Source organism: Lepeophtheirus salmonis, chromosome 14 (assembly GCF_016086655.4).
Source record: "Lepeophtheirus salmonis chromosome 14, UVic_Lsal_1.4, whole genome shotgun sequence".
NCBI classification, from domain to species: domain Eukaryota; kingdom Metazoa; phylum Arthropoda; class Copepoda; order Siphonostomatoida; family Caligidae; genus Lepeophtheirus; species Lepeophtheirus salmonis.
In genome coordinates this window covers 28604763-28676851 of record NC_052144.2, presented here as the reverse complement: position 1 = coordinate 28676851, position 72089 = coordinate 28604763, and the positions used below count along the sequence as shown (strand labels likewise).

Genomic DNA, 72089 nt, shown 5'->3' with positions numbered 1-72089 from the left:
AATAAGGACTATTGAAAAAATTTCCAAAAATATTAATTTTTCTGAACAGCTGTGGGTTTTTGAAATTTTTTGTGAACAACTGTAGATTTTTTGAATTTTTTTTTAAATATGTATTTTTGTGAAAAAAAAATAAGCAAACAAAGCCTCCCACCCCCATAAAAAAAGCTCCTACGAACTCCCATGAAATAATAAACATATTAAATGTATATTTCCTTGTCGAGGGGTAACCGGACTTTGAACTCATGCATCCATTAATATTAAATATAAATCAAATCTACTATTTTTTAGTATAAAAAGAAAAGAAAAGCATTGCAATATGGCCAATATAAATATCTGATTATGTGCAAATTGTTTTTGCAAGTATTTTCTTTCATTGATTATCACACTTACTCGTCCTTGGTAAGGGAAAGCATATTATTATATTGCATTTGAATGTTGAAGGATAAGTTATTTTTTTGGTAGAAAGAGAGTATTGATTTTGGTTTATGGTTCTTGAATAATTAATTGAAAAATAAACCGTCTCAATAATACGATGAATTAATAATATATACATCATTCTTGAGAAGGTGGTTTTAGTCGGAAAGGTAGACGATATATAGACAAACTTCAGTTGGTATCTCCTCTTTGAAGTGCTTTTTGTCCTTCCCCTTCACTTTGAATAAAAAGTCGATTTCTAATTGATAAAGAGACCGGTTAATAATTATTTCATAAATAGAGTGTGCTCAAGCAAATCGTACCGCGTCCATTAAAGCTCAATCAATAGATTATAACTAGGAATCCATGCTGGTCTATAAAAAAGAAATGGTTTTGAAATGTATCAGCTTTGATAGGATATATTATTGGTTCCAATACGTCATCAAACAACCACAATAGAGGATAAAATGCAACGATTTGCAGTTATTATCTGCGCCATTACTCTGTAAAGGTGGTTGGGAATCCGGTTTTGGGAATTGCTCTTGGCAACAAGGCTCAGTTCCTGGCCATAAGATCATACCAAATCAAGCTATGTTCAAGGAAAACATCACCGATTTCTTCCCTTCAAACTTGTGAGCCTCCTCATCACCGGACTGCTCACCACTGGACTATGGAATATGGAGCTTCGAGGAGTGCAAGACCTAAAAAGTCCTTAGCCTCAATGTTAATTACCTAACCGCCTCCGTTGAGAAGGAGTGAACTTATATTTCCAATAACTACATTAGCAAGGTGTGCAAGGCCTTTGGCCCTAGACTAGAGGCCTTGGTGGACACAGAAGGAGGACATTTTGCGAAATAATTATTGATATTAACAGGTATAATTATAATTTTTTAAACAATCTGTTACCATGATCATATTTTTCTTGATGAAGTTGATTTAGATCTTATTGTAAGAAACAATACAATTTGCTTAGGCACACAGTATTTTATAGGAAGCAGTAAGTTCCTAACAGGGGTTAGGAACTGAAGAAACTCTACGGTAAGGGGAAATAAGATGGTTCAAATATTAATGGAGTAAATAAAAAACATGACCTTAATTATGTTAACTAATTCACACACCCTCTATCAAAGACAAGGAGTGGGACTTTTATAAATTGCGTAGAGCATACAAGGGCTGCTTGAAAAATTTGTGCAAAGTCTGAGAGATTGCACTAATGGGGTGTAAGAAGTCTCTTAAGGGAATAATAAGGGAAAGAGGAGTCATGTTTATCAATCAAGAATGTTTTTTCTTATCTCCAACTCTGATTCGTCTGAGATTAAGTATATGCGCAAGCTATTCATTAAAACCATGGTTCATAGTATCTGCATCATAATTATGCTCTAAAAAATTATAAACGTTATTTCAAATCAAAAATACAGCACTAGAAGGGGTATTTAAATTCTATATTTTTCCATCGAGGTTACGTGAATCCTGAACATAATTCATATAAATTGTTTTTGTTTACTTTTTATTTCAACCATCTTTTCTCCTCTTTCCTTCCTAGTCTCTTTACTGCTGTGTATCGAGTTTATGTTTAAATAATAGCATCTCTTAGAAGAAAAAAACCCAACTTCAGCCAGATCGGTCTATTTCTTTCTGTTGGACATTTTTTTTTAATCGAAGAATTGGAGTGAAACTGCATTTTCTCGTGAGCTTTTAGCAATCAGGGAAGCAATTCTACATTTTGGTCACATTATTGAAGGAAGAGAAATTGGGTGTTTTACTGATCATACACCTTTAATTACTGCACAATTTGTCAGAGATCCAAAATGGCCAACAAAATACCACAGATATTTTCAAGAATTGAGCGAAAGAAATATTAAATCAAAACATATATCTGGCAAAAAAAAACACACCAGTAGATTTTTTCTCAAGAATTAATTTGATGAAATTAGGTTTCGTCGACTGGAAGTAGTGGGGAAAAGAACAAAAAATGAAAAATACCCATCAGAAATACCCATTGGCTGAATGGATAGAAGTTGATTAAACAAAATATACTATGTGACGTGAGAGCAAAATATCCAAGGCCTATCATACGTACAAAACAGGTCAGTAAATTGATACAAACAATTCATAATGAATCTCACAGAGGAATTAAAAATTCAATTAGAAAAATTCAAGGTCAATATTGGTGGAAACCTATCCATTCAGACATAAAAAAATTTATTAGACGATGCGAAATATGTGCTAAATCTAAGAAAACAAAATCACCAACTATATGCTATGAAAAGATAAAATCTCAACGTAACAGTTTTTATCACATAAACTTGGATATCATAGGTCCATATCTAAAAGCAAACGGTAAAACGATACCCCTTACAGTCATTCATAGGGACACCAAATGCCTTGAAGTATATCCCATGTCCAGTGTTACTACTAAAAACATCATTTTCAAGATTTGGATATCCTAAGTATACTACGACAGATCAAGGTGGACAGTTCAGCTCCTTAATATGGGGAAAATTAATGAAGAACATCAACATCGAAAACATAAAAACAAATCACTACCATCCTGAAGGCAATGGTCTTTTTGAAAGAGAGCGCCGAACTTTAAATGAAGCAATTTGTTGCAAAATATTAGAGTTTAAATATCAATGGGGTAGAAGTATTACCTAACATATTATTGCACTTGAAGACAACCCTTAAATCTTGAGCAAAGTCTTCACCAGCAGAAATGGTATTCGGTCATCTGGGACAGTTTTGTCCTGTGATAAAATAATGAAATGAATGACTCATTACCTAATTCGATTTACAAAAGACTTCAAGAATCTACCCATGTATATGTAATAAACCCACTAACTCGCCCTTCATTAAATCCTTATTATAGCGGATTATCATAAAGCGGAACGTTCAAAGTAATAAGAAAATTACGATAACATTTTGTTGTAGAAATCAATGGGAAACCAAAGTCAATATCCGTCTATAACTGAAAGCCAAAATTAATCTAAGAGTATGCGGTGCTTCTAATCAATATTAATTATTATTATTTTATCATATAACTTTCTGGAGTTTACAAGTTTGTGATAATCTGTTTCTTCATCCTTTTTATTATTAATTTATACATGTACTGCTTATAATAAAGGAGTTGTGTTATGTTACAGAACGAGTGAAGAAGTTACTATTATTATATATATTTAATTATGTTTAAAAGTGAATTATTAGTTGAGTCTCTTGAAAACACTACATATTTACAGGAGATCCCCACATAACAAACACAGTGGTTGAAATTATTCTGACTCCCCTTATCGTGCGATATATTACCCTGATATAGTGTTTTTTTTATATTAGGATAATAAATTATAAAAAAACTCATCAATAACTACTGAAGATCTGGTTTACCTCAATATATAGTTTTTTTATAATTCATTATCATAATTCTAAAAGACGCCATATTAGGGGAATTTAGCGTATTATACGTCAAGTCAGAATAATTTTGTGTATTTCATGTAAGTATTTGATTTGATTGAAAACTTTTGGTAATCACATATAAAACAAACTTGCTATTAAAAGGTTTGCAAAAAAAATATTGATAAAGTTCTGATTATTTAGATTATACGGTATTGAAATGACCGGATTAAAAATCAAGTAAATACTCAAATAAGATTACATTTTTAAGTTATTTTACAGGTATCCTGTCTTACATATGTTATTTTAAATACTTTATACTTAATAACAAAAATTTATCGTCTTAACCGAAGTAAATAACAAAGGAAAAATATTAAAAAGAGACTTTGAAAAATAATTTATCCTATTTTAGGGGTGTTAGTGCTAAAAAGTACAACGATAACTTTTCTTGTTCCCAAAAACCATAATAAGCGGGAACCCTTGTATAAATATTTGTTAGGTTCATCATGTTATAAAGTAATTAAAATTATCATACTTCATCTGATTTAAATACATAAATAAAACATACTATGTTTAATATAAGGAACTTTCCCTTAGCATGTCAAAAAAATTAATCATTATTATTATTTGCTTTCCTGTTATGAGGGAATGTGAGGTTCTACTTGAAGGCCTGAAGGCCTTTGTATCAAATTTATGTATCATGTGAGAGCATATTAGTTGTACAAATAAGAAATAACGACATAAAAAAATGAATTTGGAGGCAGAATGTCATATAAATAGAGAAAATAATACACCATAATTATAAAGTAGATTGTTATCCGAGAAATATTGTAATATTTTTTGCGTTCAAATTTAATGTTGTATCAACTTAAGGAAATTGAGTCAAGTACGACCGATTTGATAGGAATGGACTCCAGGCGATAAGTTAGAAAAAATAAAAATGAGACACTTTGTATCTCAATCAATTAAATAGTTTATGTATTTACTAGGTTTTATCAACCAAGTCCCAGATAATTAAAGGCTTATTGTGTGTAAATTAAAAGCGTCTAAGTTAATACAACTTTGAGTAACAAAACTTGGAGAAACAAAGACAAAAAAGTTTACTGCTAAACTAAGGATTGATTTTGATTAAACTAAGTACAAAGAAGATATATGGTCACAGTAAGAGGCCATTACATTTTGAGAGGTAAGGGTCAAGCTAACATAAAACGTAAAAAATGTATAATCGACTATAACTTTAGACAAATTGAGATACATAACTCAATTTGATTTTAGGCGGAGTTTTAGCGCTCTACAGAGGGACTATTATAGTTCTTAGGTTAAGGTTACAGAAAATCTAGGTGGATATTAAAATGCCTAACACATTATTAAATTAACATAGAATGGTTGGGAGTTACTAAAAAGTATAACTCCTTGTTGACTCAATGTAGAACTATGAACCAACTCACATTGGAGTAATTCCTGCCTATACCTTAGCTAGATGCAAAGTATAATTTGCGTTTATTTCCATACTCTAATAGCAGCTTATGCATGGTATAACAACGAAATCCGGCGTTTTTGATCTATATACTTTAAATTAGCAAAAAAATATAATTTCTTAAGATTTTTTTTAAATGACCATCAGATACAAGTATTAATATCTTAGCAAGTCCCCATTTTTCATTATTTCTTTATGATGTGATACATTGAAACCTTTTTTTAAAGGGCTGTAGAGAAAGAGGAAAACAATTTCAAAAGGATGTCATCAATAGGGTCAAAGTATTGTTTACTTAATTATTTGTTTACTATGACTCAATATATCTACGCCATCTTGAGGCTATCATTTTTTCGTTAGTTTCCTCATCTCCAACTTTCTATCAGATTAATATTTGTGACTTTTTTTGGTTTTGTAAATTTCCCTCTAGAGATGTATTTACTGCAAAAGATGACGTAATTCCACCCAACATCTAATCTTTATTTCGTAACTAGCTATACTTTACTTGTTTAAAAAAAAGAAGAAGGAATCCTAGTTTTGCTATGATATAATTTTGCTCCTGCCTTTTCCTATCGCTCCGTGAAATGTTCCCTCCCTAATATCTACAATCCTATAGTAGAAGCCAAATACTTTTCTTATATTTCAGTTAAGAGTTTCTAATTATAAGAAGTATTACTGAAAAATATATAGATAGCACTTGGGATTATTCATGCACTTCCTTACTAAATGTATTGTAACATGCAATACTAATGATATGTCTACATTAAAAAGATCAATAGTTAACCCTCAGTTAGGGAACATCATTTTTTAATGCGGTTTGTTTTTGGGTAAACAATAAATCCCAAAAATAAAACTAATTTAATTATATGATAAACATTTGAACATTTTATAATGTTTATCTCAATTCAATTTTGTACAATTTTTTTAACCATTCTGTATATTTTTTAGTCATAAAGGACAATTAAAAGGCCAAACTACTTGTATAATATAAGACATCGAGAAAAAATAAAATTTTGCCTTAAAATAAAGTTCACAACATGAGTTCGGGTTTTGGCACGATATAACTTGTTATACTTTTAGTAAAAACATTAGATTTTATATTTACTATAAATCTCTATGAAATATTCATTACTTTATGCTATTTTTGTGGAATTGTTTGTAGATCTACGATATAAAAATATGAAAGTTATTTCATGAAATTCATGGATTAAATCATGCATCCCTGATATTGCAAGTTTTAACTATTTTTATATTAAATTGAGTGTTACTTGAAATAATCTCATTTATAGAGCGGAAAGACGTCATATTTTATCCTCCAAAAGCAGCTGATCTTTTAAAGATAAACTCCAATAAGTAGTACCAAATCTATTTCCCCCGCTTCTCCTTGCACTCACCTGTATGCCCAGCCCTAACAATTTGTATAAAATAATCGCTAGTGCATGAAAGATAAAGCCAACTCTGATGATTTGTTGAAGAGTTATAATTCTAAGTCCTTATTAGAGTCGGAGTAAAATTGAGGATTGACATCGTAGAAATTTCCGCCTATATCATTGCTAGATACAAAGTGGTTGTTGATTTATTTATTTCATCACATAGCTGGTAAGTGATTCCAAAAATGAACCAGTTACCCCTCAATAACTGGTTCATTTTTGCAAATATTACAAAAAATATGTAATTAAATGTTCTGGATTTGAAAATAAAGCTTATAATTTTATTCAAAAATGCATTGTATTGTAGCATTTCTTTTTAAACATTGACGCTTGATTAAAAAAAGGGGGAAAAATTATTCAGAAAATTTTTATGTGTCAAATTTATATACTAACCAAACTCGAGACAAATTTCTACAAAATCTTATTGTCCAATTGTCTTCTTGGATTTATGTACAATTACAAAAAAAAAAAAGTACAATTCTCACCAATAACTTTTTTGATTTTGAATAAATTAGAAAATGTACTTATTCGTATATTTGTGTTTTTTAGATCCCAGTTACTTTTTGAATAATTAAAAAATACCTCCCCCCCTCCCCCCGAAAAACATTAATGCCCGACTAAGTTAAAGAAAGTACTTATGCAAAGTCTCAGCCTCCTAGGCCCAACGTTGTGGCATCTATAAATGATACACACAAGCTGTATACAGATTATAGACATTTATTTCTTTTTTTATAAAAAAAAGGTCAATTTAATATGTATTTACTAAATTTATTTACTTCATTTCATTTCTAGAGTCAACATATATGTAAAGTTCAGAAAAAATAATTTATTGATCATAATATAAGTAGAATTAAACAGACAACTCTGTACCAACTTGTTGGCTTTGGGTAAAATCCATCATTGGTCTCAACCCTAATGTATCGGCCAACAGCTTAACCTCCTCCATCTTAACCACCGCCACCATCTCCGCCACCGCCATCTCCACCGCCGCCGCCATCTCCACCACCGCCATCTCCACCACCGCCACCGCCATCTCCACCATCCCCACCACCGCCACCGCCATCTCCACCATCCCCACCACCGCCACCGCCATCTCCACCATCGCCTCCTCCTCCTCCATCTGGTTTTTTTTTAGTCGTCGTTGCGATGGTCGTTGGGATTGTAGCTGGGGGTGGTGGTAGTCCAGGACATAAACACACCTGGTTATTACATCCAAAAAACAAGAAGCATTTCCTAAAGTTGACTAGTCTACCTGGATTAGAAATACAGGTTCTTTGAACACGAGCATTTCCCTGTGGATTATAATATAGTAAAATGTTAATAGAACATTTGACCCGTCAACATAAAAGCAACCATATATGATTTTTTCTCTGAATGGACACTAGATTCAGGAGCATCCGCATGATTCTACTTTGGAGAGTTTTTGATTCAATATTTAGAAACACTGCAAACTGCACTTTATGTATGCCAAAAATTCATTGTCGCCATGAAAAATTGAATATTCTAGAAAGGGTCATATGATTGGGAGCAAATTATGTCGCATAAATCAAAAGAAGAATTCCCAACCCTGTCCCGTGGACTGCAATGCGGCCAACTACTAATTCTCACTTCAAATAGTATTTTTAGCAAAATTTATACAATATCATCAAAATGCGTAGAACGCACATAATTCGTTCAAACATTGAAAAAGTATTTTTCCAAAAACAGAAAAGTTTTTGAAGGATTTATTTTCTAAAAAAAGGTCAATCGATCAAATTATGCAGCAGAGCAAAAATTTTATTTTTTCAAGAAATTCAAAAGAAACCAAGTTGCTTTTTTCCAAGGTTGCTTTTGTGTTAACTCACCACATATATGTACATTGTTCATAGAAAAAGAATCGGAATTTCCATTGTTAATGTACACTAATTTTTTTTATTTTTTTATTTTAAAGAATAAAAGAATCCCGTGACATGCTTAGGAATTTATTATTTGATATTTTAAAGCAGGATTATATTAGTACCTTTTTAAAGCAGTATTAAGGAATAAATTGTAAGAACATTCGCTCAAAGGATATTTATTATTGTACATTTAAAAGGTAAAAATATTTCTGAAAAAAGTAATACTTACAGAGCAACTAAAATGTCCGAAAAAGATTCCCTCATTTTCCTATGAAGAAAAGATAGGAAAATTATCCAAAATAATAATTATTCAGCTTTCAACCAATTACCTTAATGTAGACTACAAATGTCAAAAACACAACTAATAACAGTGTTTTCATGATTACAAACTGTGAACAACTCTGAAAATAATAATTGAGTGATTTTCGATGCTTCTTTTTTATACATATCTCCAGGAGATAAACAAGTGTTCAATAGACATTCACAAAAATCATCTAATGTGTTTGAATAAATAATAGTAGGTATATGTAAGTATTGGTTTTAGGGTCAAACTGTTCGAGTTCGTGTGTGAACAACCTAACAATTTTCGAGTTTGATAGGGATTTTCTTTGCTCCAGTAGGATGGAGTACCTACTCATACGGCCAATCTCACTCAACAATTTCTTCAGGAAACTTTCCCCTCTTGCCACAAGAAGTTGTGCCCCCATACAACTCCGACCTCATCCCTTGGATTTCACTGTGTAGCTACACGTCGAGTCTAATACCTGTCGTTCGCCATGCAATTATAACCTCCTTGAAGGCCTCCGTCTAGGAACACTAGGCTGCAATGACTGAGGAAATGATCATCAACTTGACTATTAAAAATGCATACATACACTTTTAATAAAACATTACGAAGTAATTTTAAATTACATGATAAGAATTTGATATTGTTAAATATATAAATGAAATTCATTTGGCTGAATTGTGGAGAAATAATAGTCCGGGAGTACTATAGAAATCAATAGCACTTGATACACTTGACTGATTTGGTTAACTACAAGACAATTTAGGCTTTTTTTTCTGTTTCGAGGAAAGGTTGAGAGATACAATAAAGGTAAGGACGTGTAGACCATAAAATAAAATTTTCTAAATATTTATTGGTGTTCAACCATTCAAATATGTGTTGGATCGACCTAAAAGAATCTAAGACTGGAATCAATCCGGTCCTACTAAATTTCTCAGTCCTAGGGCCGGTCCTTATTTGTCTTTTATAGTAACTATAACATCTGAAATGGCGTAGTGACTAATTACTTCATATCAACCCTTGAAGTTTTTTTCATAATTAACTCTTTTAATGAGACGAAACAGCTGAATTCTTAATCAAGAGGTGTGTGACTAGAACGAATAATACTCAAGTTGTAGTTACCATTACAAATATATTATATTTGTTCAAAAAAAATTATGACCAACATTATCTTTTTCCGACTCAGATACCCCATGATTTTAAGTTATACAAGAAATTTGACTTATTATCAAGGTTGTGCCTGGTTCAGGTTCAGCGGTTCTATCGCCCACTATCTCGGTTCTTTCATTTCAACAATTTTGGCCTTTGTCTCGGTTCAATATTATCACTCTTGGTACTGTTTTTTGGTCTCGGTTCTTTTTTATACAGGCTCAGTTCGGTTAGAGGCACTTAAAACAAGGGGCGTCCCAAGAAAATTCGGGTCCATGAAGTTATATTAAATAGAAACAAGCTACCTTATACGTAAAGAGTGTAGTGCCCAAGTTCCAGCTGGGGGCCCAAAAACTGAAGTTGCTTAGGACAATAAAAAAAGTTTTCAAAGTGGGGGCCGTGAGGGGAGGCTTGGGGCCTCAGGAAGATACAGAATTGAGGATTGCGTTCAGTCTACGCATAAATAGTACAAATATTTATTATAAAGTGGGCCTCAACTAATAATGTATTAGTGAAGGGAAGTCTTGGGATAGTAAAGATTAGGAAGTCCTGGCTTAAGAAATATAATAGTTATCATATCATAGGGGTCCAATATGCTTAGTAGCGAATTAATATCCATAATCTACACCACCACTTCCCTCTTTTATTTACACCGTCTGGTGCTTAAAAACACTTTTCCATTTCCATAATTGACTTATTGATTAAGCTCATTTCTTTTTTATAATATACTTTTATATTTTGTTTTCTTATATGTATTAACAAAAGCACAGGAACCGAGACCGATAAGCAATATATTGCAGTCAAGGATTCGACTTTGTCAGTTCCAGTTGTAGTGGTTAAAGCAACAGAATCACTTGAACCTCTATACTGATAAGGGCACAACCTTTCAAATCATTATTCAAATGTTTGGAATTAGGATTAACCTATTTAACAGTATGTTACCCCACCGGCTAAACCCCATATTTATCAAAGTTATTTAAGACAAAAAATACTATGAAAACCTTTAACCTTCAACTAAGAATAGTCATTAAAGCCTTGTTTAATCAAGTTTATAGACTATAATTGCGAATCAGATTCATATTTTGACGTGAAATAACTATATAGATTAAGCTCAAAAGTTATATCCATTGATTAAAACATTTCCGCAGTTAAATGATTTGTTATTTAAAGACACCTAAAAATGTGTCTAATTATAAATTGCTTAAGAAAAATAACGGATCTAATTTGGAAACAAATACATATTATTTTAATTTTTTTTCAATTGTTTTACACTAAAGATAAAACGAAAGAATAAACCTTATACTAGAGTCCAAAAATATTTACATTAAAAACTCAATTTTGATTGTTTTTTTCAATTAAACTTTTAATTTTCTTATGAAATATTTAATAAATATGCTACATTCAGGGTTCTAAAATTAAATATCATTTAGTCAAGTAAATGCCTATATAAGTAATGAGTACTAATCAATAACATTGTATATGAGACATATTTAAATTGGAATTAATTTCTTTACCTCTTAACTATTAATTATTTATTACAGTTAGCCATCGACTTATTTATTTATTTTTTTCAAATGGGGCTATGTTTTTATCCATTGATGTTAATTTATATTTTCATCTATTTAAATGAAAATATGTCCATGAATCGTAATTATAGGTTTCAAACTTCTTTTTTTTTATGGTTCTAAAGCCCAAATCTATATCTGTTGAATGTTTTATTGGTCATTTTCGAGTTTTACGGCTAAAATAACAGTAATAAATCTGGGTTTTAGCCACAGGCTTTCCAAGACCAGCGTTTAGTTACCTAGTGATATTCAAGTTCAAGTAAGTCTAATTTTCCAATAAATATTTTGTAGTAGTTCAAGAAATATTCAGGAAATTGTTAACATTATTTAAGTCCAGTTATTTTCGATCTCGAGTAACACTCGGATCCAACACTAAAATATAATCTACAAATATTTTTTGAACAAAAATTGAATGAATCTCAATCAATCTATTATACATATATGCATACAAATACAGATGTACTCCTATCCTTGATTGCTTTATTTAATGTAGGTATATTTATATAACGATAGGTATATCTATCTGAATAAATATTCAAAAATATATATTAAATACAAATAAAAGTCGATACACATTGTTCAACATTCAAACATATGGTTAAGCATAAAAAACGGAATAAAATCGAAAAAGAGATCAGCAAACCTCTCACTTTTCTTTGTATATTATGATTTATAGACTATAGTTGTTTATCAGTTATCACGTCGTTACCTTTATTGTATTTCGCAATTTTTCCTACAAAAAATAGCTGACAAAGTGGCAAAATCATCTGGTAGATAGGCAATTAAGTCAATCCTACTAACTGCTATTGATTTCTTACCTACTCCCAGACTATCACTGTTATATTATTTCTTCATAATTTATAAAATGAATTACATGAATATATTTAATAATATACTAGTTCCTCATAGTATATTATTCAGTACTGTATTATAATATTGCTTTGAAATACTTTATTAAAAGCTTAGCTATATATTTATATTATGTTATCCAAAATTTATTCATAAAAATTGTAAAATGGGTTTGAAGAGAAAAAATTAATATGACTGGATGACTGATGAGTACTTAAGTTTGTAGAGCGCTCACTAACAAAAGCAAACAAACCGTTTGCTAACCCATCCTTAGGGATAGGCATAGAGCAAATGTGTGCAAAAAAGCGGGAGCGAGACATATGGTACTATTGATTAAAATTTACGGTTTTGGAGCATAGAATATCACGTGATGCTGGTATAAAAATGTGAATCTTCTACATTTCATATTACACTAGAAGAGAATTTATAAAAAGTAGTTGAAATTTTCAAATGCAGGAATATCTGATTTACTTGGTGAAAATCATGAAAAAACTTTTATATTATATATTTAATGACGCCCCTTCGTATGATATGTTTCACCATAACTTCATAATTTGTTTAATTAAATAGTTGAGATTTGTAAACGTGGTTCCTGACTACGTTAGTAATAAAAAATGAAAGAGGATAAATATGCTACAATTAATAAGTCTAGCATTCTCAATCAGTTCGTTGTTTGTAATGGCGTCCAAAGATTTGCTCAAGGGGAAAAAGTATGTGACATAGTTTTTTTGAAATAAATATCCTAAGTAACTACTTTAAAATGCTTCATACTTAATTACAAGATTTACATCTGTCAATTAGTGTAAAAAAAATTACATACATAATATATATATTTTTCTTTTTTTGAACAATAAAGTACGAAAGGGTATTAGAATACCCCTTCGTACAAAAAGAATAATTTTATTACTTTACTTTTTATGACATTAAGCTCCTACATTCGTATCTATTGTTGTTGAACAACCAATGAGGTTTTGGCATTGCTAGAAACTCTATCGGATGTCAATGTGGAGGAAATAAATGTAGGATTCCCTGAAAATGATGGATCTGATCTGGACTCCGACAATTCTGAAGACGACGATGGCGATATAAACAGTCGCTGAGTCTCAGCTCCCTGTTTTCTTCGTCTTAGTGATGGCAATGAAAACGAAATAATTAGCAATACAAAAAAACGCAAAAGAAATTAAGGAGATTTAAAATGGAAAAAAGAAGAAGTAAATTTTTTATTCCTACATCTCTCGACATGGAAGAAACATCCCTCTCACTGGAGAATCCACGAGAGTATTTTGAACTTTTCTTTGATCAGAACCTGAGATATCTTATCATTCTTGAAAGTAATAGGTACGCAAGTCAACACAACACCACCTTGGATTTGACAGAAGATGAGCTCTTTGTTTTCATTGGTGGCTTTTTCTTATCTTGCACATCCTTTTCACCAGATAAGAAAAGATACTGGTCCAATTTTGAAGCTTTTCCTCATGTTTTAGGAAATAACATTAGACGAGATCGATTTTTAAACATTTTAAAATATATTCATTTTGTACACAATACAAAAATTGAAAAGTCAGACACCAGAGCTAAATTGAGGCCATTCTTTAAGGTTTTACAAGCATCATTTTTGGAGTTTGGAGCCACGCATGAATACTCAGCAATAGACGAAAGTATGGTTCCATATTATGGAAGACATCACGCTAAACAGTTCATTCGAGGAAAACCCATTCGTTTTGGCTATAAAATTTGGTCCCACTGTTCTAGAGGAGTATAAATACATTCGTTTGATTTCTACAAAGGGAACCCTTGGCTTAGGAGGACATGTTGTCATGCATTTATCAAACTTGACTGGACTGCGAAACATACAAGGATGCAAATTATTTTTCGACAATTTCTTCTCAAGTCTTCCATTATTTGATTATTTATCGTAACAAAGAATTTGTGCCATGGGAACTGGAGAAGAAAACAGACTAAAAAAATGTCCTTTATTGAACAAGAAGCAGATGTCTAAGGAAGTAAGAGGGAAAGTTGATTTTGCCTTCACCAAAGGATTACTTGTTCAAAAATGGAAGGACAACAATTATGTCATTTTAGTCTCGAACTTCGGATCAAATAGACTATCCTCTACCAAGCGATATCGTCGCTCACTAAAGAAATATATTGACATCCCTCAATCCAAAAATTTGAATGAATATAACAAGCCCATGGGCTATGTCGATCAAATGGATCAGAGGCTATCAAAATATCGGATAAAAATGCGACAGAGGAAATGGTGGTGGCCCTCGGTTCCATATATGTTGGGTGTTATGATGAGGAATGCCTTCGCACTAATGGTAAAACCAAATATAAAAATTACCTATCTACAATTTTTGGACACAATCATACTCAAGTATTTAACTACATATGGAACTAAGAGCATTCAAGGAAAAAAGCGAATTCGACCAAACAGCCCAGCTTTACCTATACTATATACAAAAGGCCTACTTTGTTTAACATGTAAGCAATGTTTATATGTTATTCTGTAAATACATATGAATTGATATACATCTGAGAGCGATAACAAAAACAGAAACAGTGCTCTTGTTATACATACACACGCCTGCATTATTTCATTAATACGAGAACATTGTTATTTCTTAGATGAAAAATCTTTATACAATATACATCAAGGACTACTTTATACAATGCACCCTATTTACACGTCCGATACTATAAGCACACGTCTGCATTGGTTCATAAATATGAATACATTGTTATTTCTTAGATTAAAATTTATTCATGATTTTTCATACATTCATACAGATCAACTTTTCTTTATTTATACGACTATTAAGTATTAAAAGATTGCAATCATTTAATTTAAAATTTCCGCTTCCTCCAATCTTGAGATAGAAAGAGAAAATTTGATTAATTAATTATTCTAATTATCTCCCAATTATTTTTCTCATAATAAATCATAATGGGGGAGGCATAATGGGGGGGAGGTTAATTTGACATCTCTAGGGTAAAATATATAACTTGTACAAGTTCCAACTTGTACACAACATATGGTTAGTTCTAAACCTTTATGTTTACTAAACGATAGAAATTGCTTCCAAAAGTATAATTTTTTAATAATTTATTAGAAAAAATGATAAAATATTTTTTGATACCAAATTATTAGTAAATTATATGGAACAGTATCATGTATAATTATGATTATTCTCTCAATTAGAATATAAAATAAAGTAATTCAAGATTAATTAAATATGAAAAAATGAATAACTAAACATTGATTTTGAAAGGTAAAAAATCCCTTCACAACCAAAGGGACGCCAGTGACCCATAACTTTTTCAGCAATGATGTTAGTAAGATCTTAGAGACATATTGGAACTCACACTATTTTTTTTTTTTTTTTGAGCCAATAAAAATGCAAAGTTAGACTGAAAATACTGATTTCCCCCAAAACAGCCGCAGAAATTTTCTTTATATCTCTAAATCGATAAATATTGACCTCAAGGAATATTAAATAGCATTCAAAAAGTTTTAAGAATAATTGCAACAAAAAAAGCATTAAATACTCAAGAAAACCAAATCTAAATATAATGATCGCCAAGTGTTGGCCATAACTTATTATCAGCAGTTGAAGCAAATCTCATCCGTTCTTCACCAATATTGGAGAAAATTGAAACTGGATCCAAGAATGGAAAGAATCTTTCCAAAGCCAGATTTGTTTGCTCACAATCCAAAAGAAAATCGGAGGGATCTAGTTTGTCGTACAAATTTTTTTTTCCAGAGGCTCCAAATAGGTCGTCATGAAGTGTCAATGAATTTGGTTAGAAAAAGTCTTTAGAATATGGACGTAGAACCTGTTTATACGTTCAACTAGGTTTGGTTATCAAATCATCGACATCAAGCGGTATTCAATAACTACTTCATGCAATTCAACACATTTGGTATATTTTGATCAGCTGTACCAAATACTTAAAGTAATATGTCGGCCAAACAAAAAGAAGATTGAAAGATCGGATTAGTGATCACATGAGATATGCCAATGAATGTTTGGAAGCCACAAGAGAACACTTCAATTCCAGAGGGCATAAGAAATAAGGTATGAATGTACAAGTTTACCCTAATAAGATCCAATGCTGATATGGTACAGAAGCTTTAGGTTCAAGAAAAATGATGGATCAATCAATTTCAGTCAAAACACCCACTGGATTGAATAGATATTGAATAGACCACTCGTGAAATTTACTGTAAAATAGTTTCCCTTTTAAAAAATTACTTTTGTAGCGTTTTACTCATTAATTTTTTGTGAGGTTGCTAGCATATACGCGGATAATATTCCGATATTTTATTATTAATGTGTATATTAATAACATATTATTTTAAATATTCCGATTTTTAAAGTTTATTGTTTTTATTTTATGTGAATGCTTAGGAAGTTAAGATATTTGTGATATTATTCTTTCTGAAGACGAAATCGATTAAATGATAGTAAGCGTCTAAACATCATCGTTTTATTGTGTTGGTTGAGTCAAGTCGGTCTTCTTAAAAAATTGGAGTAATTCTTGCCAATGCCCTTGTTTATTTTCTTCTTCCCCTTCTCCGTTGTCACAGCTGATTATAGGTAATCTCCTCCAAAAAAAAAAAAAAAAAATTTTTTTCAGCTTATCAGGATTTTATCATATTGATTTACAACCTTTTTGGAAGTATCAACTAAATGAACTATCATAATTCATAGCTGTATATTATTTTAAAAAGGTGTGTGACGTCCTAAGTATTATTTTTCTAATTTTTTTTAGTCCAGACTTCGGTACATTAACTCACTCAGTTTAAAGTGATAAATAGTCGGTCCGGTTCATTCAGTCCAGACCGAGCCACACTATGAAATGTAATTATATTAATTTAAGAAGATATAGGGAACATTTTTTAAATAATTCTTTACAGTATAACTCTTGCACTTCAAAGTTTGAAAAAGGGTAGACAATATGTAATATTTACCGCAATAAAAACTCAAAATTACTATTTGCCAACCAACAAACCAAAGTCTTGTTAAAAAAATATATATAATGAATTATTAAAAAAGCTAATGACACATTTAGAACAAACTTTTTCATTTCCTTTCTTCACCTCTAGACACGATATGAAAAGAACAGAAGACTTCTTTAATGTGGTGCGTCAATACAAATGCAATCATGAACAAAAAGAATTAATTTATTAACTTCATAGCCATAAATGTCTTAATATTCTATAGGTATATTAACATTTTATCGGATTTTACACGATATAGATCATTTTCAATTTCTATTTTTTTTAGCAGCAGACGTGATATCTGGTCTTAAAAGGAAAAAATAGCTAATAAAAAAGAAGTATAATTTCAACTAACTTTTTAACTGGGATTAAAGTTCCTAAATAGAAACCCAGTTGGTATACATAGATTGAATTGAAAATAGTGAATCCTTAATATATCAAGTTGATAAACTACAGGGTTACCGAGATAAATTCAGACAAAATACAAAAGTGTATTTCTAAGATTTGTAGACTTGATAGAGATGTAAACAATAAAGGAACAATTATTTGTTTGACATCTATGTTATTTCATTAAATGGGACTGCCCTCAGTGGCAATCACTTTCTCGATCCTGGCCCTGAAGCTCTTGTAGGCATTCTCTACATCTGCAGCCAAGGTCTTCGCCCACTCCTTCTTCATGATTGCTTAAGACTGTCCACCCTGTTGTGGTGATTTGAGTACACATCCCTCTCCAACTTTCCCTACAAGAAGTAATCCAACAGACTGTAATCGGGAGGGCCAGGTTTTGGGGACCAAAAATAGTAAAAGTTGGTCCTGATGAACTCTTGGCTGATTTTGGTCGTATGGCAGGAGGCAGAGTCCTGTTGCCAAACGTAGGGCTTAGGGATGTTTACCTACACCCACGGAAGCACAGTGTACCTCAAGCACTCCACATACACAGTAGAATTGACTTTTTCTTCCTTCTTGAAGAAGAATGGTGTTATGACCTTCCCTGACGCCGGAGGATGACGCACAAGACCATGCCAGAGCTGGAGTTCTTGTAATTGTACACATAAGGGATATTGTCCTTGGATGTGGAGAGCCATCTGCCATTTTGAGAGTTCCTTTTGCGTTCAACAGTGAATATTTTTTCATCTGAGAAAATGATGGTGTGACCTGCATTAGACGTCTTGATCCTAGAGAACAGAGTCTTGCAGTGGGACAATCTGACCTCCTTCTGTTTCTCAGTCAACAGATGACGCACAAACAACTTGTAGGAGGTCATACCAAGCTCCCCCAATTCCTTTTGGATGGTGATGCGAGCCACACCCTTCCACCTGGCCAGTGTTGTCTGATTCAAGGATGGATCAGCGGTCATGGTCCTCTTCAGGCCTGCCAGAAACGTTGAACCTTTTTTTGAACCTGGTGTAGATGTTGTAGACTATGGTCCTGGCGTATCCAGTGAGCCTGATGATAGCTAATGCTCCATGGCTTGCACGAGCGAGTTCAATGAAACTGGATCTTTTGGTTTGCTCCATGAGTCTAAGTGTTTATTTTGATAATCGAAAGAATATCATACGTAAGACTACAACCTCTTAATTGAGACACTCTGATGTGAACTCAGTGCAAGGATACCAGTGTTATTATCAATTGAATTTTGTTCAGATTTATCTAGGCAACCCTGATCGATACATTCACTAATGTTTCTTTCGTAGATGCATGATCATGATTAATGACTCCACCCCTCTCCAAAGATACAAAGATCAACAATTGGTATGCTGTCCCCCACATAATATTTTTTATATTATATCAGGTATGGTTATTTTAGAGGAAATAAATCTTATTTTTTATAATTTGTTTTACAATAAAATTGTCATGGATTAAAAAATATATATCGCTCCGTTAAGGGCTTACACCTCGTTACCTTTTTTGTATCATGCTACCTACCCTACGTAAAGAAACAGAAAAAAGGCCAGAAATCATCTGGTAGTTAACTTAATAACTCAACCACACCAACTACTATTTATCACTTAAATCTTCTCAAACTATCATTGCCATATTATTTATCCAAAAAATTTCAAAAGAATTCCATCGATAAAATAATTCGTAATATTAAAATCCTATCTAGTATTTTATTCGATACTAATTTATAATATTACATAGTAATATTAAATTAAAAGCGTAGCTATATATTTTTTGTTTATAAATGATAGACAAAATTTCTTCATTTAAAAACTATAATGGCCAATATATACACTTAAGAACGACGAGAGATCAACAAGAAATTGTATTCCTGTCCTTTTGAAACGGAGCATAAGTAAAGTATAGCTTATTACTTCCTTTATTTATCTTAAATAATAAATTATGAAATGGCCATAACGTATCAAGTCAGAGAAGGGAATCGACAGCTGACAAGAACAAAAATTGTTTTAGTAACGTAACGCTGTGATTAATGTCTAGATAATAGAAGTTCTAGTTCTTCATTGAATTGGTTCAAATACTGAGTTGTTACAGAGTCCTCCAGCCCTGAGCTGAACTTCCTGGACTTCTAAGTTTGATGTGTCTAATGCCTGGTACACCTCCCGTCCAAATTTGAATTCTCCCGAAGCTGCAATCATGACAGCATGGTACACCATGGGCGCAGCCTTCATTGTCAAGAGCTGTTAATCTATTCGCCGGCGTATCGAGGCTGTTATAGCTAATGAAAGAGGACATACTGAAAACCAAATATAACAAATAATAGTATTTAATAGTTGTCTTTTATTGGTTTTATAAAAATCACGTTTTTCTTAATTTAGTCGTGCTAAGTTTGAAAACAATAAAGTAGTACACATGTACAAAAAAATTAATGACTTTACCTGTAAAAGATTGAGATGTTCTTCTTATATACATAGTTGGATTTGTTACATTTGGGTTTACTTCCTTCCCAACTTCTTGTCAGGGCTGCTCACAGTTAATCTAATAAAACGTCATGACAGCTAAGTTGATCTTCTCCCAAACATTCTTCAAATTGTCAAAGTTACCACGTTCATTTTTGGTTTCTTTTTTTTTAACATACTTATTTATCACTGATTATAATGCACTAGCGGTAGTACTCGGGATTGTCCAGAGTAAATAGGCGTCGACTAAAATATAAACTTTGCTTTAATAATATAAAAATTTACTCCCTATAAAATCGGTGTCAGGAAAAAATGGCAGCGGACAAAATGGCAAGATAAAAAAAAAGGAAAAGTGTTTAAATGGAACAAATGGCAAGATTATTTTAAACTGATATAATATCTATCACCAATATAATATATAATAAGAGAAAAGAAAAATAAACAAACACGACAGCGGTTCCAATGGAATGAGTGCTAATCACTTAATTCTCCGTTATTAATTACAATATCATTAGATAAGATAGACTATTCATATTGGACAAGATTATCCACCCAAGGAAGAAGTCGACTCTTCTCTTTTGAGGCTTAGCTTGGTTTTCTTCTTCAGATAAAGTTTCAATCTGCCATAATTCCCGTAGAAATTGAAATTCAAGCATCTCCTGTTGAGGATAAACTATTTTGGTACTAATTCTTAGAGAACATGGAAGTATTTCTATTTTTAATTAATGAAAATTGATCTAAGCATATGAAAAACACTTCTAAATTAAAAATGTGTCGATTCCTTTATCCAATTGTTTGTGTGTATTATGTTTGATATGTTTCAACATTAAAATAATAACTAATGTATCATATTCATGTTGTCATAATCATAAGTAAACATATTTATTTTATCACAAATTGATAGATGTAACTTTTATGATTTTTTTATTGATTTTTCCCCATAGAATAAGATCTAAATTACTTGAAAGTTACGCATTTTTTAAACATCCATAAGCCGAAAATAACGATTAAAATTACTAATTTGATGATATATATTTTATTCATGAAACCAACTTTGAAAAAATATTAGTGTATTTATGATCAAAAGAAGTGAACTAATACCCACCATGATCAAAATAAATAAAAAAGATTATATTTCTATGTAATTGAAAGGTAAACCTGAGTTAAATAGACACAACAGTTTCACAAATGCCAAACTTTTAAAATACAATATAGTTAAGAGCAATATAAGGCACCTGAAATCTTTGAGGGCCTAAAACCTTCCCATAGAGTTGGCTCTAACTACACGTACCTAAATTAACCAAATTAAATAATTACATGAGTGTCGAATAAAAAATTTTAAAGCCGTTTCTGTCGTCATAAAATATGTATTTACATTTATTCAATGAATAAATTAATTGATGGAATTAACCATTGACAAAGGAATTTACATTAATATTTGTTTTACAAGTGAGTGAAGTTGGAGCTGGACTCTCATTCTAAATTGAAATGAATGGATACATAGAGTTATAATATTCATATTCTTTGATAAATATCACTGAAGACCATTATTATTTACTACAAACGTAGTTACATATTCAAATGTCATTGTATCAAACTTGAAAAATACACTTAAAAACTCGTTGAAATAGCCTATAAGTCACTTTTTATGGTTCTCATACTTGGCTTGATACATAGAGCAGTAAATATAATTAACCAAGAAAAGAACAATGTTTTGATTTCTTAAGGTGTATCCCAGAAATTATTGTTCTCCATCATAGGAAGGCTTGAACAAGCTGGAATTTTAATCAAGACCATTGCTTTTGATTTAGGTAACAAATCATTAATCCTCAGTTACAACTCTTTCCGGACAACTTTTCATTTGAAAATCCTGTGGATAAAAAAGGCCAAATTTATGGCTTCCCTGACTGTTTTCATTTGCTCAAATTATTTCGAAATCATTTATTAAAGTATGGATACATTTTCAATGATTTGGACTTGTTGTTAAAACTAAATTATGCCAACAAATGATAAAATTACAGAATGTATTTCTATAACTTTTTTTAAATGTAATGAAAGCAAAAAAGTACTTTACAAAATATTATATATAACATAAATAATGTATAACGATGAATAAGTCTTAAAACTTATGAAAATTTCAAGCTATCTCTCTTAAATATTCCATCTTTTTGTCTGGATTATAATTAAGAGTAATGTTGTAAATCCTTCTATTTATACTTGAGTATGTTTTGTATATTGGTGTTATTTCACCCCTGTCTAAATCCTATTTTTTTTTCTTGCTAGGCTCTCTTCCTTCTTAAGAGCGTTTATTACTTTCCATATGTTGGGATTAGTACTAGTAACAGAGCTTTTTAAAACCTTGTGAAATTGTTGGAATCGTCATAGCTTGAGTCCTCTTGTACATATTCCCCATTTCAATAGAAAATGACGGTTTTCTCTACAATCTTTTTCTTCTCCAATGTACTTCGTTTCAAAGTAAGAAACAAATTCTTGTGGTATATCATCGTCGTCGCTGAATCTATAAATCTATCAATGACTTGGAGAAATTCCAAGGCAGTAACCCAATTGACTTTATTATTAAAATTTGAATCGGTTCGATATCTAACTTTTAAGCCCAGATCTACAATGTGCCGATACAAACTTTTGGCCATATGAAAAAGACAACCATTGATATTAGAAGTCGGGAAAGTTTCACTGAATGCATTTAATGTTGCCTTTTCGAAATCAATTATTAATTTTTGTAGACTCTTTAACCCTTGTACGTTCTTTGGGTCATTTTGACCCATTTTTTAATTTGAAATTGTTTCTTATATGCCTCCTATTTTTATGAAACTCTATCTCCTTAGCTAATTAATTATTTGTTCTTTTGATGTCTATCTGATTAAAACGAGAGTTGATTATTGAAATTTATGATTAAAACGTTTTTTTACATATAAGGTCCTTGGGTCATTTTGACCCATGCACTATTACTGAAGGCGTCAATGCAAAAAATTGCGTCTTATTATTATTATTTTCTGTCTGAGTTGATATGTCATTGTTTCTTTGTCGTATTTCATTAGCATCGCAGTTTAGTATAATATTCAAAAAAATATAAGTGTATAAAAGGCTCTAGAACTAATTTTTCAAGAAACCCATGACCAAAGTGAGGATGAGAGCGTTGATCTATCTGATTTTGAAGATAATTTGGATTTTGAATCAACATCAGAATCTTCAATGGACGAGGATTCAGAATTATTACCTCATTCACCTGAATCAAATAAAGCTATTAATATATCGAAGAATTGGAAAATAGAGTGTGCAAAAACACCTGCGCAACAGCTTCCTCTAAAATCAGAAGATATAATCAAGATGAAACCAGGTCCTACAAGATTTGCAGTAAGTCATGTTTCGGATATACTATCTTCGTTTGAGCTCTTCTTATCTGATTCTATTCAAAAAATAATATTGGATATGACCAATCTTGAAGGGGGACGCGTCTTAGACAATGAGTGGTCGGTTATCGGCAAATTAGAACTAAATGCCTATTTTGGGATCCTTATTCTTGCGGGTGTTTATAAATCTAAAGGAGAGGCGACCGAAAGCTTTTGGAACTCTGATTATGATTATCCCATTGAAAAACTTCAAAATTTTGTCAAGAGTTCTTAGATTCGACGATCGTCAAACTAGAAGCCAGAGACGCTAGAAAGACAAATCGACCAATCCGTGAAGTATTGGATCAATGAGTAGAGAGGCTTTCGTACGTTCACAATCCTGGAACAAATGTAACTGTGTACAACCGTCTAGCTGGATTTCTTGGTCGTTGTCCTTTTCGACAATACATCCCTTCAAAACTTGCTAGGTATGGTATTAAAATTTGGGCTGCATGAGAAATATGCAAATTTAGACGGGAAAGTTAAGTGGAGATGATCCTGAAAAAAATCAAGGGGAGTGAGTTGTGCTGGACACGTCTCATGGTCTACGTGGTCACAATATTACTTGTGATATTTTTTTACGTCCTATAGCCTTGGACAAAAACTCATCCAAAAAAAATTGACGATGGTTGATACCGTTCGAAAAAATAAAACTGAACTTCCAAAAGAAATATTAAATTTGAAAGGGAGAACAGTACATTCCTCGACTTTTTTATTCACAAACACAACCAACCACACCGAAAAAGGGTAAAAATGTTGTACGTATGAGTACACAACATAGGAACAGAGATATCACTAGTAGAGAAGTTCGTAAGCCTGAAATCTTTCTTCATTACAACTGGAACAAAGGAGGTGCTGATAAACTACTGGCGTGCTACTCAAGCCAAAGAAAAACACTCCGTTGGTCTAGGGTTATATTTTACAATATACTAGAGTTTTCTACTTATAATGCTATCACAATTTGGAAGGAAATAAATCCAGATTGGAGTAAGAAGAAGCTATACAAGAGGCGCATATTTCTTGAAACCTTAGGCAAAGCAATTGCGAATCCTTAAGTAGTTCTATGAAGAGTGGGAATACTGTAGTATCTAGAGCCCTACCTGGCTGAGCCTTAGATAAGCACGCTTGATGCTACACGAAAAACGCTCTCGAGATTTCATTAATATGACTACATTGTTATTTCTTAAATCAAAAATATGTATATGATATACGTCAGGGATCGCTATATACAAATTTATACACGCTCTATCCTACATGCAAAACGCTTGGGATGTTTCATGACTACATTGTTATTTTTAGATCAATAATGACTATTTTTAATGCGAATATGCCTTCATACAAATAAACTCTCCTTTATTCATGTTAAGATTTGAATATATTTATTCTAACTGAGTAAAAATGGTCATTCCTATGTACGAAAATAAAAAGGAAAAAAGACAAGAAAAAGAACACAAGGTACTATGATGAATAATTCCTATCATCTAAACAAGTCGAACTCCTACATTAATATAGTTTTATAAAAATTACAACAAAAAATGGCAGAATTTTAAGAGATAAACTAACAACACGACGATCTATATAATAATGAACACAAAAGAAAAAAGAACGATAGCACTAACCTTCTTTCTTTTTCTTTTTTTTCTAATCTTAAAACTCTTATTTTTCTCTGCGTTGTGTGAATCGATGCTTATTGACTAGACATTGTTTAGTATTGAGTTTCAAGTCTTTTATTACAAGTGAAAGTCCTTAAGTATTTTTATGGAGTCCAGTTTGAACCCTTATAATTTTTCTAGTTCATTTTAAGTCCTTAATTATCCTATTTGTTGGTTTGATATAAACGACTATCTCTTTTGTTGACTCAAAACTTCGAACTAGGCAAGAGCAAATCATATGTCAGTAACTTGTAGTATCTTCAGCAAACTTTGAAGTATAACATTCCTAATACGCAGAATCAGTTGTTTTACAACTTACAAAGGTCAATTGAAGGGGGGGACTAGACATGTTTATGGATTTTCTTCAGTCTAGTATAAATGAGTTGTAATAAATATAAAACAATGGAGGCCAGAGTCAACCTTTAATTATTAAGTTGCATATCATTCATCGTTAATACTTTGGTCCTTATCTCTAATTGGGTGTTTTCCTTTTAAAATGTAGCGGTAACTGAGGGAATATGAGATCCTTTTTCAAGATCACCTATCTTATGTAATCTATTTTTGAAATGTATCTGTAACTTTTACATTAGATATCCCTCCATTAGACTGGTTTGATTTTCACCTTTTTTCGATTTATATAATGGGAAACTTGAAAAAGTTGTCATTTGGTATGAAAATAACCCATGCAAAATTTCATTTTTCTACGATGTCATTTTTAGAGAGCGCATCTTGTTCAAAGTTGGAAAGGATACAAAACTTCCATATTTCGCCAATAAAGATTAAAATAAAGGATTAATCATTATTTTGCATTAATTAATTATGATAGACATAATTGTAATTTATAAAAACATTAAGAAAGCTTTCTTTTAAGCTACCATATGGAGAAAAAAATAAAGAATAACATTAAAAAATTTTGATACTTTTTTTCTACTATACGCAGATTATCAAATTTCCCTAACTTTATCTCTTTTTTCTTGTTAAAAAAAAACAACTTTTTAAACACTTTTTATAGGTTAAACAATTGTCTATCCAAATTATTTCATGCAAAATAACTAGAAAATTCCTATTAGTATCTATATTGACTAAGTAAAGAACTTTGGCATTTTCTCATAATTTGATTGCAATGTGCGACCTTAAGATGACCACAGAGGACAATACAATTTTTATAACATATAAAAACTTTTTCATACTAGCCATAATCGAAATTCGTAAAAAGTTGAAAATCAAACCTTTCTAAAATTCATGTTGTTAATTAAATATTTTTAGTATTTATCTCGAGCACACAAACAACTTAGAAGTTGGAGACCTTTTTATTTGAAACCCTGCAGTTGCACTAAATGTAGCTATGTTCAAAGTAATATCTGCCTCAAAATTTAATAAGTATAAAAGAAAATAAATTGATTTATTAAATTAATTTAACTACTAATGCATGAACAGTATTCTATTATTGATAAATTCACATATAAAGCACATATGAGGTTTATTAGGCCTCACATAGACTGCCACCCCTTACTTTGAGAAATTGATGACAAAAATCAAAGTTGTGCGAGCTTTGTATGCACCTCCTACAAATTGAGGATTCAGGCGACTCATGACCTTATCAGAAACATCAACAAAGTCATGCCCAATATGAACCCAATTAGTATGTCTCATATCACCACCACAGAGTCATTGTACATATTTTATTATGTTACTAAAAACATCAAACCTGTTATATAACAACTGCGCGTCCAAAATGACCGAAATTTTAGTTAATATCTGTTAACAGATGTTAGATAAACGTGGTTATCTTTTATTTACAAGTCGGTATCTTTTCAGACCAAACTTGTACCTTGACGCTGAATTAAATATATTTCCCTTTATTCACAAACAAAAGTAAGTCATACTCTATAAAATATTAATATATATCTTTAGCTAATGTATAAAGTGAAGAATGACATAGCCTTCAATAAAAGTAACATTGGCCTTGGCTAATATATACGTACATAAAATAATATTAAAGCAAAAATAAAAGCAATATTATGCCTAATAATGAACATTGAAGATTCAACTCTTCAAGTAATTTTAAAAATATTAAGTATATTTGAAAAAATATTCGAGTAATCGTTCCTCACTAAAAATAATTTAACTAAAAAAGCTCTGAGGGATTTTCGCTAGATGTGAGCTATATCTGATGATTAATGCATTACATTAAAAAAAACTTAAATTAGGCTTATAGGTTAAGCGTACACTTTAAAAAAATACATACAGTTTTGTGTTTGCTGACGCCAGTTGTGTGTTACAACGTTCTTTAATGGAAGTAAAAAAAGAGACAATTCGATGTATTCTTCAGTATCACTACGACCAAGATGAAAAAGGCAGAACAGGCGGCCAAACAAATTTGTGCTGTTTATGGACCCAATAAGGTATCGAATTCTAAAGTAAAGCGGTGGTTCCATGATTCCGTTCTGTTAATATGGGCGACGAAAATGTCCAGGAAATGAAAATTAGCCAAAAGTCCGTTTGGAACCCTCCAGATTGGATAATCCTAGCTTTGCTAATTTTATAAATCAAAATATAGCGAAAAAAACTTTTCCACTCCTGCAAAATAGCAGCCTTGAGGGAGTCCACGTTCGGGTGAGATGTCCGGTTAGTCTCCTCTCCAAAGTGCCCCAAACAGCAAAGTCCAACGGGTTCAAATCCGACGAAAATAATGGCCACATGTATTTGGGCCAAAAATCAGCCATGTTGTCGTCGCAGAACTTCTGGCATTTGGCCGATGTGAGTAAGGGTGCACCATCTTGGGTCTGCACATAGTTGTCCTCTGGGTAGGTGGCCTTGAGCTATGGCAGTATGGTGAACCTCACCTTCTTGTAGTAGGCCTCCTGGCCGATTTTGTCCTCATCCTTAGAAAATAAGGGAGGTATCTTTTTGCCGTTGAACGCCACGACCCCCAGGACCATTGTTTGGACCGGATGTTTTGTACAGAACACCCCCTTGACCTCCTCTGGTGATCCCCAAGCTAACGGTCGTTCCGACTGTTGTAGACCTGGTCCTTGGTGAAAATCTTCTCGTGAGAGATTTTTTTTTGTTGTGGATCCATTTGCCTTTATCCATGCAAGAACTTTCTTGCACCTCCGCAGTCCTTCAGAGTGTCCGTCAACAGGTGGTGTGGGGTCCTTGTGTAAGAGGACAACCCCAAGTCCTCATTCGCAGCTCTCCTGATTATCCCCTCGTCGACGTTCAAACTTGTTAGAGAGGTGATTTATGGATTTGGTGGGGTCCTCCTTGATTTTCTTCTTCAGGTCGTACTTCTACGTCATAAATGTACCATCCCTAACCTTATATTTTATATTTGTAAAGATATTGAGATATATTAAAACTTCATATTACGAGTATTAGAAGAGACGGATAACGTAGAAAATCCAACTTTGTACCCACCATAATTACATCCTGTGAAGTTCCAAAGTATTAATTGACCAATTTATTATTAATAGAGGTGCGGAATAAGAATCCAAATTTGGACTTGAGTAAATATTTTGAATTAATGATACGACTTATTATCAAAGACTCGCTACTCCACATTGAATCAAAACCTAAGTTATTCTAAACTAAAGAAAAACCTTAACACACAAGACCCTATACTATAACTATGGACTTCAAATGTCTGAAATTACCTAGAAAAAAATAAGAAGACTCGATAAAAAGATTCAAGGATTTTGACTTGAGACTAGACTTGCAGTATATGTACTTTTTCGCACTTTTAGTTGTCAGTGCAAAGCATTCCAAGGGGTTCATTAAAATCTGAACAGTTTGAATATTGAACTTCAAAAAGTTACAATTAATTAATAATAGAATTTCAATAAAATTAATACTATAAACAGATGTGTGCCTTAGCTCTCATAATCATTAATGTAGCCACCCTTAGTAGAAATTATGGCTTTAAAGCGGCGGCAGGAAACCTGGCACTCACTGCAGATGTAGTTCTCAGTGCTGGCGTTTAGTAGCTTTGAGTACCTCAGTGTTTGGATGAGGGACACTGCAGGCCTTCCCTTCGACATGCACCCAAAGGTGTAGAGGGGTCAAAAAGGAGTTTAAAATAACTCAAAAGAGACTTGCAAAGAGGAGATGGGTTTCTTTCATTGTTAGTCTCAATAGTGGCTTCTCCACCTTCACAATCTGCTCTTTTTCATCTTCTGGACATTTTGGTGTGAAACCCTGAGATCTCTTGTATCAGTTAATGTTCAGATTTAAATGGTCCCCTGGACATCAACATGTTTAAGTATTTTATTTGATATTTATTACTATTGTATTTTGCTGCATTTAAGGAGTTTATTGGTGAATTAATACTTTGGATTTTTAATGGTTCTAGTTATGGTAGTTACAAAGTTGGATTTTCTACATTATCCGTTTCGTCTAGTATGAGAGTGATACAATAATGTTATATTCCCCAAAACAATTATTTCTCACAATGATAGAGTCTGAAAGCAGCTACAACGAATAGATGTGAGTTGTACTACATAAACAAGTTTGCAAAATTGATTTTTTCAGTAAAAGATTGAAAATAAAACTATAGTGTTGTTTTTTTTAGGTGGGCAATTTATTGTTCCACCATGTAGAATTAATTAAATTAAATTTATCAAAATAAAATGGTTTTTTTTTTGTTGTAATATTTATGTATGCACAATACATAAATATGCTAGAAAGGACGATTGAAGTATGAAGCTCCTAAAAGAAGCCTTTATTCACGATAAAGATCATTGCTCTCAAAATACTTCATGCTACGTGGTCAGAAGAAAGCAATGGGAAATAGCAATATAATTTCTAATAATACGTACCTATGTAATTTCTTTTATGGATTGTTTTTTGCATGCAAATATGAATTTAAATGTTCTTAAAGATACCAAACAACGTGGAGGTCTTACGTACATAGATACATGCTACATTTTCACAAAAGAAGATTTACTGGGTAACAAAATAAACATGCTGAAACGCATTCAAAATTATTGGCATAACTAAATCAAAATTAATATCATGGCTGAAGGGCATTCACACCGCACACAGTGTTCATAAGTTTGTGGAAACATAAATTTATATATACACTATAGGGTGTACAGAAATTATGGTAATCTAGAAAAACATTCATAGAAAATTTATTTTTGAAATTAAAATATTTAAGGCAGGAGCAATACATTTGACATTCTTGAATTAAGACATTTTTTAATTACAGCAGTCTGTTATATAATATTGAGGGAGAATAGGAATTTTTGCTATAAAGAGAACCTTCTACATTTAAAATAGCATTTGTACAGGTAAAATATTATAATTGTATTTAAATCCATTTATATATTTATTTTAGGATGCATTTTTAAATCATTTTACACCAAAGATAGGAGAGAATTCTTTTTTTAGAGGGAGATGTTAACATACCCACAAACCTATTAAATAATGAGTTTAAGAGAAGAAATATTACCCATAGCATATAAAAATATGAGGACAAAATTTTCCTCCTTGTAGCACCATGACAGCTAAGCAGCTCTCCTCTTAAACATATTTCAAATTGTCAGGATGCTAATGGTAATTTTCAGTTAATTTAATTTTTTATACCAAGGGTATTTTCCAACTGTAATTAACTAAAGAATCACTTTCCCCTATTTCTCAGTACGGATCATGTTAGTGAAATAATGCTTTCATAAGTTAAAGAGACCAATCGGTTCAGTATGAATGAATATGCAGAGGATGAACCTTATGTCAGGCAACCTCAACGAACTAAAGACAAATATATTTGCGATTTTCCTAATTTCAGTACACCCTATACAATATATTTTTAAATAGAATTAATGAATGACTTTTGAACAGGGTCTTGCCCTGCAATTCATTAGACATATATATATATATATATATACATACATAGCCTTCCTTTCAAATATGGTCTATCTAAACACCCTTATGTAAATCCTTATTTATTCAGTCCAGTCCTTGAGACTGTCAGTCCTTCAAATTGCCAGTACTCAAACTGACTAAAATTGAAGAAATATAGCTAATTGATGACATGAATGACCGAACTTTATAAGTTTTTGATATAAGATACAGGAATGAACTGGAGGGAACCAGGACTGAACTGGGTGGGACTGGCAGGGGCGTCTGCAAGATTATATATAAATTTATTTTTCTTTTGGGAGGGGGCTTGTTTTTTGTAAAAAGAAATCCGAAAATTAATGTTTAAAAAAGAAAATTTAAAAAAACCACAGATTTCCACAAAAAAATTGAAAATATAAATTTTTGGGAGAAAATTTTAAAAAAATCTATTGTTTTTGACAGAAAAATAAATTTTTTTAGAAAAAAATTTAAAAAATTAAATTTCAAATAATTAATTTTGGAAATAAAATTCAAAAATTCACCGCTATTAACAGAGAATTGAATTTTGAAAAATTTAATATTTTTGGAAATAAAATTCAAAAATCCACAACTGTTCACAAAAAATTATTTTTTCAAAAATCTCTGGACAAACCCACAAAAAATCAAAAATTATTTTTTTGGAAAAAGCAAAAATTCCTTAATTAGCTCACCTCCTGGGGACTGCAGTCTTAAGTCCTAAAGAAGGACTGATAAAAAATTAGTTATTAGTCAAATGGATACAGGGGCGATCGCAAAATTATTTTTCTTTTTTTTAAAGTTAACTTTTTGACCGAGCCAGAAGTTAACCAAATGACTTTCTCTTTTTTCCCATTTACAAGTTTTCCATCTAGGAGAGATTTTTTGAGTGATTAATCCACCGGCAATAAAATTGGAATTTATTATTTTTTGTTTAGAAAATACAATATATTTAACATTTGTGTAATTATTACTAACATTGTGTCGGTCCTTACTTCCAGTCTGGTTGTAAGATTAGTTCTTAAGACTGTCAGACTTTTGAACTCTCACAGTACAAGAACTGATTTATAAGGAAAAGAAATAAAGTCGAGTGACGTCATGAAATATTGAACTTTAACCGTTTCAGTACTGATATGCAGAACTAAACTAGAACGGACTGAGACTGAACTGGACGGGGCATCAGTCTTTTGTCCTAAATAAGGATCGAATAAACACAAATTATTACACCCCTTTGTCGTCACAGGTCTGGTATATTTAAAAATAAGCAATGTCTAAATACAATAATCTGGAATGAGGCCACAACGCTAGAGTTTTAGGAGAATATAATTTAAATTAATTTTACATTTTATATGCAGTTACCACAAGAATCGTGTTTCTCCTTGTTACGGGACTGATTCCTTAGTTTTTGGTGCGAGTGATCGTACCAATAGTAGAACACTAGGTCTGAAATTTTAGACTTATGCCAGAACAAGAACCCATTTTAGAGTCCCTCAAAGTTTAGCCCTTTTCGAAGGATACTCGAACTTTAGTGAAACATTACTCCGGTCAAACTCAACCCTTTGTGGGGGATAAAATTCATTTATTTGTGATATCAGTTAATTTTGATTAATATACGTTAGTTTAGTTTAATAAATATTTTTTTTTTCAAGAAAAAGAAAGAAAGAAGTGGGGTGGCTTTTGGGCTCAAGTTTTCCGAAAAGTTTAGGAAGCCCCTCTCCTGAAGAAATTTACGTGGTAACCATGATAATTTGACGATTATTTTGTAGGAGAGAAGCTTAGCTGTCATAAAGTTCCATAAAATATGAGCTAGAAGCAGCTGTGACAAGGGGGAGATGCAATTAAACGAGGGGATAGGTAAGAACTATTCTGATGTCGATTATCAATTTGTCTCTGAGTTCAACAGGGACTCCCAATTTTAACTCCTCAACAAATTTCCAGGGTTACTCTTCAAAGAATTTAGAGGAAGAATTCCTGGGAAAAAATATTTCAAACTTTCATAACCTAAAGGCGCAAACCCCCTTTTACGATGGTCGTTTTTACTACTCTTTAAAAAGAGCAACTATAGATTTTATTGTCCCTAGACATAGGCATCTTAAAATGAACTTTATTTAAATAATACTATTGAAATTTGTTAGGACTTCAAGTAAATTGGAGAAAAAATCTTTATCTTCCCTAATGTATATTTTAGATGGTATGCAATTTACAACCCAATTTCAGATTTCTGACAATTGTATAAAATTTTATAAGCCGTGCAAAGATTGTTGTAAAATTTTTAACAATATACTGCATGCCTTTGTGGATTGCAGGGCTGTGAAATTCAGTAAAGATTCGTCACAATCAACATCAAGTGTCTGGAAAATGGACCTTTCAATTTAATCAAAATTTATATACTATTCGAATTATCTCAAAGGAAGAAGGAGTCTCTACAGGAGTCTAAAGCAATTTATTTGTTTATTTTTTTAACTATAAGACATAAATTACTGGAAAGCTAACATCCTATGAGGCAATATACCCTTACGAGCTTAGAGCATTTTTGTGGTATCCGCTGCTAGATATGCTACCCTTTCATTGAAAATCCCCGATGCTGATGACACATCCTGGATCCTGGCGGCAAAGGAAGTGAAATTATATCAATTGGTATCATTCCAGCATAAGAAGCCACTAAAGTACATTCTCATAAGTTTAAGGATTTCTAACACAGACTTTATTTATTTTTATTTATTTAGGTTTCAATTCTTTTTATATAGTAACTTTTATGGATGTGTTTTATTAATGATTTTTTTTAAATTAGCATTGGTGCGCATCGTTTTTAGTCTTTTGAATTTTTTTATCAATGATACTTAACTTCGCCCACTCGAATACACTGCTTGAACGTTGAATAAAAAAATTGATAATCTTCATCGACCTTACCTACTTTTCTAACTTCTTATTTATAGGATCTTGAAATCCTTTGTTCTTTATACTTACTTCCATAACAACGACTCTTGCTATGGCTAAACATATCCAATATTTCGCTCCGTCATTGAGTTATTCCTCTTCAAGGTATTCAACAGCTGCTCTAGATAGAGCATCAGCAAGAAAGTTATATTTTCCTTCCTTCCAAGTAACATAAAATTGGTAATGTTGGAGATCCATCTTTATCTTTTGGACCTTTCGGTTTTCAATATGATTGAAATAATATTTTTTCCTTTTTTCAGGTGATAATTTAATCGTAAGAGATTCCAACTGTACCATTACGTATCGTGATTCTGCATCGTTAACAAATCTTGAACCACATTCAACTCATCTCTATCTTTCTTCATGGTTTTATTTTAAGTTGAATCCAAGATCTTTCAACTAGGATTTGTCGTTGTTGAGGCTTTTTTCCTTCTTTAGATCGGATATTCTTCAGTATGTTTTTTACTCTTTTCATAGCTGTAGTATGTATATAATCTCATACAAATTTATTCTTTAATTTTATCAGATTTTTTAATGATTCTGCTGCTTTGTTAAATTTGGATAAAAAGCTTGCAAGTTGATTTGCTAAACCAATAAATTATCTAAGCCCTGTTCTATTTGTTGGTGACAGGAATTCATGGATCCCCTTTCACTTATTTCCATCCAATGCTATCCATTCTTTACCATTTTTATAGCCAACAAAATTGAATTTTGCACGAGCAAATTGAAATTTCTCCTTGCTCTGTGTAATACCGCATTATTCACATCTTAATCAGATTTTCTGTACACTTTCCCCATGTGATTAGAAACTTTCCTCATCTTCAAGGAAATAATCAACAACTTTGTGAAAATTATCAATTCCCTCTAAAGCCTGATCCATCTAAAGTTATATGCATCACCAGTAGAAATGAAACCTATTAAAGCTCGCATAAAAAAATAATTACCATAGGGTATTATATAAAGGATTTTGCAATAAGAGGTATTATTTTGATATTCAAATAAAACGGTATTTTTTGAGATAAATGATCGGATGTTTATTTCGATATAAAGAGAAATGTCTGCTATTAACAATATCAGCAAAATCGCCGCAACAGCTACACTTGCAGGATTGTATCCTTTTTGTTAAAATTTCCATTACCAAATCGCAAAGTGGCTGTTGTATACCCTCAATACCTTCACAAATTCAATTTTTGAGATCTTGAATCGACGCTGAGCTGTTGGCGTAAACCTTATATTTCACGTGGCCCAAAGGAAGAAGTGGTAAGATGTTAAATCACAAGATATCTGTGGCTAATTGCAATCACCTCTTTAAGAGATAACACGGTCCGGAAACTTTTGCCGTAAAGAACGTTGGGTTCATTGCTTTTGTGGCATGTAGTTTCATCTCGTTGAAAGTTAACGCTGTTCAGATCAATACCATCCAATTCCAGCCATAAAAAATCATTAATCATCTCTCAATAGTGTAATTCATTCACTTTAACCGTTGCTCCAGCCCCCGAGATCTTATGATTTAACGTTACGTGGACAAAATGTCGACCGTCAAAACGTCGACCGAGAATACGTTGAATGGGCAAAACGTCGAATGGACAAAACGTCGACCAGACAAAACGTCTATTGACAGAAGGTCGACCTTAGAATATAAAATAAAGGGTTACTCCAAATGGTGTTGCTATCTATCCCGTTCAGACATTTCCCACCTGAAACATAACCCAGCAACACCATTTCTATATAAACTACCAGTAAGGGGCCCTCCCAATCCCCCTTATACATGTTGGGGGTGTTTTCAGCCACCGCCTTGTTCAAAAATGGGATAAATCCCACCGCCACTATTGAAGCAACCACTAAGAGCCCCTCACAACCTGTATATATCAGCTAAATCTTTGATCTATTTTCGGGTACAGCCTGGCCCCAAAATGTGATGAAAATCCCGTGCCACTATTTTAATTTACTGAAATTCCATTTAAACCCCCAAATGACCCCCGAAATTTGAGAGTGTTTCAGGTTTTATCTTATTTTGAGTACCGGTGGTACCCAAAATAGCCCCAAATTTCGGATTATAAATGGGCGTGTGTGAGGGTTCCTTACTATAAGTTTATCTAGGGGTAGTGGGGTAAATATCTCGGGCTGTAAATGTTTGGAGTGAAATGTCGTAGAAACAATTTTTTCGTATTTTGAAATGTAATGTATTTCCGGTCAACGTTCTATCGGTGGACGTTTTTTACAGTCAATGTTTTGTCCATTCGATATTTTGTCTGCCAACGTTTTGACCTACTACCTGATTTAACACTTTGCGACTTCTTCCTTTGGCGCCATGTGAAAGAAAAGGTTTCAGATTTTGCCTCAAATGATATTTTCTTGGGCCTTCGAGATCTTCTCACAATGTATAATATGGAAGCCTCCTGTTCATTCGACATCTTGTTGCGTTCTTATGAATAAATGGGGTTGCTCCAACGTGCTCTATAAATAATTGTACCCTTAACTATTACTTCATATGATTATCATGAATGGCGTACATACATACAAGATAACTACACATAATAGTAATGACTATCTACTCGTATGAAATGTATCAATATACAACAGGCTGTTAACACTTCTCACCAATACTATAGAATAATAGTTCTATAGTTGTGAAGAATCGGCCATGATAGCATAGTAAGCCATAATCACGGCCTTCAATAAATACTAATCTTTGGATTGATTGAAAGAAATGCAAAGACGCCTCTAGAAATACCCCGAGAGTACATATAATCCGATTATATTAATATTGATTTTATAATCGATAATTAATTATTATTTATAAAGATAATTATTGCTTTTCATACACAAAAAGAATATGATTATTATTTTGAACAAAATAACTACAATAATGTATTTTAAATCCCTTTTCTTATACTTACCTACAGGAGGATTTTTCTTGAGAAATAGAAAGACAAAAAAAATCACTGAGTTACTCTTGAATATAATAAATATGTGTAAATATTTATACAAAGAAGATTTATTACCTAATATTTAATATTGATACTATTACTATTTATCAGAGAAGCCTCTTCTAGCTTTCTACTTAGAAGGTACTCTTTTGATCACAGATTGTATATGTACTAGATACTAATTCTAAAAGAGTAGTTGCCTGGATGGCTACATTAAGGTGCCTTAAAGCACACACAATATAAAAAATATTTTATGCAATAATAATCAACTAATATATGTTTAAAACAATGATTTGACAAAAAGAATCATGAAAATCCTCACTTGACATAAATTATACATAATATATTTTGATGTTGGTGAAGCATGTCCCTTGGTACTATTGATTTTAATATTAATAAGTAATATTCTTGCGTACATCATTTTTAAAAGCGACATTAACAAGGGTCTTAATTCAGTAGTAAAATATGTCTAGTTGGGCCTTCTCCTTGTGCGCTTTTTCCCTTACCAAAATGTCAACTCTAGATATAATTCATATATATTTATTTGATTATGCTTATTTAAAACAATTGACACTAAAAATAAGTGAGAATTTTTCTATTAGAAGGAGATTTTAACACCCCTATGACTGACTAATTAATGAACAAAAAAAGAAGAAAGAGCACACGCGTCAACTGTTTTTCCTTGTCGAATTGCAATACTCTGTTTTTTCTTTACACGGATCCCTTCTTTACTTTAAGAAAGAGCACAAGCAACAACCGTGTTTCCTTTTCTAATTTTTAAAGTTTTTTTTCATTACAAACAGGTGACTTTATGTACTCTGAGCCAATGTTCCCATGAAAAAAGTGTTAAAAAGCACGCCCAATTTTGTGACGTAATAAGTATAAATCTTACAATTATTTTAATAGAAGGACTACATATATCAGACACTCAAGGCAGGAATGAAAATAAATTATATTATTTATCTTTCTTAAGTCAATTCTGACTGCTTGGGTAAAAAATATGAGGAATGATGTAGCTTGTCTTTAAGTGGCTTAGTTAATATTAGATTACTATTATATAATTTTGGAGAGATATTCATCAGATACACCATAGCAATAGCTAGGGATAGGATTTTTTTAGAGATATAAAACAAAAAAAAAAGATATAGAGTGACGTTTCTGAGTAATAGCAGGGGAAATTCTTTAGATCAGTCATGAATCTGAATATTTGTATCATAGATCTAGAGTATCTTTAATAAAGAATGATTAAGGATAATTAATTTGAATTATAGTCTATTAAAAATAATAGACATGAACTAAGTCTGCTGTATTAATCTCATATTTTACTAAAAGCCTATAAAATAATATATATCATTGGGGAAAACGTGAAAGTGAGAGGATTCAAGGGACCAAGGCTCGGAGCATACTCATGAATCTTATTCAATTTCAGAATCAATAATTATTGATTCTTGTATTGAATTAGAATTAGAATAATCTCCCAAATCCATTATCAATATTTTGAAAGGGTGAATGAAATTATATTTAAATTTTTGAATATAATATTTATATCCTTCAAAAAGTAATCTTTAGATCTGTTTAGCAAAAACGGCATCATCTCGAGGTTCAAAGCGTGTTTGCGCCATGAACTACTATCCGCATCCACGGGATGCCCAGTAATTTGTATTTCCTCATAAAAATAAGATGCTCCAGCGTCTTTGGATCTCAGTCTGCAGGAAAAAAAGACCCAATTAATATTAAGAATGACAAGATTTGTGATAATCATTTTACAGCCAATGATATTGAGCAGAATCTCCAGGCTGGGTTTCTTTACTTAAAGGCCAGGAAAAAATTAAAAAGCGATGCAATCTTTGCATTCCATATTCCCCTTGAAGGGGAATCCAAATCCTCCAGAGATGTTTGTAAGAAAACTCGCAAAAAGAAAGAGCTTGTGAAACAACAGTTGGAAGTCAGTAAGGTCCACGAAACCAGTGTGGACTCTGAAACAGAGACTGATAATGAAGGGCCCATGGGAATTTGTAGCTGGATCACTGAGTCCCAACAAGAGCTTTTTACCAAGACGCAAACCACTCAGATTCACGTTTACAAATTCAAAAAAAGAGTCAAGTCTGAGGAAGCACTTTGTTTCTGGAGTGCAAATGAAAAAATTGTAAATAGAACTTTCTTTAACGAAAAGGGGATTGTGGTGGTACAAAACAATGTCCAAGTTACTAAACTCAAAGGAGTTTAAACAAAATTTAATAAAACCACTCCAAAATCTGAGTAAAAAAAAGTATAGATCCCTTAAAGAAGTACAATCGAGGATATTCAAAAGAGGACATAAGCACTACCCTCATCTTACGAAGCATTAGTTCTCGAGACTTTGAGCATTTACGTTCCAGGAACCTTTTTCCATTACCCAGTTGCCAGACTCAAGAAATCTTTGTACAAGATTTAAGTGTTAACCTTGCTTCCTCGATGATAGCATCCAAATTCTCTCTGACAAAATGATTATTTCAGAAGAATATCAAGGGCTTATGGTGATTTTTTATTTCTATGCGATGGAAGTTAGAAGGACGTTTGAAACTTCCTCTAAACTTAAATAAATATTTAGAAATTAGAAAAAAAAATGCAGGTTGTAATAGTGAGAGGGATTTTATCATGCGTGGAAGCAACCAATAAATGTGAAATTCGACACACATACGAAAAAGAAATTGTTGTTCTCCGTCATTGAGAGGCTTGAACAAGTTGGAATTTTAATAAAATCCATTGCTTTTGATTTAGGCAACAAATCATTAATCCCCAGTTACAACTCTTTCCGGACAACTTTTCATTTGAAAATCCTGTGGATAAAAAAGGCCAAATTTATGCCTTCCCTGACTGTCTTCATTTGCTCAAATTATTTTGAAATCATTTATTAGATCATGGATACATTTTCAATGATTTGGATGGTAATTCTGCAAGTTTAACTAAAGAGGACTTCCAAGACCTTATTGAATAAGATTGTGGTGAGTTGAAGATAACCTTCAAGGTGACTAAAAAATCTAATTTTGAATGTAATGGAAATGCAAGACATCGAGTTAAAATTGGGGCGCAGCTTTTATCTAACACAATGTCCAAAGCATTTTTATTCATCTATGGGCACAAGAAAGAATCTCAGTCTAGAATCAGTCAAATAGTTAATGATTGGTTTGACTGTATGAAGGTTAGTAGATTATACAGCAAAAAAAAAAAACTTTTTTGTGGGTTTGGTATACATTTAGAAGAACAAATGCATGCATTGAACGAAATAAAGTTGTTAGTTTTGTTCATGAAAGTGATGGGGAAAAATTTTCAGCTTCCATTTCAAAAGAGAATTTTAATCTCCATTCTTTCAACAAAATCATTATATCAAAGTATCAAGGATAATTGAATGAAATTCATTTTAACGTATCTCATCTAAATCAAGATTGTCTGGAGAATGTATTCTCACGGATTCGTGCCATCACAGGAAATAATACTCATCCATCCCCAGTGGAAGAGTCCTCAGAAGACTAAAAGTAATTTTAATTGGAAAAAATCATGAACTTGTCTTAAGAAATCCAGTGGTTGAAGAGGAGTTAAATTGTGAGGATGATGGCGAAATAGTTACTAAATCAATAACGAGTCACTTCTTTTCGTTAAATATACAAGAAAATGAGTATGATGAAGAGGTAATTGAATCGTAGAAAACTTTAGAAGATTTTGGACTTCTTGAAGCCCAAAAATTAATTACTACAGATACAGAAGACTTACCTCAAGTTTCCAATAATTGTTCAGATCAGGGTCTAGCTTATATTGCAGGATTTTTGACAAAAAAGTTTAAAGACCTTTATTCAAATCTAAAGAAAAAGACATGTGACTTCGGATTTTATGAAGAAACGTCATGCCCTTGGATTGAATTGGTCTCTAAGGTAGGCCATACGATCCCCTCGTGTGAGTTTTTAAAATTTTGTCATTGTCTGGAAAAAACATTTCAATGCTTTTCATTGCAACCATGAAGACGCAATTGATAAACACTCAAACATATTTGAAAGGCTGCATAATCATCTAATTGAATTATATCCAAACTGGCCTAAAGAAGTCATCATATTCTTTTTTAAACAAGAACAAGAATTGGAGTAAATAACCTTAATAAAGTGCTAATCTGAGAAAACTTAGATCAATTTACAAATTAATATTTATTATCTATGTATGTGTGTAAAAAAATATATAGTCTATAATTTTTACTTATTGCTATTCTTTTGTTCACCACTCTTATATTATGAAACAAAATGGAAAATTAGATAATATACATAAAACATATTAATATAAGCTACCATATTTACATTATTATTAATATGCAAATTAATGTTAGTCTTTTTAAATAATTAGTCCTGAAATTGATTTTATTATTCTATTTTTATTATTTTATATATTTTTTTGAGTGGAAATATTTTTAGTAACATAATAAAATATATGAAATGGCTCTGTTGGGTAATATGAAACACACTAATTGGGATAATATTGGCCATGGCATTGTGGATGTTTCTCATATGGCTATGAGGCTTTCAAATCCTCGATTTGTATTGTGTGCATTCCGAGCTCTGAATTTTAAATTTTGCCAACAATATGTACAACTTTGCACAATAAGCCTGTACTTACCATAACAAACACTTTTTGTCCACGTTATATGGGCTGTTTAAATCATATTATTATCCATCATATAATATAGTAACTAAATAAAAATAAGAAACGAATTTTGTTTCCTTTATACTAATGCAACTTTGATGGCTGGTATTACACTGAGCATAGGTTAGTATGGTCCAATTAAGGATTTTCAAAAAAGGCCACATACTTTAAATATTTTTGTGTATTAGGGATAAAAGATCAAAAAATATAAAGGATTTTGAAAGAGCCTCTCATATTACACCAGTTACTTCCATATTTTTCAATATATTTTCCCATCCCTAGTCCTAATTTAAATGTAGGAGGTTCTCCTCACTATAGCAGTAATTCATTAAATTCTTCTCAGCTCCTTTTACGTACTACCTATTATATTTTTACTATCGGATATTGCGTTCATAGTAGATATTATTACTATATGGATTTAAATTAAAAAAGGGATTTCTAAACGCGTGCGGTTTTGTCACCTTTCCACACTTTTTCTCTATTTTCTCTCGTGCTAAGTACAGTACTCGTACTATTAGTTACAAATCCATGCCCCCACCTTTTTCTCGTAGTTTATTTTTCTCTTTCATACATAGTCGCAATTAAACCATTACTATGACTTATCCACTGTGAAACAGCTACTACAATAAGAGGAGTTGTGTCATTGTTGTGTGAACCGAAAGTCATGTGACATTGGCCGCCAGAGTATTAATGTTAAGAAGAAGAATCATCAGATATATTAGACTAAGGAAGAGATTAGGAAAAATAGCTCCCTAATCTACCAAGTGGTTGTCACTTGTTGGACATTGAATGAAGAAGGTAAGTGAATTAGTGTGTCTGAGGTCAAACACATTGCAGCTCCTTTTCACTCAATTTTATGTTGATGGTATGTAAACAATTAACTCTCCTCTACATCATCCTCGCTATATAAAAAGTTTAAGAGGGTATAAGGAAGGAAGTAAAGTTAAGTAACTGACGTCGGATTTCTTTTTTTCGCACGATATACATAATTATATATGGGAGAGCAAATTTTCTTGAGACTTGAATTGGCCTTGATATTTTAATGGTTGAGTTGACTACATGGAATAATCGGATAGTCATCAGCATGTTATAATTAGATTCTTGTAAAACAGCTTGGCTCATTTGACTTATCCATGAAAATAATACTCGTGACTTACTTGTGGCATAAAAGAATGCCTATCTTACAAACTTAAAGCTATGGTACTTGAGTCTGGACTTGGACTTGATACCATGAAGACGCGGTCTTAATCATGGAATTGGTACCATGAGAATTCAAACATTGTTTTGATTAGAAATGTGAAATCAGAGTTGTTGTTTTTTTCATATCTCTCATTATAACAATTTACTCTTGGATTCCAGTATTTTTCAAATATACAAGGTGCAACTTAGCAATTTAAAGGAAATAATTATGGCTGTATTATGGGTACTCTTTTTACTTCCTGTACAGGGACACCGGGGTCTAACTAATGAAACACTTATGGTGTTTTAACTTGGTTGCCATGAAAATAAAATATTAAATATAGCATTCATATGGATTTGTACTTAACGCGGAACGTCTATAACAAATACCAGACACTTTGGTCGAATCTTGATTATTACCTTTATTATTATTATTATTTAACGTCTTAAACCTGTTGTACTCGAGTCTGTACTCGGGACAGGTTGCTCGAATACAACTCTGCTAATTGATAAACATGTATTCAACGTTTTACACATATGACCAATGAAAACATTGAAAACATTTTTGATAGTTAGATAATACCATCTAGCTCTAATATACATGATACTTTGACTCGGAATCAGGTGGACGCAAAAAGTGTGGGCTCAGAGGAACTTGGACTTGAAAAAGGTAGACTTGAAATACTGCCCTCTGTTTATAAAAACCTATTATTCACATGTTATCAACCACCGTTTTTTGTGATTGTAAAAGATATTTAGATTAGCTCAAATAGCACCCTATAATAAAATACATGATATTTTGGCTCAAAACTGTTTGAACTCGAAGCGTGAGGGGTCTGACTTAACTCGGACTCAGAAAAAGATCCAATTAATTGAAGCCTCAGGAAAAGAATATATAAACGTCTATTTGAAATATTTTCTTAATGATTATTTTTGATTGATAGAAAGTATTTTTGTAAGAGGATATATTATTATCAATTAATTTTTATCCAATGAACATGATATTAAGGATCTACTCTTGAAATTAAGCAGGGATTACGCCTTTGTAACTATGCACCTATGTTAGTCTTATATTTAAGGATTATTTAAAATAGATAATTATATGTATATATTCCTGATAAAATTAGATAATGAGAAAAAGAGGGAAAGACGGGTAAAAATGGTATTAACATGAAAATCTATCATTCATTCCAAGAAAACCTTTGAAAAAACATTATACTCTTTGGTTTTGTACAGTTTTTATACTGGTAATATACATTAGACTGGTTTGTAAATTTTTTTTTGTTGAAATGTCTAAAAAGGTTCCTTTTGATAAAAAAAAATAAAGAAATATAGTATATAATTTCAGCCAGAGCATGACGTGCACAGCCTTAACTCACTAACACAAAAATATGCTGTGTATTTTATTGTCAGCTGTTTTAAATGATAATTCCAACTGCCTTTGTTTTTTTCCCTATTTCTGTTTGTATGATAGGTTGTGTGATACAATAAAAGAAACGCCATGCGTTACTTCTATTGTATCATGCAAACTTTTCCGAAGAGAAAAAAAATATGGCCCAAAATCTGTTGGTAGTTAGTCATTTTTCGTAACTATTTAACTATTATTTAATAGTTATTGAGAAGTGGTCACAGCTTAACGAGTAATCAACGTTCAGAACACTAATTTGGGGAAAAGAAGTAGAAACATGGACAGCTGACAACTAAACACACAGTATATTTTTGCGTTACCATTTGACAATTGTCAACACTTTAATGCGATTACTTATAGAAATAGGTATACAAGTATAATATCTACAGTTAAATCCAAATAAATAAAGGAAACTCCTATTTTTCCGATGAAAAGTTGACTTTGGTCATATTTTTCTTATGAATAAAGTATTTAAAAAAAAAAAAAACATTTCTGGATTCTTATCAAAATAACTCATTTCGAAACGCACCGTTTCGAGATAACCATTTTTTTTTTATTATTATCTCCGATATCGAAGTTGAGAATTACGGCAAAAGTCTCAGATCGGTTTTGATCAAACTTGGTACGAAGATTACATATGGTCACAGTAAGAGGTCATTAAATTATCAAAAGTCAAAGGTAACACAAAATCTAAAAACTTCATGATCGATCAAAACTTTGGAAAAAAATAAGATACATCACTCAATTTGATTTTAGACGGAAGTTTTGAGCTCTAGTTAGGATATGTTTTTGACCTATCATCAAGGCTTTCAGTTACTCCATCAGTCTCACGATATGCTTCCGTATTGGTTTAAATGCAACGTAAAATGATTTTAAAAAGAAACATATACTAAAAAATTAACTTAAAAAAATATAAATCCTCATGGAATGTTGTTTTCAAACAGGGAAGAAAAAGTTGACTGAGGGGTTTTTTATTATATCTAAATTTGACTGTATATATATAAATTTAACTGATGCTTTTGCTATGTGAATATTGTTATAGTAGAAACTCAATAAAGTACAACTTTGACCCCTAGGTAGATATGCAAAGTTTTAAAATAGCTAAAATGTAATATTATTTATAAAATAACGACTCTATAGAGTATACAAACAGTTTGGGAATATTTTCTTATAGAAAGCGGATGCAGTTTAGTAATTATTTGTAATTATCTATATTTTTAATGACTACATTAAATAGTATAATAAACTTCATAAACACCCCAAAAAAGTGTGCTAGTGACGCCACTGATTTGAGCCGAATAATGAGTGTTCTAAACAGAAATCCATTATGTTTACTATAGATGGCTTTAGTAATGTTTATTTCATGTTATATAAGTGTAATCCATTTACATTAGATGGAGTTAGAAAGATTATATTTTGTACTAATATACATTTTCAGACAGTTTTGTGATTGTTTGACTCAGTGTTGCTTGAGCGGTCTTTAAACTTAAAAATAGACACCAACAAAGATAAAATACGCCAAATTTTACAGTTTTCTTTGATAAAGGTGAAAATGCAAGCCAATTGGCTGAAAATATAAACAGTGCGTTTTAGTGCTGATACTGTAGCAGCCAATCAGGCACAATATTTGATTTCGACGATTCAATTCTAGTAATTTTGATGTTAATGATACACCACACTCTGGAAGGACAAAGGTTGGAAATGTGGATAAAATATTAGAAATTGTTTGACTCTCATGTTAGCTCTGTCAAGGAGATAAATATTAATAGATTTTTTTTTTTTTAATTCATTAAAAATAATTTTTACTACAGACATTATATCAATGTTTAGAGGCTGCGTCAATACCTTGAAGCTGTATATTTAATGATTTTATGGGGGGAAAAAAACAGAATTTAATTTATGTAGTTGCAATTAGTGTTGTGTCGGTCCTTATTTAGGACTGAAGATTGGGGACCCAGCCACGTCGGCCCGTTCCAGTTCAGTCCTTCACATCAGTTCTAAAACCTATAGAGTTTGGTCCTTGATGACGTCACATCATCATAATTTCTTTTCTTTTTTAAATAAGTTATTGTACCAATAGTCCAAAGGACCGGTTATAAGACCGAACTGGACTTCTAATTTTGATGATAATTTTTTTGCTTTATGAAGCATCTTGATCTTCATACTAACACGAATTTTAGCTCTTTACCTTTTAAGCTCCAAAGTTATTGTCGACTATGTATTTTTTACGTTTTATGTTACCTTTACCTTTGATCTCAAAATGTATTCACTTCTTAAAGTTTCCATGTATAATCTTAGCACCAAGTTAGATCGAAATCAATTTGTAACCTTTGTCGTAATTTTGGTGACCAACAGAAGAAAAAAAAACCAGAGGCAAAACATAAACTCTGTTCAACTTTGTTGGTGGAGTTAATTATTCATGACATAAAGGATATGAAGTAATTATAGAGAATTTCAGTAGCCTCTCTGATTTTTTGAGTGGTACTTCAAGAGAAGAGATACAATTTAGGCGACCAAGAGCTATGCATTATCCTATGTGAATAGTGCATAAAGGATATATTGAATAAAAATCTGCACCTTTTCTTTCTGGCAAACGTTTTTTAAAAAAAAGTTTAGATCTTTGGTACTACACAAAGAATTAAATATAACTGTTTTACTTTATTGCACTATTTATTTCTGAAAAAAAAAAAGTTGATGGAAAAACTGTTCAATAACTTTTAAAAGAATGTTTATTTATCTATAGTGTGGTGTACCCTAACAGTCAAAAAATGAATCTTGGTGATGTTTGACTACACAACTCTTTTATTTCAAAAGGAAATAAGTTTTAATTTAATATATATATTTACAAGGGTGTTTTTACATCTTATTTTTCGAAATGGCTACCATTGAGCTACACACACAGCTCCAATCTCCTTTAAAGCCAGGGAGCTCTCTCTGGAAAATGATTTCCCACTCCTGTTCCACGGCAGCCTTTAGAGTATTTACAGATGTGTGGGGGACCCATACAATCTTCCTTTCAATGGCAACCCATATCCCATAGCTAGAAATTCACATTTTCTCTCCCAGGAGTCAGTCAGGTTTTTCAGAGAGCACTATTGTTTCTGCTTTGTTTGGTGCCCTGCTGTCAGACTTAGTTCCCCGATGGGTAGTTTGTCTTCACTTTTATCCTCATGAACAGGAGGGACTTTTGGATCGGTCTTATGACTGATCGCCTTATCAGTCATTTTTTGCCGCCCTTTCAGTCTTTTTTTTTATGAGTCTGATCGTTTTTATCATTCAACGATCTTAAAGACTGATCTTTCAGTCCTACGGTCCTAGTTATCTTATTATTTTCTTCACTCATAGCTAGGATTGAAGGATATAAGAACTAAAAAAAATATTAAATGATAGCTAGAGCGTATAATAATACGTTCTAGTCACACATCTCCTACAGGTATCTTGTCTCTTTGAAAAGGTTATGAATTATGATGTAACTTTAGCGACTCAAATGACATAGTTAGTATTAACTACGTCACTTTGGCTGTTGTAGTTTCTGTAAAAGACCAATAAGGACCGGTTCTAGGATTGACAAATTTTATTAGGGCCGTACTGATAGGACTGCAGTCTTTTTAGTTTTTTTAGACCGATCTAACACTACCAAGAGCTACTCCTCAGTCCCAGACTGTTACCAGTGGGAAACCAGATGGGTGGCATCCTCTTCCCATCCGAAGCCATAATTGGGCTCATCTCAGTGAGTATTTTAATCCTATAAAGGAAGTCTGGCGTCAGGAGCGTCATTAGGGGGTCAGGCTGAAGGGGCTATAGCCCTCCCCCTTAAAAAAAAAAAAAAAATATATATATATATATAAAATAATCCTGGGCCACCCAAGGGTGTTCTCTTTTTCTTTTTAGGAGGTCCTCAAAGAAGCCTTTCAACACTTTCTCTGGCCTCATCCATAATCTAAGTGTTGTTAAAATAGTTAATTACACTATAAGTTGCTCTATTTTGAGTCATTTTGACTATTTTGAAGGTACGAATTCTATTTTGTTTTCTACAAATGATAAAATTTAGAAAATTCAAAAGTGATTTGCAACCCCAAAATATAGATCAATATGGCTAAAACTTTATTTTTCTTAGTTGAATACCAAATTAAACATTTTTGAACAATAGCCCTTCAACATTTGGAAAAAAAAGAATTAAGGAGCACTCTAATATTAATATTTAAACTGTGTATATGCCGTTATACCTGAGTGAGCAAGGACTTTATTTAAAAAATAAAGGAAAGTTGATTTGGGTATGTTAATAAAAGCATGCATATAAACTTGGGAGGGGGGAGAGAAAGGGGGGTAAAAAACAGTAGCGTCTACTATTCATTTTTAATAACGACGACATGAAAAACAAAAACGTCAAAGAACAATTGCAAATATTAAAGCCTATTCAAGGATTTACTCATAGAAGAAGAAGGGGGGTCTGAAAAGTTTCCGACCTTACAAGACATTTTCTTCTGAATTTTTATTTTCAACATAGTCACCTTGAAACTCTACACACTTCTCCCAGCGATGCTCCCATTTCTGTAACCCAAGCAAATAGTAGTCGGCGTTTTTCTCTGCAAAATAATTATCCAGGAAGGTTCTCTTCATTAGGCCAAAATCTTTGCAGTCCACTTATTGGACTGTATTTTTGTTTTGGCCGTATAATGTTGTATCTAAGTTTTATCTAAAGTAATTAATTAGGCCCAAAACTCTGATTTATTTTATCTAAACTGTACCAAAAGAGCGATACTCCATTTTGTCCATTTTCGCAAAAAACATTCACTTCAACTCACTCAAACGACTTTTACATAACAACTGGGCGTCCAAAATGGCTGAAACTTTGGTGAGTAACTGTCAAGAGATACTAGAATATGTGACTAGCTTTTATTTACAAATGCTATCATTTTCACATTGCGGTCACAAACTTTTCAGAACACCCTCGTATAGAGGTGATAGAGAAATACAAAAGACTGTTCTACTGGCTTCAGCTATTAACTTTAGTATGCTTAAGGGATTATCGTTTCCCAAAACAGCTATCAATTTAATGTTCTGATTTTTTTCTTCTGGATTTTAATACAATATACACAGGATGGGAGGAAATAAATTTATGAAAATTCAAGGAATGGTTTCACACCCATATCTATACTATTTACTAGCGCTGAATACCCGTCCTTGCCCAAAGTAATTAGGCGTCAGCTAAAAGACAATTTTGCTTTAATAATATAGAAAATAACTCCGATAGTTCTTCAGTATTACTCTCCGTTTTTTATGAGGACATTAACACATAACTACTCAATACTTATATCAATTATTAAAATGTGTTCTCTCCCCAAAAATGGAAAAATAATAATAAGAGTTTAAGAAAAAAATAATATGATGAGTCCTTCAGTCTTAAGATAAATAATAAAAGGAAAAAAAATCCATTTTAATATACCAACGTTTATATTTGATTCAAATCTTTACATATACACACTTGAATTATGATAGAGATAAGAGACCAATAACAAAAACAAACAGAAACTCTTATTATACATGCACACGCCTGAAATATTTCATTAATACGACTACACAATTATATCTATAATGAAAAAAATTGATATGATTTATATAAGGGAGCACTATATACAGTGCACCATGTATACACGTTAAGTGATATACAAACACGTCTGCAATATTTCATTAAAACGACTTTATTATTATTTCTTTCATCAAAATAGTTTTATTATATACATCAGGTATCACTTTATACAGTGCCTCCGGTGGCTCGTTTTCATATATTCATACAGACAAACTTTGTCTGTATGAATATAGATTAGACTTTTGCATTAATAATTTGTATATTCATAGTTCAATAACTACTATTTAAGGAATTTAAAGTATTTTCCCTCGGCTGCAATAAAAGCCTTGACTTGTCGCCGAAATGAAGTGCAAGAGTAGACAATCTCCTCCATGGACGGGACCTCCCACGCCTCCCTGATGGCTGACTTGAAGGAGTCAATGAAATTGTGATGGGGTCTGTTCGACTACTTATAGTTCAGAGGGTTGAGGTTGGGAGATGATGGGGATAGAAGTCCAGGGCTCAGAAATTTGGACATGAGATAGTCCGGATTCTTCTTCGCTATATGGTAGGGAACTCCTCCCTCCTGCCACAAACAATCACACCAGGGCAAGACATGTTACCTCAACACCTTGTAGTAGGTGTCCGTGTCGACAGACTCTCATTGTTTTAATAAAGGGGGAACTTCTTCCTGTCATTTCAGATTACCCTAAAGACCACGATCCAGTCAGGGTGCATTGTGTGGACAATCTCTCTCACCCTTGCTCAACACTTGACAATATAGTGGTAATTCCTACTCTTGTGAAGCTTGTCTACTGTAAAGGTCCTTCATTTCAACAGCACTTGGTAAGAAGAAAGAAAAATAACAGTATGTTATCCCACTGAATATGCCCCCGCGTGCCAGCAGTGGCACGTATGCCATAGGTTGCCGACCCCTGCCATAATATAAATAGGACAGGGTGTTGAGAACTTATTGTATTTTTCTCTGTTGTAACGACCCATGTATCCAATAGGCTCTCAATTCAAGTAGGTCTTTGCAAGCAGTTCTACACAAATAATTGTCAATAAATACTGTTTGAATACATCCTTTGTTCATCTTAGATTCCTTTGAAGATCCAGATTACTGAACTTCATTCTATCCAACTCCCTATAGATACCAAATAGTCAATTTAATCTAACTAAGTATATTATCTTATAATCAGCTTTTTGCTAAAGCGTGCTGATTCCAGATGTCTTAACCATATTTATAGTGTTTTGTAACTATCATCATTATTTTAAAAACAATTGAATAAAACCATCCATGAACTGGAAATCAGTCTAAAATAAAATACTTGGATGATAGGAAGGAAAAAAGTTCATAAAAATGACAATTCAAGATTGAATATAAGTGTCATTTTTTTCAATCTATAAGCTTTGTCATAGTAAAACTGTCTAACATATTTGTATTTACAACAAACAAGCAAATTTCATTGATAAATCAGACAGTAACGTAATTTTTTTAAATGACCTTGTCTCATCGGCAACTTAAGATTTACGGATTTTGAATAAATACAAAAAATAATCGTAATTAATATGTTTATTTATCGTTTTTTTTTATTACATAAGCTTCTGCCACTTCATATTGCATCATAATAATGCCACAAAGTCACCATTAAAACACGTACTTTTATGGCTATAATGAAGTAATGAGTTAAGTTAAGACTTATACAATCTGATCGTTAAAGTTGGAGTAATTTTGCAAAATTTACATTGTCAATTTGGTCAATTCATTGAGGCTGTATTTTGGTTATATACTAATATTCAGCTATACTCGATGCACTTAGTGGACAAAAAAGTTATATCTTAGCCAATATATTAGGTTGCTTCCAAATTGAGACTGTCCATGTAAGAGAAGAAATTGTACTCAAAAATTTAAAAAAGTACTCATGTCAGATATAGTCTCCTTCGACTCGGATAACGTCATGGCTGTGTTTTCTTCAACTCTCACAACTGCCTTGAGAGCTCCTACTCATTGACTAACTTCATTCGTCGCGGAACATGGAGACTCACAATTTTTGCCGTACTTTTTGATACGCTACAAACTGAGTAAAACAGTGTCTGAGATCCACACTGACCTCACTATTGTTTACCCTGATGACTGACCTAGTCGTGCAACCCTCTTTTGGTGTGCTGGTGAGATCCGGGATGGCTTTTGAATGTAACTTCTTGTCCTACTGTGGGAGTCTAAATCATTTCGGAGAAACCACTATATTTTGCTCAATATTGATCAAGTGGTCTTCCTTTTGCCACTTTGTTAAGGTTAATAAAATATTTTCACCTTGAATGCTGAATGGGTTGAAAATTGACTACTACACAATGTACATCATTTGACTTGCCACATTTTTAGGGAAGGGATTTATGTAGAGAAACATTATAGTTTCATTCACCTCACCTCCACAAAAGTTAATTTCCTAATAATTATTATTTGATCGAGGTAGTATGAATGAGTCAACATATTGAGGTTCACAAGGTATTTTGTCCTAGAACTATAGCAAGTACCCATGGCCATGACTACGTCTCCTGGCTAAAATTTCCATGTTAATTTTGTCCAAAAATCCTAGTAACGGCCTTGATTATACCTACGTACATAAATATTTAGTATGCATAACTCTTGTAGGAGGAAAAGTTATGAATTCCTTTACGCAGATAGAAAGTTTTACAAACGTATATTGTCTTGTCTTGTATGTATACATATATAAATGTAGAAAGTCAATGACTAGGTAAGGGGACTTATATCGTTAATAATTAATTAGTCGTCAAAGAAAGCATCCAAAATACGGTGCTTGTAGTTGAATCAGTTATACTGTATACCGGTACTATTGTAAGACCGGAGTACTGACGCATTTAAAAGAGTACAAAACATAATTTGTTTCTGAATAGGTACCTGAGGCGTCTTTATGATAATAATAATGACGTAACCTCCAAATTACTTAACTCTCCACTATTCAAACTTCAAACCTATTAGTTAACTGTCTTTCCTTATTTAGGACCGTAGTTTTGTCGGTCTTTAAAGAAAGTAAAATGGATCCCTTGTGACGACATCGAGTCTTATTTGTTTTTAAATTATTATTTCATAAAATACAAAAAAGCATATAACTAAGTACAAAATAAACACAATTGAATTATTAGTGGTAGTACCTGACGTTGCCTTGAATTATTAGGCGTCGAAGAACATACAAATTTTCTATAATAATAATGTTAGATCAGTCCTACGACTGATCGCCTTATCAGTCTTTTTTCTTATCCAATTTAAGTCTTTTTTTTTTATCAGTCCGATCTTTTGTACCATTCAACAGTCCTAAAGATTGATCCATGGTCTTTCAGTCCGACGGTCCTAGCTATCTTCTTATTTTCTTCACTCATAGATAGGATTGAAGAATGTGAAGCTAGGAAAATGATGAATGATAGCTAGAAAGTATAATGATACGTTCTCGTCACACATCTCCTGTAGGTATCTTTTCTCTTTGAAAGAGCTAATGAATTGTGATGTAACTTCAGGGACTCAAATGACGTAGTTAGTAGTAACTAAGTTATTTTAGTTGTTGTAGTTTCTACAAAAAAAAGATAAATTTAATTAGGACCGGACTGATAGGAATGTTTGAGTTCTTTTTAGACCGATCTAACAATAATAATAATATAAATATCGTTTGACGCTCCCCAACCTTTGTGAGTGGCGTTGATTCCCGTGTACGATTTTTACAAATTCTCAGCTATTATCGGACTGAAGAATAGCTGGAGCACCAAACAACGTCAATATGTAGATGAGCTGATTGGCTTCTTCTTCCACCCGTTTTGATCTCAATGCCTTGCGTACCACAAAATGGTCTTGATACACCATTATAAATTTGTATTCTCGGTCAGGATGGGTATGAAAATTGATGAGATCGACTTGACAGCGAGAATTAAACTCAAAAGACTCCATTGGCTTTGCCACAATTCCTCTATAGGCACCTTTTTGTTTTTATGGCAGGGATCACATAGTTGAAGAAATAGTTCAATATCATAACGCTCTAGCACTACACCATATTCCCTAAGTTCCAGATAAACATAGCTGGGGAATTGCGTTAAACGCAATCGTATCCCTAAATACTATTTCAACTATCTTGTTCCTTTGTCTTATTTTTCTGATCCACTAAACAAAAGATATACACAATGATACTCATCACTTTAAAACTCATTAAATATTACTTCTTTATTATGATGTCATCAAAAGTTATCGTTATAAGTTATAATTTATATGGATATAAAGCTGATTCAAGCCCCAATTACCGGAGTTGGCCATTTAAAAACTTCAATTTATGCGTTAAAAACCCCTTCTTGCATCTGAAGGCTTGGGGCAATTATTATTATATTTGAAAGTAATCTCCCCAATGTCAAATTCAAATGCTCTAGTTCATACCAACTCCATGAGTATGTAATCGAAAAATATTGTTGATGAAAGGAAATAAGTGAGCGTGCACATAGCACAAGTACCTATGCCCTATGCTTGACTTTATATTGTTATTTGCAGTCTGTAACTTATATGTATTATATACTTTGGCGACATTTCACACCAGCATTAAATATATTGCCTAGTTAATGTATAAAATAGACGTTTATTATATAGTTTGCATGAGACCATAAGGCATTATATACATTACCTAGGAATTATCTATAATGCTGGACTTTCATATTTTGCCGATAACGTAAATAAATGCTTCCTTCTTTCTTCTCTTTTTTAATATGAGTTGAACTAAACAGTTACATTTTTAGAGTACATTTTTCCCCCTTATTCGGTATTGTTAAATGCTATACATCAGGGATACTATTTACAGTCTACCCTTTGACTGTTTTTCATACATACAGATAAACTTTGCTTTATTTATATAGATAATGCAAACACAGACATTTTTTGCCAGATATGTGCAATGCTCTTTATAAATATCTCATATATCTTATTCGCTTTACTAAACCATCGACAATTTTAGGGGGAAATTGAAGGACTAAAAGTCCTAAGGACAGACCAAATGGCCGATAGGAGCGGTTTTTGGACTGGACTCAAAGGCATCCACAGTATTATATTATTATTTTTTAGGGGGAGGGGACTCCTCTTTTGGAATTTTGTGTGAAACATAATCCAAAAAAAATCCATTTTGTAGAAAAAAATTGAAAAAATAAATTTCAAATATTAACTTTTGAAAAAAAAATTCACATACTTAATTTTTTGGTAAAAAAATTACATATTTAAATTTTTGAAAAAAAAATCAAAAATCCACAGTCCTTCACAAAAAAATAATTTCAAAAATTCACACAAAATTAAAGTTTTTGGAAAAAAATTCAAATGTCAAGTTCCTAGTATTATTTTTTTTTTTTTTTTTTTTTTGAAATTCAAATATTAAATTTTTATAAGATAAATATCAAAAATTCATAGCTATTCACAAAAAATTATTTTTTTAGGAGAAAAATTTGAAAAATTAAATTAAATTTCAAATATATTTTTTGAAAAAAAAAATTCAAAGATTATTTTTTCTATTTAGAAGTAAAAATTCCTTGACTTGGGGGCCCTCCAACACACCTCCTACGGACGCCCCTAGGACGGGACCGAATAAATAAAGATGGACATTACAATACTTTTTTTTTGTATTATAATTAGTCGAAAAGTTTCTAAAAGTACGGATACCAACTTTGGTAGGGGAATTGGTCGAAAAATATTGATATTGTAACAACAACACTACCTTGTATTTATCTATATATTCCAAATTAATGCAAAGTAGTGAGGATATTGCAGCCAGGTCCTCTCAGTCAAGCCTCAGTGTTGTTACTGCTATTATTAATGAATAATTTATTGTAATGGTTACATTTTTTGAAAAGAGGGATCAATAGTCCTTATGTTTACATTCAACATACATGTTCTTTCAATGTTCGTGATCTGTTATTAGGAAAATTATTTTACACACTAAGTCTATCAAAATATTACTTGAATATGTATATTATTTTGGCTAAAATATTAATTATATGCAGTGCCCTGATAACATTTTCATTCATGGATTGATCATTGAACAATCTATGATCTGTTTATTAATAAAATTATATAATAATATTTTGGTAGGAACAATATTTTTTCAAGTGGAGGTTGAACTACTCCTCAAATAGAGCTAAGTACTAAAAAGCATACGGGTCTCGGACACTGATCCAAAGTATCTAGCTAAAGTATAAGTAAACTTGTATTCTCCAAAAGATGCTAAATCCGAATCAGCTTAGGGTGCCCTAACTTTTAAGGATCATATGGATTTTCCTGATCTTAAAAAGCTTATAATATTGTTTAATCCTAGTTATATGAAAAGATATAATAAGTATATGTCGAATGTACTCTCAATTTATATTGATTAGTGATGTGAGCAGATCCACATAACAGTTGTACCCTGTTGTTATTTTGCGGGGTGTTAACTCACACGTTGTTATTTTTATTGTATCGCATAACCTTTATTCCCCGAAAAGGAGGAGAGAAAAAGCCCAAAATTCGTTGTTAATTAGCCAACCCTTCCAATGTATAAAAATATTGCACAATGGATTGTTGAGAATTGTTCACATTTTAAAAGGAGCTATTTATAATTCAACCAATAAACACTCAAAACACTTATTAGGAGAAAAGAAGCAAAAACATCTACAGCTGACACCGAAATACATCGTATATTTTTGTGTTAGCGAGGTAACGCCATGCTCAAAAACACTAACATGTAACAATACATGTGGATACAAATTTCTTCGTTCTTATTAAGCTATGAAGAGTTATCAACTACTATTGAATTATCATTCCATAGTCAGAGGAATTGGCCAGTACCAACTGATTTTGGGCCATTTTTTGTTTATTTTTTGACGAGAGATTGCAAGATACCATGAAGGTTACGACGTGTCCAATGTTTTTAGAAAAATATTTATAATAATAACTAATAATTATGTACCATAGTCATATAAATTGGGAAACTCATTGCTTCAGTATCAGTAAAAATGTAACCTTAATCCGGAGCCTAATTTATTTAGGTCTGAACTTCTGCTAAACTCATTATTAGATTTGAGACTAGTATTCTTATAATTTTGTTTTCGGATATGGATCCGAAAGTTCCCAAGCCGATCCAGATCCAAGAAAATATGGATCCGTCCCATATTTACTAAGGACCCCACTGATCGTATTTGTTGTGGTTTATCTCTTTGGATCCCGTTTTCTCCTGATTTATTGGGACTTTACACATATGGGGGGAAAAATTAAAGGGTTTTAATTGTTACATGGGTACTAGGAAAACTGCCTTGGTGAAAATTGCCCGTGGAAGATTGCCTTGGAGAAAATTTCCATTGAGAAAAATTGTCAGTTAGGAAAACTACCAGGGAGAAAATTGCACGTATTTTGTTCAAACTTCATGATGAATAAATAATAAAACATTATAAATTCGCTGAATGTTACTAATGACAAATATCATTTTTTTAAATTCAATCCAATCTTCTATGAAATAGATCGGGATGATTGTTAAGGAGGGAAGGGGGTAAATAGATTAGGGCCTCTTACAAAAAATGGTTGAATACCCTCCGCCCTGAGATTGGACCGGGGTAATGTGAGATTGCTAAAAACCACCGCCAATACATCCAAGGAGCTCCTTTAATTTCAAAGAATATTTCTTAGCCCTCGGGTTTCGCAAGGTACTTGAGGGACCCCCTGGATCCTTAAAAATACAAATTTGCATAAATAATGGGACTTACCTTATTGCCCATTGACCCAATTACTATTTGGTTGGTAGCATTTTTATTTTACGCCCTTTTGTTAACTAATCTTGTTCATTATGGGTAATATTGGATAATTAGAAAAAGCGTTGTAAAGTTTTGAGTGTATACTACTGAAGTTTCTTGCATGTCAATTCATCCTCTTGATGAATTGACATGCCAAAGCACCACATACATCCAAATAATCCCTATAACACAAAAAAAAAACCTTTCAACCCTCGGGTGATTTTTAGCAATTCCATACTAGCCGTGGGCCAATCCGAGGGTGTACGGTATTCGACCATATTTTATGAAAACCTAAGCTATTTATACCACTCCTTAACAATCCTCTCGATCCAATTCTTAGAAAATTAGACTGAATTTAAGAATTTGCAAGTAAATTCTATTGCAATAATATTACTTACACTTGAGAGTACTCCCTTGGGGGATGGAACAAAGAAATATGTTTAGATATTTGTCAAAAATAATATTAAGCGAATTTATAATGTCCTTTTATTCATAATGAAATTTGAACAAAATACGGGGAATTTTCATAATGGGCAGTTTTCCTAACCCGCAATTTTCCTCCAGAGCAATCTTCCACGGGCAATTTTCCCAGGGCAGTTTTAATCGCACGGTTTCATAATATAAGTCTCATTTAGCTGACACATCAAAAACTATTTTTTTGCGGTTGGGATTGACTTAGGGTATTCCAAAAGTTGGACACGCGGGCTCTAAAAAACAACCTGCGTATTATTTGTGATAATCATAAAATCTATTTTTTTTAATATTATTCTCTTATAAATGTAATAGAATAAATTTTATATTGAAAACATGAATATTTTTTGAAAGATATCATGATATGTGAAATATTTTTAATACATATCTCATTACCATCGATATTTTTAAGGCAAAATTCCAAGGACCGACAGTTCTAAGGATCGACTAAGACTGGACCGATTAAATAAGAACCGGTACAATACAAGGAATCACTGTTCGTCATACAAAAATTTCAATTTCAAACTCTCACCATTTCCAAAGTTATTAGGGGTTATGCACGCAGGTAACAGGGGAAAGAAGGGTTGAAATTACGTACATTATAAAGAAATGACCACGTGGGAGGAAGGAGCTAGAATTGAGAAAAAATAAATTTTTAAAGAAAGTTTACTGTTCCTATCTTATTACATCGAAATATATGTAATTTTGTGTTCTTGATTAGATTTAGGAATGACATTTATAAACTAACTAAAAAAATCATATCAATAATCGCAATCAAGTTTGCCAAAGGAATATCATTAAAGCTACAAAAACAAACTGATCCCAAGAGGTGGAAAATGTACGACTCGACCTGGACTCAAAAAATAAGTCTCACAATTTGATTTCGACCCTTATAAATTTTTTTTTTTTTACGGGATATAATATACTATATTAAAGTATCTTTTATTTTCTGAGGATTTGAGCTCGAGTCGATAAAAATATTAAAGCGCTTGGGGGAAAAAACTTGAGATTCAACTTGAAATTTTTGTAAATAGACTTTTTCCAACTTTTGCTGAACAGTATTTATGCATTTATTCTTTACACATAAGTAAAGATATTTAATTACATTTTGATCAATGGTGAAATAATATATTAAGTAATAATACTCCTTATCTTTTGGACTAGTTATTGTCATTTTTATTTTCGTTTTTCTGCAGACTGATCAACTTCCTTAGTGAGATAGAACTCGGGACAGGTGGCAAAATGTAGAGACAAGCAACAATTTTAAGTTTATAAAAGGAAAAGCAGTTTGTGACATGGATTATTTTTTTTCGTTCTTTAATAAATTGTAGAGTGTTAAGATCTCTCTGTCTTTAAATGATGAAGTTCTCTTGGTAAAAAAAAAAGAATATGAAGTGAAAGTTATTTTTTTATTTGCAATCTAAAGAGGATTTTTCTTTTTCCAAAACTGTTATAACTATCATATTATTCTTGAACATAAAACAATAATAATAAAGTAATCACTTGTGGGTTAAAGACGAAGAATAACACTGAGGGTTTATTGTGGTATTATAAGTGTAAGTCCCTGTTGGACTCAAAGTAAAACTGAGGCTTGTCATCGTTGTAACTCCTACCTATATCATTGTTGTTAGAAACGGAGTGGGATTTGTATTTACCGACATTTCATGTTCTTTGAATCTATTAGAAATCCCGTCAAGTTTTTGTGTAATTTTTAGAAGGCATAATAAAATAGTTGTTTATACGAATCAATATGATTTTACCATATTTTCCCTTTACTAATCCTAATTTAAATGTTGGAAGTTCTCCTTTTTATAGAATTAATTCCTTTTCTCCTCCCAAAATCAAATAACAGACAGTTGATGTTAACATACCTCCTAAAAAAAGTTCCACCCAAGAAAACAAAAAAAAAAACACTAAAAAGTTACCGACCTAACAAAGATACAAGACATTTTTTTTTTTTTAAATTATACTTTCATTTTCAATATAGTCTCCTTGTAACTCTACAAACTTCTATATAACTTGTCCAAATAGTACGCAGCGTTTTTCTCTGCACAATTATTGTTTGATATACACTTTTTGTTTTTGGCTCAATTACTCCAAGTTGGATTGACTTGGGTGCGTCAAATTTTATCACAACAAGCCTGAATATGTCTGCTATTGTTTAAAGGCTACACTTTTAAAAAAAAAAGAAAATATTTGTTGACAGATATATACTCGATTTTGTGAATTTCCACGAAATACTCACATCAACTCACTCAAACGACAATTACATAACAAGGGTACTTCCAATGGCTGAAACTTTTGTAAGTAACTGTCGACAAATTCTAGATAGATGTGACTAGCTTTTATTTACGACGAGTGCTACTATCTTCAAATTGAGATTGGAAACTTTCCTGACCACCTTCGCATGTACATTGTATAATGTGGAAATAATTATTTATTCTGTGAAAGCCATGTGGTTTTTGGTTTCAGAGCTAAATCCATGTTGTATTTAGAATCTAACTATGAAGTTTATAGTTTTACAAAAAGTGATTTATATCTGCTAGGTACAGTATTAATTTGCAGTTAGTTAACGTTATAACTTGATACTATAACATATTGTATTTATGACGTCAGTTCGCTTCATTTTTTGGTATTCCATATCGGCAGTGCATGTATTTTACTACTCACGTGCTCTACCTGCTTTGTAGATTAACATATTTTCGTTTTCTTATTGGTTGTAAGTTGAGTAATGATATGACAGGAACAGCAAATTAGAAAGGTTAAATAATAACCTTCCCCCAGAATAGACAGGCAACCAACTGATATCAGTATAATTATTATTTCACACGCACGGGGATATAGTTTTTTTTTATTTAAAGCTCTTATCTGACCTTAACGCATGCAAGATTTTTTTCTTGTCGCCATTCTAAAAAGTGTTTATTTCTTCAAAAAATATTCCAATCATCAGGTTTACCATGTCCTTTTTCGGTTTTTCGGGAGTACATATTTTGTACTTTTTTAGATGTTGTCCTCTGTTAATATGAAATAATATTTCTGCCTTCATAGCTTTAGCGGCTCTATCAAATAACAAGATTAGATTAGTCATACTCTACGGCTACAAAGTTTATGGAGCAATCAAAATTGTAGGGAAAAAGTTCAAGAAATTTGTGTGTTGCTCAGACATGAAATATGTGAATCTTTGCGTCATCTTGGGGAATATTTTCATTGACTCTAATAAAAAATTGTTCCGATACCGACAGAAAACTTTCTATCCCTTCACGAATAAATATCATTTAGAGAGTGTAGGAAAAGTGTGCTCCTTTTGCGGAAAATTAGTCGAAATATCCTCAAATTTGCTCGGCCATTACTCAAAAGTAGGGCCTCTGATTGTAATGAAAGAGGATAAAATGCATGAAGAAAAAGAAGAGGGGGAAAAATCACACGTACTAAAAATTTTCTTGTGCACATCCCATTTATACTTTTCATACATATGTAAATGGTCTCAATTAACGGAAATTTACATAATTTCAAACGCACATAAAATAAAAGATAGTTAACAATTTTTTTGAACTCGTCCCCCTATGCTGGCTTTAGAGGGGACATTATAGACAATTTTTCGGACCAAGCACTCATTGTAAGAAAGTTCACTATGATGCAATTTTGGAATTAAGGATAAAAGGTTTTTTGGGAATTTATTATGCCATCAAGGGTTATTGGTAGAAAATAAAATGTTGCTCTCTGTAGAGTGTGGACGACAAATTTAGAAACTTTTTGTCATAAAGGTTATTATCATATTTATGGAGATAAAAGAAATAAGTAACACAACCTCTCAATCTAAGAGCAAACGCTTATTGATTAGACTAATTGGTAATCGATCAAAATTGCCATAATGAGAAGGTAAACTCGCACCTTAAGCATAACAAAGAAAGTAAAAAGGATTTAAAAATATATATTTTTTATATATCTATCAATAATTTGGAGAGAAGTACAAGGCAATTTTGATCTAATGGATCTTAACTTTTGAGGCAATAAAATTAATTTATTTTTGATTAGGCCTAATATAAAAATATATAAAATCTCTATTATTTAATACTATTTGTTTTTAAATTTATAAAAAAACATACCGTAAGGGATCCAAAACATTTGATATATGCTTATATTCAAATAAAAAATGCTTGACCGTTTCCCTTGATGCCTTACAAAAGAAAAAAATTGGTTCTTGATTAGTCTTCCCATACAAATTTACCAGAGACAATGTTTTGCTAACTATTCTATGTTTTATTCAAAATTGCAAATGATCGAACAATGAGCTCTCCATGTCTTTCACAGTATCTTGAACCGAAGCATCTTACCCAAACCAAATTTTCCTTCTTTCGATTTGATTCAAAAATTGTTTTCTTGTTTCAACCCCAACTAGTAAATATCTAAGGTTAGGGGTGGGATAGAGGGGCTCTAGTGCCCCAAAATTAAGGATTTTTGCTTTTTACTAAATTTTTTTTTGGTCAGGATGAAAAAAATACTGCGAAAATAGGGATAAAATTTTTTTAAATACTTATTTTCTTTAAAGAAAAGGTTATTAGTGCAAATTATAAATCAGAGCAAAAAAAAATAATAGTTTGTGAACAGCTATAGATTTTTGAATTTTTTTTTAACTTTTTTTTGTAAATAGCCATGATTTATATAAATTTTTGGGTCTTGTTTGTCTGTATTTTATACCTATCTTTTTCAAAAATTATCTCCTTTTCCAAAATCTCATTTTGTGGAAAAACTATGTCATTGTTAAGATTTTTCCTACAAAATCTAGTTTTCTTTTAATTGATGTGTATGTATGATAGAAATGTCAATCTTTTTTTTTAGGGGTCGGGTACCTATTATTTCATTATTTATAACACTTTTTCGGATAGTTTCCAGTTAATTTTAGCACTTTTCTTCCAAAAATGTGTAATATACCGAAATAACTTCATTCTGTTCGGGAAATTTAACTTTAGCTTAATCTAATTTAATCCAATTGTTTTCTATCCATCTTTTCACCAAAATTTCTGAGCAAACTGCAATTTTCTCAAATATTATTTTAAAGCATTTAAAAAAAAACATAGTTTACCGAAAAATCTTAATTGAAAATAAAATTAGACAGCTGAATTTTTGCCAATCATTAATTATTTCAAGACAAAATTACATAACTATTGTTAAAAATAAAGAAAAAAACAATATTTTTTATAAGAAAATTGAAGTCTAAAGTCTTTAAATAACTTAACACTTGAAAATCTAGACAAGGAAGAGCAGCCATTTTTGAAAGGACCCTTTCCCTTTATCATTCTCAATTAATGTCTAATTATAAAATGTAATTTTGTGACACGTGCAATCAATCACTTGTAACTTTTATATTAATTTTCATGATTTTTTTACATTATTTGATGATTAATCATTGTTCAAAGACTAACATCTAGACGTAGAATACTGCCCATCAATCAAATATATGTATGGTCCATTATATATTGCTTTAATATTGCTTTTAAGTTGGAAGAGTTCTTCAGGTGGAATATAATCATAAATTTTAACTATCAAAGGAAAAAGAAACTGTTAAAAATTGTACTAAGAATTGGGGTGTCATGAACGGAACTAATTCGGTCCTTTAAAAAAGTTTAGTAGGGCCCCGTCTCATAGAAAAAGTTGGACTCTATCGGTCCAAAGTTAAAAATTGATCTAGATTGGTCCAAAGACAAAAAATTATCTGGACCAGTCCAAAGGAACAATTAGGTATTGTTCGGTCCTACAAAAATAGATCTGATATAAAATTTGGGCTAGATCGATTTTATGTATAAGTTATTTATAACGTCATATGTTTTTTCAAATTGTGTACACGGTACAACGACGTCATACGAATTTTAAACAGAGATTGCCCGGAGGAATTTTCCTCCAGTTGTCCCTCCTGGAATACAGAACTCCGAATTCGATCATTTCTTGAGATGGATGAATAAGTTAAGAGAATATTCCGTTGGTTCCTTTATCCTTTAATGTTCGGAGAACAATTGTCTAGTTAAAAACATTTCTAAATTTCAAATTGTTATATATTTAAGTCTTATGGTTATAATTTCATATTGTAATAATAGGTGAAATAAAAAGTACAGAGTGTGATTTCCCTTTATTTTGACAAAAACATTAACGATTATCCCATTTAGATGGTTCTAAATGGTTTCCTGGCTAATCTTCAGTTCCTGGGCAATGGAATAAGTGCCACCATGCTGGTCCAACTCGAAAATTTCCAATATTTTATCGACATCTTCGAAGTCCATATTACCAGAACGGAGTCGTTGGAACCACTGTTTTGCTCTTGCATTCGATTCTGTATTGGGGTCCATAACAGGACAAATTTTTTGGCCACATGCTCTGCCTTTTTTGATGCAATGTATTAATTGTGAGACATGTAGGGGAAAAAACTCAGAACTTTTACTTATGTATGGATAGATTCTGAATTATTCTGAATGTTGTACATATATATACAGTGCTTAATTGAGAACATATAGTGTACTTTTTAGAATTTCGAGATTATCCAGATATTTTAATCCAGATATGATCTACAAAAAAAAAAGTTCACCCAAAGTTTGGGTATTAACGCTGCCTTACTTATTACATTCTAGATAATTCCAGATCATATTCATCATGAGATACGCGATACGCGGACATGATAATATGGCCTCCATTATAGATATGATTCATCTACATGATGATACAAAAGCTTTTCACTCAGCGATAAACCGGCCCCTTGGCAGTAGTTATCATAGATATACATACAATCATTAATAATATACAATTAGATATAGACATCCATTCCCGTATAACTGAAATAAAATAGATAATATATATATACAAATAAAAATTAATACAAGAAAGATATATACAAGAATATAATATCGATGATCCTGATTGCGACGATCCTGAATGCCACTACAATAATAAGTAAAGATGGAACTGAAAAAAAAAAATTTAGGGCTGCAACGGTTTTCAACTCTAAAAATCATTAATATTGCGACTAATCATTGACATTGTATTTCAAAAGGGGACAATGGATCCTTTTCTGTCAGTGCCTGTGGGGTTACAACTATTCATTAAAATATTTAAGGGCTTTGCTCTCTCACACTGTGAATATCCTTTGTCTACACAAAAATAAACCGATAATTTATAAAACTATTAAGAGAAAGCTTATAGGATGATGTTTTTCTTCTTTTTTTTTAAATTTTTATAAAAATATATTTTTAATTGATTAAAAGAAAGTATTTATGCATAGATAATTCTTGTAAAGCTTCAGAGTTCACATCCACTAACCAAAACAGTAATCATAATTTAATGGCATACGTCTGTAGAGAATGAAAGAAAAAAATCATATATCCTGACGTTGATGCTGATTAATAATTCATGATTAGACCTCAATAATGAACATATGATACTTGATTGAAATATTATTTGAAATGATTTGTTCGCTCTTTGAAGGGGTGATAATTTTAGAAAAGTTATTTTCTTTGGAGTAGTGAATAGTCTTAAAATATTATCTCCCCTTATTTTTCGGCTGATATACTTTCACAAAGGAATTATTAAAAGAAAAATTGGGTCGAATTAAGTTCTGCCAGTTCTCGCATTTTATTTTTATAGTATGGATAGCAGCGAGCATAGATAACTTGATATATTTTCCCGAGAGTGTGGCGTTTCTTGGTTTCACATTGTATGACTTCCGTGGTCATGGTTGCGTAGGATAACTTGGGCTTCCCAAATGTATTTGTGAATTTGATTCCTCTAGAGGCAGGAGAGGATGAGAAAGTGAGGAAGTTGTTTGATTTTGTTATTTTGGACTTTTCAGGATATTGTTGGATAATATAGCGATGAGGCGAACTATCTCGGGGAGGGAGCCCTTGCTTTTTTTTTTCTTTGCTTTTTTGTTTTACCTTGATACTTATTATTTTTTTTAATTATTAATTTTAATTTTTATACATATTCAATATAATACTTTTTAATATTACAATAAAATCCTTGGGCAACAGTGTTCTTCTGGGGTTAAATATATATTTATCAGAAATCGAATCCCTGCAGTGATGTAATTTATTTCTTCTTGATTTGGGCCGATATAAAAATATGATTATCTTTAAGGTTAAGACTCAATTTAAACTGAGAAAAAAATCTCAATTACTGGATCTAATGAGTACACTGGAATACAAAATATTTTACAATGTAAAATACCCAAGGTTAGTAAGTTGTTAACCCCTCTGTACATCCTCGAAGATAAGGACTAGTCTACCATCCTACAAAGCCCACCTATTATATCCCCGACTGAGGCTTTAAAGCCAACGCTATATTTATCATATATATAAATTGATTTTGTTATAATTTTTAGCCAAATCAATGGCTGTTTGAAGGTCTATAGCATGGGAGGTACCGGAGTCGATCACAAGGTTATCAGCGTAGAACAAAGCGTCGTTATCCATAATTTAGGACTCTTCATTGTATCAAATTGGCTCTTACTAAATCTCTTGCTCGGGAGTAAGGGATACAGGATCGAATTCATATATACCCTCCAATCCACTCCCATTTTCCTATATGACAATCTTCTCATTCATTATGTCCAGAACATCACACGTCAACTCATTCTTAAAGTGAGAATACATCTAAAACAGGGGGATAAGTTCAAAATGAAATGTAGTGTTACAATTTCGTTAAACCTTAGCACCTCACTCCTGGGCTCTAAACAAAAATTCTTACTCTCATAACTTAGCTAGGAGAATCCCCCTAGAAATTTTAGGACACACCCATCCAAATATCAAACTCCGCTTATCCTCATGACTAATCCATTTTTATGGTCTTATGATAGATCCAAAACTATAAGCCAAGTGTTGAAATGAAGACCACGTGATCATTCATGATTCAAATTGTGTGAACTGGTGAATAATATACTGGACTTTGATTGCAAGCCTTATTTTGTGCACATTTTTCAGGTAGTTTTTGAATAATGACTCTATAAAGTACGTAATTATTCACTATGTCAAGTCTACAAATCTTGGTCAGTAAAATGGCTGTTATATTTATATAGTTTATTCTTGTAGTGATAGTTCATAGGATCTATTTAATCTTTCCTTTCTTCTTCCCCACTTCTTAGTATTCTTATCATTGTGCAAAATGTGCCGTGTATATATGTAAAGTACCTATGTTATATCTTACTAGTTAAATAGGCTGACTCCCTTTATAATGTCGAAGTAGTATGTATTATGTATTGACTAATAATAATATAGGTATATGTGTTTTTAGTCATTCCTACCTTGTATTATTATTTATCTTGGTCGTCCTGGATTCCTCTTATAATAAAGATTGTGTCTAGCAACCTCGTTAAGACACAACAATTCTAATACCTTATCTACATTCTACGAAATAATATTTATGTCGATATTAACTATTTTTCTACCTGAATAAGAATCCAACATTTTTATACAGTATGTATTTTATGTACTTATGGGCATTTCTCATAGGAGAATCACTTTAGTAATCTTTTCGTTTTCAAGTATGAGGAAAAGCCAGAGCACATAAGTACTGTTGAGTCCATGTTCAAGTATTTGGGGGATCATCCATGTAAACAATTTATGAGGGGGAAGAGTTCGGTTAGTTTTGGTTTCAAGGTGCGGTGCACATGTGCCCCACGGGAGAACTTCTTCATTGTATTCCATATGGAGGAAGCAAAACGTTACATTGAAAATGTGTATTTATTTTAATAGCCTTGGCTCGTTGGAACTATGTTCGTTTTCAACGAAATGTGTCTCTATTAAGAGCAAGAAGATCAATGTTCAGATTCATGGTTTTAGCTTTCTTTAGAACAATTAACCCAGTTTTTTGATCTGATACTTGGTAATAGTAAAATTATACATTTATATTGTTAACCTAGTCGTTGTCCTCGGCTTCTAATGACCTCAAAGGTCACTTTTATATAATAATGGCTCATACATAATTTATATTGTTCATTTTTTTTTTTTTTTTTTTGAGATAATATATTTTATAATATTTAACTAGTGGCAATTTAGCTTTCTTTGATCCATTTTCATAATTTGAAATTTTCAAAACTTAAACGCAAATTACTCCATGGGTAATAATGCAAAAGAGATCAAATTGGTCCAATCAGAGTTGGTGAATCGGATTTATTCTGGGAATACCAACATTTTTAATACTTTGCAAAATCACCAAATACTAATTATTTAGACAAATAATCCTCGAAAGTAAGAAATAATATATGATGTTAATTAAATTTTGCATCTATTTATATAAAATAAAATATCCCCTTAAAACCTCTTACTGAAAAGTTTTTTTAAAGAAATAACAACAAAAAAAACAATGAACAATGGGCACGTCGTAAAACTTTTAAAAATGTTTAAAAGAAATTTTTTAATTTGTACTATTATTATGAAACAAAAATACTTTTCTGATTCATAAAACTTGCCTTTTGAAAAAAGGAAGTCATGTTACTGCACCCTGTACTTAAAGGCTGATACAAAAATTGTTTGTTAAATGTGTAAAGAAACAGACCTTGTTCAAAAGAAAATGGATTATAGATGTAGGAAATGTAAGGTAAAAAGCCTACCACAGAAAATCAATATAATTTTTTTAAAATATTAATATCATTAGAAAATAAACAAATTATTAATTAAGATGTATAGTGCTTTGATAACAATAAATATTACAATGTTAAAATATAGATAATATCCCTGCTACATCCATGCGTTCCTTAAAGTACATGCCCATAGAATCCATAATCGGGGGTTAGAAAATAAATCTTTAAAAAAAAAAATTAGCCCTAATTTTGGGTAAAATTTTTTCATCCTGACTAAAAAAAATCTAGTAAAAAGTAAAAAAAAAACTGAGTTTGGGGGCTAGAGCCTCTCCAGCCTACCCCTTACAGACTTCCCTGCATAAATAACGGATGATAAGAGCGATGCTTTCTTAGGGAGTTATCTTTTATATTATTAAATCAAAATTTGTGTGTGCGTTGACGCCTAATAACTCCGAGCAATACTACAAGTATTCAATTAATTTGTAGGGGGCAGTAAATGGGCTAAATCATTAGATGGACCCAGTGTGTTGTCAGTGGTTAAAATCGATATTAATCATATCTATTTGAGATATTTATGTGTACATATTATGTAATAATAGGAATAATAATTTTATATATATGATATCTTCATCGTGTAGATAATGGATTATAAAGAATGAAATATTGAACGAGGGCGGATGTACGACATACTACTACATGTTATAAAATACTCATATTTAGCTCTACAACTTTCCGTCTCCAATACCATGTATGTATATATGATCTATAAGCGCAGGAAAGAGATTAGTTTAATGTATTATAATGCTCTAAAATAGAAGCCATGTTTCTAATTATATGAATCTTAAATAATATATCGATGGATATTAAGAAAAGAGGAAAAAAGTAATCTATTTTTTCATACATTATGGTATTCTTGGTAATTTTGACTGATTCAAGTTTCTTAAAAAAAAAGTTTAATATATTTCCTAATTCTTTTCAGTTTTCATCTTTTTAAGCCTATCATGACGGCCGTAACCCCAGTTACAACAAGCCAACAACAACAAACAATCCATGATCTTATTCCTGCTGGAATGATTGGGTCTGGAGAAGGTATTCCGGTTATTAATGCTCAGTACTCAAAGGTGGGAGAGACTATTCGGCGAAATACTCCTGGGGAAATGCAATGCTCCATGTTTTGTGGGGGTCGAAGATGTAAGTTTGAGAGTGGAGATTCTTGGAGGGGAGACGATATGGCAATCAAAGGGATTTATAGCCATTGGATAACGGATGACCTTTTAGCAATGGCTAGACCTAATAATGATATAATCCAAAAGGAAAGTATAATGCAACAGTTTCATGAGAAGGTATGTTAAAATAATTGTTTGATCCTTCCAATTTGAAGTAATTTTATTGCAAGGGAATCAAATCCATAATCAATCTCCAAATCCCTGGAGAGCATGCCAGTTGTGGTCCCAAATTGAACTCTTCCGGATTTACCTATGATCCTAACATATTCATGAAGGAAGGTATATTTTTCTACAACTTTGGTTGGAAAGACTACGGGGAGGCATCCATGGGGAGTTTACTGGATATGGTTAAAGTACTCAGCTTTGCTTTAAATGAAGGGAAAGTGGCGGTTCATTGCCATGCTGGACTTGGTAGAACAGGTGTACTGTTTGCATGCTATCTTGTTTATTATCTGCGGGTGAGATCTAATGATGCTCTACGCTATGTTAGATTAAAGAGGCCAGGATCAGTTCAAACAAGAAGACAGATTGAATGTGTGAAAGAATTTGAGGCCTATTTTCTTCCTCAGTGCATTGTTTTTAGGTTGTTAACCTACTTTCTTTTATAACTTAATATAGTCTCTTTTTTTTTATATAGCAATAAACCCATGGGAGATAGTGACAAAAAGAACGGAAGGTTTAATTTAGATCAGTGTCTAAAACGTCAAAAATACGTTCTTCATGGACTAGAAGCAAGAGCTCTCAAGAATATTCCAAAGATTATTTATAAGATATGCCAAAGACTATTGAAATTAACAAACTGCCAAATCCTTCATGATGAAAACTTCCCAAAATCCTTCATCACATATCAGTTTGACAACAAAGGCAGCAAAATTTTTGCGTATCAAAAATTATCTACAGAGAGCACCAACATCACTCGAAGATCATCCAGGTATTTCAATGTTATTTGAGGGACATTTCTTGATTATTTCAAGTGAATATATATTCTAGATCAATGCTTTTGGACGATGATAACTCTAGCAAATCCTCAACACGACCGGGTTCAGACACTGGTTATGAAACAAACTCCTTTGTTCAGTCTTGTTCCTCCGCTCTGAGTGGGGTTGATGATAAGCGTTTGGATGAGCTTTTGGGTGATGGAATTCGCAATCAGTCATTGAATGACAATTTAGTGACCCAAGAACTAGCCTCGCATGAAACTTGTCAAAAGATTGCTCAAAATGAAACTCTGCCCAAATATTCCAGCATTCAAGTCTATGAAGCTTTTTTAGAACCCCATACTGAAATTTTAAGAAATGAAGGAACTGGATCCTGGGCCTCGCCAAAATCTCGACTATTTAAACAATACAAAACGGAATTAAATTATAAAATTTCAGCCTGGGATCGTCTGGAAACAGAAACAAATCTCTTTGTTTTGTCTGCTCTGCTCTTTGAGTGGCTGGAGCATTTGAAGCATCCTTTTTTGGATAAAGATGGAATAACCTATGTCGTGATCCATTGTGACAACGTTGAGGCTGCCCTTAAAAAACTTCCCCTGTTTGTTAGTTATGGCATCGAATATATAATACGTTTTGTGGCAAGTCTACAGCCTCTCTCACGAGAGCAAAGTGAGAACGTAATGCGGCGTTTTCTTGCTTCTTTGACACATCAAGGTGTCAGCATCAATGATAAGATATTTCCGATTGGTAAAAAATTTCCTAAGCTTCGAGGCGGAACTTCAGAATCCACACTCAAATTTTTGATGAAACTCTTTGATAAAGTTATAAGTCAGCAAGCTCAGGAACACTTAACATTCCCAGAGGAGCTCAATAGTTCCATGCATTCCGTCAAAACTACATCCACTATCCCAATATGAAGAATATCCTCAATAATTATTTCTTGTCATTTTATTAATTACTTAAATATACATTCGTTTAATATATACATAGATCATCTTGATTCTTGAGCATTTCTACTTGACTGAATGACTTCAAATGAGCCTTGAATGGTGTTAATATTAGTGATGGGACGATTATTAATTGGAATTGGTAAAGAGAAAATAATGTTCAATTTGCAATTCCTCTTCATATTTATTAATGGTATTTAACGAATTATTACTTTTCCATGTTATGAAAAATAGCCCCCCCCCCTCAAATCAAGG

General features: G+C 32.0%; 2 protein-coding genes and 1 pseudogene across 4 annotated transcripts; 1 reads left to right on the top strand and 2 right to left on the bottom strand.

The window, feature by feature from the left end:
- Window positions 1–7403: 7403 nt before the first annotated feature.
- On the bottom strand, window positions 7404–9410 carry LOC121128843 (uncharacterized). The gene is made up of 3 exons (XM_040724445.2): window positions 8909–9410; window positions 8809–8847; window positions 7404–7994 (listed from the first exon to the last, which is right to left on the bottom strand). The coding sequence occupies exons 1-3, from the start codon at window positions 8957–8959 to the stop codon at window positions 7650–7652; spliced, it is 435 nt and encodes a 144-aa protein (XP_040580379.1). The 5' UTR covers window positions 8960–9410; the 3' UTR covers window positions 7404–7649.
- A 32844-nt stretch (window positions 9411–42254) lies between these two features.
- LOC121129655 (protein tyrosine phosphatase domain-containing protein 1) lies at window positions 42255–71870 on the top strand. Of its 3 annotated transcripts, XM_071893379.1 has the most exons (7): window positions 42312–42536; window positions 69362–69471; window positions 69539–69639; window positions 69703–70066; window positions 70120–70532; window positions 70587–70880; window positions 70940–71870. In XM_071893379.1, the coding sequence occupies exons 4-7, from the start codon at window positions 69725–69727 to the stop codon at window positions 71802–71804; spliced, it is 1914 nt and encodes a 637-aa protein (XP_071749480.1). In that variant the 5' UTR covers window positions 42312–42536; window positions 69362–69471; window positions 69539–69639; window positions 69703–69724; the 3' UTR covers window positions 71805–71870. The 3 variants fall into 3 exon arrangements, with proteins under 3 accessions (XP_071749479.1, XP_071749480.1, XP_040581314.1); XM_071893378.1 differs by lacking the exon at window positions 69539–69639 and having other exon boundaries at window positions 42255–42536; XM_040725380.2 differs by lacking the exons at window positions 69362–69471; window positions 69539–69639.
- On the bottom strand, window positions 65431–66858 carry LOC121129656 (uncharacterized; annotated as a pseudogene).
- Window positions 71871–72089: the final 219 nt, after the last annotated feature.

Excerpts from the sequence above, each read along its gene's own strand:
- LOC121128843 (XM_040724445.2), bottom strand. The coding sequence starts at position 8,959 with ATGAAAACACTGTTATTAGTTGTGTTTTTGACATTTGTAGTCTACATT. Across the intron at positions 8,848-8,908 it reads CATTTGTAGTCTACATTAAG|GAAAATGAGGGAATCTTTTT; the intron begins GTAATTGGTTGA and ends TTTTCTTCATAG. Across the intron at positions 7,995-8,808 it reads TCGGACATTTTAGTTGCTCT|GGAAATGCTCGTGTTCAAAG; the intron begins GTAAGTATTACT and ends TATAATCCACAG.
- LOC121129655 (XM_071893378.1), top strand. The coding sequence starts at position 69,401 with ATGTACGACATACTACTACATGTTATAAAATACTCATATTTAGCTCTA. Across the intron at positions 69,472-69,702 it reads CTTTCCGTCTCCAATACCAT|TTTTCATCTTTTTAAGCCTA; the intron begins GTATGTATATAT and ends AATTCTTTTCAG. Across the intron at positions 70,533-70,586 it reads CCTCAGTGCATTGTTTTTAG|CAATAAACCCATGGGAGATA; the intron begins GTTGTTAACCTA and ends TTTTTTATATAG.